The sequence below is a fragment of the Acartia tonsa genome, chromosome 14, assembly GCF_053477335.1.
Source record: "Acartia tonsa isolate MP-2025a chromosome 14, ASM5347733v1, whole genome shotgun sequence".
Classification (NCBI taxonomy): domain Eukaryota; kingdom Metazoa; phylum Arthropoda; class Copepoda; order Calanoida; family Acartiidae; genus Acartia; species Acartia tonsa.
Window position 1 is genome coordinate 38,621,272 of NC_137273.1, and position 72,089 is coordinate 38,693,360.

Consider the following 72,089-nt stretch of genomic DNA (forward strand, 5'->3'; position numbering starts at 1 on the left):
TTCTGAGCTGTCCTGCATCACTGGGGAAGCAACCTACGTGTGGGACCACCTGGGAAGAGATTGCCCCTTGAGGCTGATCCGCAGCCTCCAGCCCAGCCTGGTGATGGATGCATATCTGGTTGACCATCAGGCCCAGTTTTTCATCAACATGACCAACCCCACCTCGATTGTGAACTGCGACTTCGAGGCCCATGCCACAAACCATCCAGCGTTGTTCGTGGCAGCTGACCCAGCCGCGGCTGCGCTGCCCAGAGTGTCGGCCAGGGATGTTGACGTTCCCCTTCAAGCACAGATCCATGCAGGTTATATTGGGTTTACCCTGGAAACGCGCATGAAAAGCACCGCAGCAGAAGAAGTAGCGGCCAACTGCTGGAAGCTCCAGCAACTAGACCCGGCCCACCCGGTGCGTGTCCAGGGGAGCACGTTCTCGGTACTGAGGGGAGACATCCTGCTGCAGCTGACCTGCCAACGCCACAAGTATGTTGTCCGCGAACACAAGGAGTGTTGGGACAAAGTGCCAGTAGAGCCCACAGGTTTTGTAGACGCTGTGACACGGGTATACAGTGAACACGCCACCAAGATTCCTTGCTCCTCCACCTACCCCCTGACTGTGCACGCGGAGGAAGGCTGGATAGAGTTAACCCCTGCTCCCAAGAAGAGGCCACCCCCGCTGGATACGCCTAAGCAGTTGTTGACAGAACCCTTAGATGACTTCAGTTCAGGTGGCTTGTATTCGCAGGCTGAGTTGAACGACTGGCAACAACTGCTGGCGTTCCCAGCATACAAGAGTGCCATGCTGACCGGCCTATCCTATGGCTCCTGCGTTCAGCAAGGCAGCTGTTCGGCCACAGGAGACCATGGGATAGTGTCCTACAACATTGACCGACTGGCGGAGGAAGGAGAGGCAGCCCTGGATGTCTGGGCTGGATTTAGACAAGCCATCCACGAGTGGGGAGATGGCGCAGCCATACTGTGTTTGCTGTTGTTGATCCTCAAACTGCTGGGGGATCTAACCATCATTTCCCTAGCAGCAGCACAAGGAGGAGTCCGAGCAGCCCTGAATGCGATATCACAAGTGTTCCTGTACCATCCAGCTTTATATAGGAAAGCGCTGGCTAGAGCCAGGCTCAACCATGCCAAGTCCCGGGACTTTTCAGTGGACTGGGATGCCATTCCCATCGGCAGGGAAGCAGCAGAGGAAATGGTGTCTATGAAATCCACTGACAGCGGGCATGACCGCCCAGGTAGGCCAGGACCGCCCTCTGGCAGACCCCGCGGCCCCTCAGGAGGACAGGCCGCTGCTCAAACGATCAACCTGACAGCCAGTGCCCCAGCCGCTGCCAACAACAACCAGCAGGCCCCACTGCTGACTGTTCCAGCAACAACTGTGCCACCAGCCAACCTGATACCTGCCGGCGCTGACCAACGTGTCCAACCCAAGCCAGCCTCTGCCTTCTATCCCACATTGGGAGCCCATCAACCCTAAGAAGATACTCACCACTAGGATTCCATTGAATCATTATCTTTTGTATATATATTTTAGCCCTAAGGAGCGGGCCGAAGGCCTCAACCACTGTCGGAAGTCCGGTAGGGAAACCCCCTCCCAGCCTTCCGAGGGGAGAGTTGTGGTATTCGGCAACCGTGAGCCATGCCTATGGCACCCCTGATCTGGGGTTCGGTGGAGGGTCAATGGCCCTCCCCCGAGTCCTGGGGAAGGGGTCTAGTGACCCCCTCCCTACGCTTAGAATTAATGATTGAATCTGTCATGTTTATTATGGTTAACTGTATTCTTAATTCTCCCCCACCCTTTTCAGGGATGGGGGATCATTATTGCCCAAACTGACCATTGTATATGTATTATTTATGCTTTTATGTTATGATTATTTATTCCTATCCATGTTATTATTGTTTGTTGTATATAGCTTCAGTATCTCTTAACCCTTCAATAAAGTGACAACTGAAAATAGATGTTGATCATTATCTAGTGAAAGCTAGAGAAGCGTAGCTTCTCTATAGTAAGGTGTCCACGTCTGTCACACTGCCGTAATCTAATTGAACTCCGGTGTCTGCCATTTATCCTCGGCGGATACCACAATTTTACCGAAATATTTAAGCTAGATTCCTAGTTATTAAGATCTGACTTACGTTTTTCGCAAGTAGGAAATATAAGATGAACTATTGAATATTTTTACAAGTGTCATGTGTGACGTCATAAAAATACGTCTAAATCCATTTCGTTTTTAGGAGTTTCTTCCTTTTCCACTTCTCCTCGCACCCATCATTTTTACGCGTATTTTTATGAAGTCACACATGACACTTTTCGTATCTCCTTCCAATGAAGAACACATTTAAAAATGTTTTAAACCAATTGTGATTTATAAATGTAATGTACATTATTTATATTAAATAAATTGTACAGTAAATTCGGGTTTTTTTAGTAGCGAAGCTACTCTATAATTTGAAATGTCCGTCTGTCCGTATGTCCGTCTTAGTTTGGGGGAAACGTGATTTTCTCGGCTCCTATAAAAGATAAAAGGCTGAATTTTTTTGACAACATTCCTATTATTAAGGAGCACAATTAACCATAAAACATCAATGGCGGTAGGACCACTTTTTAGCAGGTTTTAGGCTATTTTTGTATTTTTCACATTTTTCTCCATATCTTTGGTGTTTATGGTCCGATTTCCAAAATTTTTTTTCAGTTATAGTATCAAAATTAAATTTTCTGTCGTTTCAAGAAAACAATTATGACGGTCAGACTGCCTTTAAGCAGGTTTTAGGCTATTTTTGTGTTTTTCACATTTTTCGCTATACCTTTGGTGTTTATTGTCCGATTTCCAAAGTTTTTCAGTTATAGATATCAAAATGAAATTTCCTGTCGTTTCAAGAAAACATCAATAGCAGTCAGACTGCCTTTTTGCGGGGTTTTGGCTATTTTTGAATTAAAAACAAAGTTGAAAAGGTTTCGTGATTTTTTCCTAATATATGTAGTTGTACATGCTTTTGACAACTAATATATAAATTCTTATACAGTATGACCCTCGAAAAAGTATTTTTAAGCATCTGCAGCCCTTATTTCTCAATGAATTATTAAAAAATGCATATGTCCTTGTTCTCCATAGTATTCCACGTAAGTAGATATAAAAATATTTTTTTTACCCCCTTTAACACGGAGATTTTTAGAGCTAAAGTTTTGAAAAAGTGACTGAGAAAAAGAAATTTTTTTGTTTCTCTTATTTTTTGGATGGTTATATTATGTTTTTTCTGGCAACTGAATAATGAGACACAAAGAAAAACAAGTTAACTAAATATTTCTTTTTTATTCCACCAAAAAATATAAATTTTTAATGGCAAAAAATACTACTGAATGAATTGATTATTTGCAAATTTTAGGTTATTTATTAACCCTTATTTATAGAAAAGGATTAATTATGACAGTTGCTCCGCCTACTTTTCTGACATCTCAATTATTTAATAGGGGGTAAATTAAGCTTTTTAGACTAAAAAATCATTATGTTTTATTTTTATTTTCTTTATATTTTTTTTGTTATTAAATTTAGGATTGTGAAACAAAAACAATTTTCCTGCTATATTCATAGAGATTTATTTGTTTTTTTAATCTTAAACAATTTTGCCTAATAAGTAAGTTTTTAAAAATATCATTAAACTAAAAAAACTCAAAAAATATGTGTAAAAAATGCTTTTTTCTCAAAAACTAAATTTTTTATTTCATTTTTGTATAAAGTTTCTGCTAGTAACAAAAATAAAAGGATTTCTAGCTTAATTTTGCTAAAAAAGTCGTTTCATGTTAAAAGTTACTTTTTCCTCAGTCACTTTTTCAAAACTTTAGCACTAAAAATCTCCGGTGTTAATGGAGGTAAAAAAAATATTTTTATATCTACTTACGTGGAATACTATGGAGAACAAGGACATATGCATTTTTTAATAATTCATTGAGAAATAAGGGCTGCAGATGCTTAAAAATACTTTTTCGAGGGTCATACTGTATATATTTTTTATGCTTCGCTACTTATGGATGTTGTCATCCTTGTTTATTTCTTCCCTCGTTGTCTGACTCATCAAACAAACATGGAGATACAATTGTCTTAATATTAGATCTGTTGTGTTAATAAGTAGAGCAGCAAAAACAAGCAATCATATTTATAAAGAAAACAAGGATGACAACATCCATAAAAGCGAAGCGCTGAAACGGTGCGACAAACGGACGTTAACACTTGTATAGTGTCAGAACTGAATAATCAGAATATAAATGTATAAGAGTCGATGCAAAAATTTGTTGAAAAACTGCTTGATACAGAAAAATGTTTATTGGCATACTTACATTTATTTAATTATAGGACTTAATTATAAAGTTGCTTCGCTTACAATATTGTACTTTGTTGTCCCAGGAATCAGTATACAAAAAATCAGATCAATCAGATTATTAGATCATATAAAAATTTGTTGTTAAAAAAGTAAAAAAAAATCAACATGTTTAAAATGGACGTACGGACATTTTGGTAATGATTATAGAGTTGCTACGCTTTCTAAATCGTACCTAACTACTATAGGAATCACCATGTAAAGTTTGAAATCGATAGAACAATTCTAACATGATTAAATTAACGAAAAAAGCTATCCGTTACGGACGGACGGACCGACCTTAATAATAGAAAAGCTTCGCTTTTAACAACGTCAGAAAAAGGGGTAATCAACAAATTAAAAATCAAACATTAACAAACATTGTGGTAAACTTTGAAATTTATAAATCGATTTTAAACTGTATAAATTATTATAGTTTGTACTAACCAATCTAGATGCTCAAAGTTTTTATTCCAACGAATGAAGACACTTTGGGTACAATAATTTACTTACAGTCCTTCCCTGGAAATCACAGTCCAAAAAAAAACAACCATATCATACCAAGATTTAGAACTACTAAACAATTCTTTTAAGGAAACAGACCTAAATGGGGTATTCCTATCCAGTTTTTTGTTTAGGAATCGGTCCATCATTTATTCCCTCGGGTAAAAAATATTCATTCCTAAACAAAAAACTGGATAGGAATGTCATTCTCATTTAATCATTTTTATGCTAAAATGTGGTTTAATTTTGGTTTTTAAATTTCATTTATTTCTCTGGTATCATTTTTTTTTCTTTTAGTAATTAATAAAAATTCTAAAATCTTCCAAAAAAAATTAATAATGATAAAAATGATACCCGGGATATAAATGAGATACCGGGGAAATAAATGAATATTTACATCCACAATTTAAAGGGTCGTTTATATGGGAATGGGGTATTCCTGTACAGTTTTTTGTTTAGGAATGAATATTTCTTACCCGAGGGAATAAATGATGGACCGATAGGTCATCATTTATTTATTTAAAGGGTCGTTTATATGGGAATGGTTTATCATACATTATTTTGAAATACTACAAAAATCATGAATTCAGATTAAACATAGAAAAATTATATAAATAAGAAGATTAAAAGAGTAGGAAGAAACCCACATTTGAAATTTAAAATGTACATAAATTGGGGTTAACTGTAAATTGAACGTTTAAAATATGTTTCTTTAAAACTTAAAAAATTATATGAAAAATTTTTCTTGTCTGAAATCAAATAATTATCTAAATTTTAATCTTACCCCCCCCCCCCCCCCCACCCCCCCTCAAGAATTACATCTAAAAATAAAAATAAAATAGCTTTAAAATTTAGAATTGTTCAAGTAGTTGTAAAATCTTAACCCTTACAGATCGGGGGGAGGGGGGGGGGGCTCCAAGAGCCCCCCCCTCCTCTAGTTTTTTCAATCTCATTTTTTTATGACATTTAAAAGTCCAATCATTGAATAAAAATAAACATAATACATTCAATAATATTCTTTTTCAAAAAAATCTAATTGTGAAAATACCAAATGTATACTCCTTGAGCGAAAAGGCGTTATCACTGAATTTTAAATTGTACACATATTTTATATTTATAGTAGTGATGCTACTCTATAGTAAAGGGTTTCTCATACACTATATAAGATCAGATGGTAAGAATTTAGGACTTTAGAGAAGTAAAGTTTTTTTTTTTCTAAGGTCGGTTTATCTTAGAAAGGTGGTAGTAGGTACCCTTCCTAACAGATTTATAGTATAGATGTATATACAGACAACTACCTCCCTTCCTTTTTCAAAGACCTCTTTCGTCTGCTACTTGGCTGTGTTAATATAAGCGACACCATTGCATTGCATTGGTTGATTTTCAATGACCCAATAGAAAGGTTGCACAAGGCGGTTGCGATGGGGAGATACAGTTATTTAACCCTTTCTCCTTCTAGTGTTTCACCCTAATCCCTTTCCCATATTACAAGGAAGAAATTGCAACCAAATTCCAAGCCTCTAGCATTGCAAACCTAACCTTAATTAATGGATACAATGCAGCATTATGGATGTAACCCAAGGAGAGTAAAATCAACTATACATTTTACTTGTTCTGAGAAGAGAATAAAATGGTAGACCAGCATCTTTTTAGTTTCCGATTTTGTACATATCACCCTCATCCTATCTCAATATTTACTACTAGCTAAAAAAGCTTCAAACTCCAAAAAAATCAAAATTTGAAAAATTATAATTTTGAATGTATATTGTATAAATCGCTTTATTTTCACAAATTAAGCTATTTTTACGTTTTATTAAATGGAGTTCCAATTTCCCTTTGACTGGAAAGCTAACAACTTCGGAAATTAGGTTGCAAATGGGTAATCAATTGTGTGTTTATCAAATGCTAGTTTGTATTTGCTGTTCTTAATGTGAACATATTTGTCCTTGTATTTTTAGCGAATGGAAACAAAATACGTGTTTGGTTATCTGTCAGAAATATCATGTACCTACTACATATTTATAACTTATGGAACTTCATGGAACCAATTCCGCAAATATTTTTATATAAAATTATATTTCTTTTTGTTTTTGAATCACTTATAAAACATTTTTGTGGCAGCTGTACAAAAAGTTGCGGCTTGTCTATCAAATAGGCTAATAATCTGCGATTAAAGCTTAACATGTAGCGCATCAGCTCGTCATTGGGAGGTGATGGGATCGAATCTCAGCTCATAAATAAAGACGCTCAAAATAATCCTAACTGCTACTATATCAGATACGCGAATTGAGAGATAGAGCCTTTGGAAGCTTTGGGCCAAAACAGGCGTAACTCATTATTATGACAGAGGTCGTGTAAATTGCAATCTAAGAGTTGGTTGTAAGTTGGGTGTTACTTAACCTAATACCCCTAGTGTTGTGACTGAAAAGAATATGAAGGCTCCCCTTACTTCTAGGATGTTGGACCTCGAGATACAGCGTCATGGACAACAGGTTCGTCTGTTCAAGGTTATTTTATAGACGAGGTAAATCAAATAGGCTTCACTCCAAATGGTGATTCCTACAAAAAGAATTTAATGAACTATTTGTTAAGGACTTTGTTTAAGTCATAATACTACAGAGTAGCTATGAGTATGACTAAAGTCAAAATAACCTTAGAAACATAACCTAACTAATACATAAACTCAACTTCCAGTTATCTTAATACTTACATATAACAAAGGATATATATTATATATCTGTTTGTTGGAAATCAAAGATCTCGTTAACCGCTAAACCGAGTTGATTATTCTTAATAGAGAAGCTTCTCAATCCACTTCAAAAAATTTAAAGTGCTGGGGTTAACCCCGCCTCCTTTTAAGGTGACCCACGGGGTTAACGTTACATCATGTTTTTATTAAAAAATATATCTATCATATTATAATATTTTTCCTTTTGATTTCCTAGTACAATCTATAATACACAATAGAACGATGTCTGTCTGTGTGTCCGTCCGTCTGTCCCTTAAGATCTCGGTAACCATTGAACTGATCGGATTCTACTCTTCAGGGAATATACCTACTGGTTCTGTGGAGGTTTTAGGCTATTTTCTTGGGATGTGGGACACCCCCAACTCCCCAAAAACATAATAAATCCCCCTCTATTTAGCACGTGCTTGCAGCACCAGAGGTACTTAATTTTTGTATTTTTAAATTACATCTTGGGGCAAAGCCTTTAGATGGGCTAAAGGCGAAGCTGCTAGTTAGAAATAATGTACTATAAATAAAAATATTAAAAAATTGTATAACGTCATGAATTGTATTCTCAAGACCTTTGTTTATTATTCCCATCTCATTTCTATTTCATAAGCAAATACTAAATATAATTAAAAAAATGACTTTTTATAATGCGCAATTTGTGTTTTATATAGCTTCATTGCCCTTACTTTGTAATTATGTATCTTGTGTAGGTAATGTATTGTGTATGTATGTAATTAATTTAACCCTTAACAGTCGGGCCCCTTGCCGCACCTTAATCGGTCGTGGGGGGGGGGGGGAGCGGCGTTTAACGCCCCCTCCCCTATTATCTCAGTCCCTATTAGAGCTAGAGGACTAAAAAATATTGTGCAAGTTCACTATTTGATATTGAATTTCCGGCCTTTAGTAAGTCAAAGTCAATTTTCGCTTCCTTCACCCTTTTAGCTAACAACCTTTGTTTTTAGGTCCTTTTTTACTTAAAAATTTCAAACGGCTGCAATTTTCTTATTTTTAAAGCTAGAAGAACAATTTTTTTTGCAGAAAATGTTTATCTTTAAGTAAATCTTATATTAGAAATATCAAAATAAAAATTTCAGCGGCTGCAGCTGTACTTGGCAGCGTCCAAACGCCGCAGTCGGCGGTCGGCGGGAAAACGGCGGTGGATCTTTATGAAATTTTAATACGTTATGTAGACATTTGAAGTCTCTAAGTAAAAAATTGCGGCCACAGTAGCCTTTTAAAGATTTCTGAAGACCTAGAGGATCAGGACCTGCAGGATCAAACCTGAAATTAACTTGAACACCTGTATTTAATATGAGAATGTACTACTAAAGGATATTTTAGTATTTTGGTAAGATAAAATGCTTTGTTTAAGTCAAAAAAATATGTTTGCTCTTTACCTGGATGACCCTGCCAGGTTTGCTCGCATACTGTGCCCGCCAGGATGGAGATATTAAAAAAATTCCAGCTCTCGGTAACCATTGAACCGATCGGATTCTACTCTTCAGGGAATATACCTACTGGTCCTGTGGTGGTTTTTAGCTATTTTCTTGGGATGTGGAACACCCCCAAACCCCAAAAAACATGTGCCATACCCATACTTAAAAAGTCACTCAGTTTGGGCTCTTTATCTTTCACACAGAGAAAAAAACGGAGGGGAGGGGGCGTTCTACATCTTCCTCCCCCCCCCCCCCACCGTCCGTTAAGGGTTAATCATTAAATATTTAGATATTTGAAATGTATTCATGTTCGTTTTATGCATTTCAATTTTTACCATTTACTGTTTTATTTTGTCTGCTTCTATCAGAGATATTAAGGGATAAGATATTGAATGATAATGTACAACATCAATGATATTAAACATAATTACCCCTTCTGTAGTTTTGATTCTGCTTGTTTGAACCAAGCCATTAAGATTTAATGAAAGTATTTAAAGTTTTGATCCAACGAATGAGAAAACGTGTCCATTAAAATTTGGAGTGGAGTATAATTTGCAGTGCAATCTCTTTTGAAAGATTAATTGTCAATAGTTATTTCTCGCATCGTATTATAAACAGCTTTCCGCGGATATAGAATGTACAATTATAAGATAAAAACTGGTTTTAATCTTATGATTGTACATTTTTATATTCGTAGAAAGCTGGATATAATACGATACTAGACATAGTTTATTCGTATGGATGAGAACCGGTTCCTATCCACCGGATTCGAATGAACACGAGAAAATGTTTTCATGTTATCTGTGAGTGTTATGACCATTTTCGGTCATTTTAAAAGCTAGGCTTTTTCTATCATTAGGGTCAGTCTACCCGTACGTCCGTCTGTAACGGATGGCTCTTATCGTCAATTTAGGCAATAGGCATGTTAGAATTGTGAAACTTTTTATGAGAATTTAAAAAGCATGGAACTTTATGATAGATACTTAAAATCCGTAGGTACGTCCTTTTAAAACAAGCTGATTTGTTACTTTTTGACAACAATTCTTTTTATGATATAATTGGTTTATTCAGTTTTTATGATAAAGATTCCTAGGACAATAAGGTAAAATATTATAAACGACTCATCTCTTTACTAAATGTAAGTATGTCCTGAAACAGTATTCTGTATTTGAGCAATTTTGCAACAAATTTATGTATGTATATACAATATTGTTTAATCTTTTAAATTAATATCCATATTAGTCCTGAACTTCTTTGTTGTTATTGATGTTATCATCCTTGTTATTTTATAAATAACATATCTTACATAAATATCTTTTTTGACCTTTTATCTGAGAACTAAAGATATGTTACCTTTAAAACCTTTAAAAAACCACAAGAAAAATCTCTATGAAAAAAAAAAAAAAGTACTGGATAATGTTAAAACCTTTAACTTAGTTCAAACAAGGATGACTACATCGCTGTGAAAGCGAAGATAAAATAGCATTAATAATAATTGAGTTACAACGCCTTTACTTTTAAATAAAAAGAAAATTTTAGATGTGATACAAAAAAAATCATGTTGTTAATTTTAATGAAATTGCGCCTAATGCAGGATGAGAACTAGAATTTATTGAAGGTAGGCTGCGATCAAAATATTATTTCTAATCCTCTTAGGATTTAAGAATCTAAAAGAAGATAAAAAATAAGACAATCTTATGTTTTTAAGTTTAGCATTAGTACACATTAAGTAAACACATCAGGAAAATCTCTTATAGAAGCCTAAAAAATCATATTTCAGCTGAGGACGGACAGACAAAGTTAATTTTGGAGCAGCATTGATTCTCATAAAAGATAACCGTACTTTTAAAATATTATTTTTAAAAGCGAAGCTTTTCTATAATTAGGGTCGGTCCGTCCGTCCGTCCGTAACGGATAGCTTTTTTCGTTAATTTAGACATGTTAGAATTGTCCTATCGATTTCAAATTTTGCATGGTGATTCCTTTAGTAGTTAGGTACGATTTAGAAAGCGTAGCAACTCTATAATCATTACCAAAATGTCCGTACGTCCATTTTAAACATGTTGATTTTTTTACTTTTTTAAATAGCTTTTTTCGTTAATTTAGGCATGTTAGAAATGTCCTATCGATTTCAAATTTTGCATGGTGATTCCTGTAATAGTTAGGTACGAGTTAGAAAGCGTAGCAACTCTATAATCATTATCAGAATGTCCGTACGTCAATTTTAAACATGTTTATTTTTTTTTCATTTTTAACAACAAATTTATATGTGACCTAATTATCCGATTTGTCTGATTTTTGGTATACTGATTCCTGGGACAACAAAGTACAATATTATAAGCGAAGCAACTCTATAATCAAGTCCTAAAAATGTAAGTATGTCCATAAACATTATCCTGTATCAAGCAGTTTTTCAACAAATTTACTTACAATTTTGCTTTGACTCTTATACATTCGCATTCTAATTATTCAGTTCTGACATTATACAAGTGTTAATGTCCGTTTGTCCTACCGTTTCAGAGCTTCGCTTTTATGAATGTTGTCATCCTTGTTTGTTAAAACACTTTTTACTCTCTTGATTTTATCTCAGTATATTTTTTTAAAAAAGGTGTTAAAAATGAAAAGTATGCATGAACAAAACAAGGACTATAGCATCCATAAAAAAGGGAAGCCCAACAAATCAGACAGGTGGATATCGAATATTACCGAAAATATAATGTTATAGTTATTGATATTATGGAACATGATATTACCAACAACATTGATCTAAGAATCACTTGTCTATTTCAAGAATCTTATAAAAGTCTGGTGTCAAAAAAAATACATAGTTTAATGATCATAAAGCTCGGTTCCTATATCAATGATCAGAGTTCTCCGTAAAGAACAGTCGTACGGATGGACGTTCGTTCCTTAAGTAGAAAAGCTTTGCTTTACAAAAAAGTCCTATTAATGTCAAACGTCATATTACTTTTTTATGATCGAAACAACTCTGTAATACATTCAAAAATAGTAAGATGTTGGGTTTGAATAGGTGATTTAAAATTTTATGGCGAGTTTAGTGTACTTGCTGTGTACTTAAGAACATAAATGTTCTTGTATGATACAATAACTAAATCTCTTTAAAACATTACATCTAAGCCCCTGGCGCCTCTTGGGGCACTTGAGGTGGTGAAGGGTTGGGGAGTCGACCTCACCCCATTTTCAATTTTAGTGTTAAAAAGAAAAAAGTAAAATATTTTTGGGGGTGGGTCGTATTTATCTATGGGCTATTTCTCTTGGGAGGGTGATGGTACCCTCCCCCAAAAATTAAAACTTTCCCAGGATTTATGAGAAGCTATTTTGTAAAGAAGAACCATATCGGTTCAGCGGTTAGCAAGATCCTTAGCTACAGACATATATAAAGACTTGCAGACATTCTGTATTTATTAGATAAGGATAACTTTGCTGCGCTTCTTATAGACATAATTGTCTTTGTAAGGTACAATAGTCAAATCTCTACATCACACTACATAACAAATGTTTTATATTTTCAGAAATGCAGGGGATATTGAATATAAATTATGCTGGTACCCAAAGTTTTAAACATCATATCCAATTTGTTGGTTCAATTACCAAACCAATTACCAAACCATTACAACCAATAATTTGAATTTCAGGAAAGGTAGTTTTGTTTATCATCATTGGGGATTTATATTAATTTATCATCCATTGTCTTATCCCTTAATATCCCTGAATATTTGTTTATCCTTATTGTAAGAGAAGCCACTCTACAAGTCTGTTATCATTTTATCATTCATGACAAGGAAGGAGGGGACATTGTGCTGTTTATTACAATATATTTCCCAACGTTTTAAGATATTATTTTCTTAACCGTTAGCTTATCAAATTTGGGTAATTTTATTGAATTTTGATTGATTGGTTCATAAAGTTGAGTGTCAAAGCGTTTCAACCACTAATCTCTACCTCTACAGGAGGTAGTTTTGGGGATGTACATCAATTTATCGGCAATGGTCTTATCCCTTTAGATACCTGCTTTCATGATTATTCATTGATTTAGAGATTGGACAATGGACGATAAATTAATCTCCATCCTCATTTTGATTTTCATAATTACCCCTTTTAAAGTATAAAATCATTGTTTGAAAAGTTTAAAAACTATTACTTTGTATCCTAATTTAAACGCTTTAATCTAAAATAGATTAAAACCAGCTTACACTAACAACGAAATTGATTCGGGGGGAAAATCACGAAACCTATATGTGATTTTCAGCTGTCATTGGGGGGCAACACTTATTAGAATTGACGACCTGTTTATCTGACCCCAATATATTATTTATATTTATTTCGCTTGTTGGCTATACCTTATCACTGGATTAAAACCTGCCTAAAACCAAAAGAGAGCTTTATAAAGGAGTTATTTACAATAGTATTTGGTACATTTTTTCTAATAAAAGCTACTATTGGAAATAATTCTCCTTGTTATTTGTTTTATTCATCAATAGAAAAATAAAAAAATTGTACACCTTAGTTTAATTTTGCCTTTAGTTATATTTTATTCAGATGTTAATTTTGTCACTACAATAATGAATTGTAAATAGCTATTTACTGCTTCGTATTATTCATAGCTTTCCGCGGACAGTAAAATAAAATAATATAAGATTAATTCCAGTTTTGTTAGCCCTGAGGGTCCGAAGGTCTGGGCTAACAAAAGTTACCCTTCGTTTCAATGTGATTTTTAAAAAAGAGAAAGAAACCCAAAATTAGTTTTAAACCTATGAGATGCTACATTGTAAAGGAGAAACATATCGGTTCAGTGGTTAGCAAGATACTTAGATACAGAGATAAACACACATAGACATCCTATTACTATAATGATTATCTAATCGCAAGCCCCCGCCGCCGAATTTTGGAAATCCGCAAAAGTGGCAGTCGCATAATTTAACATTTCGCAGCCAAACAAAACTTTTCTGTCAATCTTTAAAGCTGGTACGTCCAGTCTCAGCAGTAGCCGCCAGCCAGCAATCCAAGAATGAGCCGCCATAGCTGAGCTGTAAAAAAAATAGCAGAGCTTTTTAAAAAAACTTTTAAAAGCTAAAAAAGTGTTGGTTTAATGTCATATTTTTTATTATTAGATAATCAAGCAAACACCCAAAAATGCATAGTTTATCAAGATTCCTCTTTAAAGGTAAAAGTATATTTTTGATGATATTTTCTCATGGAGAGAAAATTTCAAACTTCAAAATTATGGGGGTACCTAGTAGGCCTCCAAATTATTATTTTTTTAAAGGGGGGAGGGTCACCTCTTTACCTGCCGCTCCCCCTCCCATTGGACGTCCTTGTGAACAATCAACAGGCAAACAGACGTTCAATGAATTATAGAGTAGACATTGTCACATTTGTTTGATATTGAAATCAGAATAAAACTGCAAGAAATCTCATCCGAGAAAATCACAACGGCTTATGACATATGGGTAGATTTACACAGTACTTTGTCAAATACTCTAAAGTCTTTTTTCATCAATAGCAGCCGAGAAAATCCAATTTTCCCCAAATTTTTGTCTTACATACGGTCATACAACAATTGAAATGATATTATAAGTAAGATGTGTATTTTGTATAAAGATTATTCTTTCTTCTATTGTTTTTTCTCTTCTTATATAAAAATATTTCTCATTTTATTTTTAACTTATTCCAAAATCTATATTCTAAAACCTTCCTTTTTTTCTCTTTCTGATTTTAAAGTGCCCCTTATTTTGTTACCATTGGTATATGTTATATTTCGCGCTCATTTTTTTTCAACGTCATACTCTAAAAATATTTTGTATTTTACAACTATGAGGCTATTTGTAACCTAAATTCAAATGCTTAACATGAGTGAGTTTAGAGTAGCGAATAAATGTGTCAGCTAATTTTGAGTTAGACTATTCCATCGCCCTCCCCCTCTCTCTCTTTCCCTTTCTCTTGTATTCCCATTGGATAGAAATCAGCTGATTTCATTCTCTTGTCACTAAATGCGGGAAATCACATTAAAATTGCGGATTTTCAAAACCAATATCTTGTTGTCCTATTATGAAAATAAGGACTTCAATCAAACTAGATATATTAGAACCAAAACATTACTTTTGGCAACAGACACTAACGAAAGTCGAAAACATGTAACTTATAAAACTTGATATGTTATAGTAACTTCTAGATATTACGAGATTATTCGGTTATTATTGCTCGTTATTTAGTCATTTTCAAAGTTTTAGTTATTAGGTTGTGTTGCTACATTGTGTTTTATATGATTTTAAGTTATTGAAGAGAGTTTTACTTTGAATTAGTGATTTAAAAGGTGAAAATATATACATTTTATGTTTATTTAGAGGAATAATTACCATTTTTTTAGAAGTACAGTTACACTATAATTAGATTATATGTCGTGTATAATTAATCGGAACCTTTTGATTGCATAACGTTTTTCCAAGGCCCAAATTGCGTTTTAACTGTTGTTCAATGTTCATGGCCAACACATATCTCCGTCCTCTCCACTTAGCTTTAAGTGTAACGCGCTTGGCATAGCAGCAATTGATAACATTTATTATCGTAACGTGACTGTTTTAAAATTTTTAATATAGCTTGTTAAATCATGCTACATATCGTAGAAATTTTTATTATTATCATTATAGAAATAAGATAAGAATAATTTGATTCCGTTCTTTTTTATCAGTACAGCTTTTCTATAACTATAATCGTTTATAAATCGTTATAAACTAATATCATTACGTACATTTTTAAAATTTTCGGTAAAGTTATCGATCAAGTATATATATATCTGGTAATATGTACTATATATATATATGTATTATGTACTCGAAAAATTTTTTTTTACTGTTATATTCCTTAATGTACCTAGCAATATTTTTGATTTTTCTTGTCATTTTTAATAATGTTATTTAAAGATAACACTTTATTTTGAAGGCCATTAAGTTATTACGGTTTTAAAGTATATTTATTAACGTATACGGTAACTACCTAGACGTACTATTTTTGAGATCAGACTGAGCAAGCATCTTCTTTCTATAGATTTTTTTCTTGGTGGTGTATTTTTGTTTTACGATATATGCATAATTCATATATGATATGATTTTTTTCTGTCTTAATTGGGCCGTGTAACACCTGCCATATCCACTGCGGCCAATGTAAGCTGATAGTTTTTCCATAAACTTTCAGTGCTTTTCATTTGACTTAAAGTTGGCCGATTTTAATTTTTAAAGGCGAAGCTTTTATATAATCAGGGTCCGTCCGGAAAGGATAGCTTTTTTCGTTAATTTAGGCATGTCAGAATTGTCCTATCGATTTAACATGATTATTTTTAACTTTTATATAACCAATTTTTGTGTAATGTCATTATCTGATGTATCTGATTTTTGGAATACTGATTCCTAGGACAACGAAGTACAATTTATATGCGAAGCATCTCTATAATCAAACTTATTGATAAAGAATTTTTCTATCAAGATATAATAAAGGTCCGAGATGGATTTTTAATCTGTAATACTAATAGAGAATAGCTTAACCCTCCCTAGAGAATGAGATATTGTCCTTGGAACACTCCTTCCACCTTTTATTTAATAATGCTATATATTCGCCTTTTTAGGGAGTGGGGTACAGCTGCCAATATCAAATTAGTGAATCGTTCCACCAAATTATTATAGAGAATCTACGCTCCTAAAGTCATCACGACCTAATCTTCTAAATCTGGCTCACGCGCGTATGAAAGCCCTCTGTGCGCTATCACGCACACAAACACGCTTACACACACACACACACACACACACACACGATTACAATCAAACAAAAGGTACGTTTATGCATATATACAATACATGATGGAGTGTGCATTGTCTTCCGCATATGATATGATATCAAACTTGCCTAGTTTTTCACATTCGCCAAAAAAAAAAAATTCTTTTATAATAGTAACAGGATGTCTGTTTGTATTAAAGGATCTCGCTATCCGCTGGACCGATAAGTTTCTCTTTGACAATAATAGGTCCATCGAATTTTCATACTTAACTATAAAGGATTTTCTATAAAAGTCGAATTGGAAATGGCCCCCATCTTAAGTGTCTTTCGATGTCTTTCTAGGGGTGTAGCCACTAGTAGCAAATTAATAAGCATGGATTTTAAATGATGAGAAGGTTTGTGCTGTTGTAGTAATTTCAATCTAAAATGATTTTTTAATGTGCGGATGTTAATACACATAATATGATATCAAACAAACATGTTTTATTTGCTTTGTATTGGCGAAAAAAGGGATGGTAATATTTTGAAAATAATAACTTTAGCTAAAGCTATAGGTAATTTGTTTTTGATATTACCTATTAAATTAATGAATACTTTTCTGTCTCGGGTTGTTGTAAATATTTAGGAAAGAAGGGGTTGTTGATTAATATAAACGATAATTTCCCCCCCTGAAAATTCCCTAAATTCTGAACCAACAATAAACTTTAATGAAAAATTTTGAATTATCAGCCTACCTACACATGAGATCTTAATGTACATGGACGGACAAACATTCTGAATCTTTATTATCTGTATAGGATTGTCAAAAAATGGTTAAATTAAATCTTAATTTTTTGGCTACATTTTTGTTTCTCTATGTCCCTTATTTGAAATGGCCAATATTTTAAAGTCATACTTCTGATCATTGTTAAGTTATGTATCATAATTGTCGTTTTAAATTCAAGCCTTCGTTAATTTTCTGATTAATATATATGTAGATATTTTTACATTAAAATGTACTATTTCTTCTAAAATAATGTTTTCAAACTAACTTTGTGGCTTATGATTAAAAAGGGAGAGGATTTATAAAACCAGTTAGATGTATTCAACAGCAACGATTCTTTTTGTAAAGCCTAACTTTTAATTCAGTGGTAGGTACCTAGTTTGTTTAAAATTTGCATATCTAATGTTTGCTTTTAAAATATAAAGACTTTCAAATCATACTCTTTTAGGTAGGTAGGTATATATTTTGATATATTATATCCTTTTTTGGAGGGTTGTGGTATCCTCTCCCCAAAAAAGAAAACCTCCAAAAATAGTAAGGATCGTTACATTTACAAATCACATATTTTTAAGTCATAAAACTTTCTATTCTACGAAGAGAATCTAAGAATCTAAACTTGTAAATTTATTTTTAATTTTTTTTTATCTTTTTGCTTAATCATTCTTTTTATATACTACCTAGCGGCTTGGTCCCTAGCATAAATATTCGAAGGGATATGAAAGGGTAGAGAAATAGTCTATAACCATTAAATTTACCATACTATAAAATAGCCTAAAACCATCCTTGAACCTATGAGAAGCTTCACTGTAAAGGAGGACCATATCGGTTCAGCGGTAAGATAGATCCTTCGCTACAGACATAAAATACTTACTATTTTATATAACTAGCGGCTTCGCCCCTAGCCTCTAGGGGCTTTGCCCCAAGAAGTATTTAAAATAAAAATATAAAAAAAATAAAAATTTTCTGGTGCTGCCAAATTATGTGATGTAACTGCCTAAAAACATTTTTTTTTTGGGGGGGGGGGATTTTTATTTTTGAGGGGTTGGGGTTGTCCCACCCACCAAGAAAATAGCTTAAAACCACCACAGGACCAATAGGTATATACCCTGAAGAGTAGAATCAAATCGGTTCAGTGGTTACCGAGATCTTAAGCTTCAGACGGACAGACAGACATCGTTCTACTTTGTATTATAGATAGAATTCGGTATGGCAGCATTAAAAGTACCAGAATCCTAATATTTAACCAAAGTTCACGCAGGATTTTTGACTTAGCGTGTACACAGACTACACAGACACACACACACACACACACACACTCAAGCACACAAAAGCCATGATAAAGGCGCTGTGTGTGGCTCAGTTCTAAATTGTCTGTCAGTGTGCATAGCATCAGTTAGTTATAACAGTTATATATAACTTGAAATAACAAATCTTTTGTGCTTTTTATTGTTCAAAGATCTTTGACTTTTAAAAAGGTAAACTTTAGATGTTTAGTAGCGTAGCTACCCTATAACTAGATTAGTTGTGTGTCCGTCTATTAACTGGAACAGTTTTGTTTATTTTTTTTTAACATCAGTAGAATTTCTGTCCGTCTCTATGTCCACTAATATCTTATAAACGGCTAAACCAAACGTTTAACAATTTATGAGGCAGTTTTAGGTTATTTTTAGGACTGTTTTATTGTTTAAGTTCTAAAAGAAATATTACCTACTCCACCCTCAAATATAGAATTGTCTTTGAAAAAATATGAGCGAGTATACTGCACTCGTCTAGAGGCGAAGCCTATAGTACATTTAAAAGTAAACTTGTAAACATTTTATTTGCCAAAGTATATCTTAATCTTATGAAATGTTCAAAATTGCATAAGGATTTTACTATACAAAAGTATACACTACACTACATTTAAAATTACGATGTTAAAATTATGTAAGTATGATTTATAGGGAGGGAGAAGACATTAATGGATAAATAAATCTCTAGCGTTATTAAGCAACCAAAGGAAGAAATTTGCAAAATAATTTTTTTTCATTGTTTTATCCCTTCTCTGGTGTTTTTAAATCTTGTTTTGTTCTCCCATAAAGATATCTTAAGTTGCTAGGTATATTCTTATAAGTTGCATTGTAAAGGTCAGGTTGGGACTCCCCCCCCCCCCCCCCCTCCACAAAAGAATATAGTTTCAAAAAGTAATCATTTGATAAGCCCTAAGTTGTGATGCTTAAAAGTAGACAAATGTACATTCTGACATTGCTTAAATTTTTATGTTTTTATAAACCTGCTAAAATACAAAAAACAGGGATTGCAATTTCTTAATAGTAAAGACATCTATACGAACATAAACTTTATAGATGTCTTTGGCTGGTTTTAAGCTTTTTTCTCGTATTCATTCGAATCCGGTGGATAGGAACCGGTTCTCATCCATATGAAAAAACTATGTCTAGCATCGTATTATATCCAGTTTTCTACGAATATAGAAATGTACAATCATAAGATTAAAACTAGTTTTTTTAGCCGGTGCCTTCGGCACCACGGGGCTAAAAAAAACTAGTTTTAATCTTTTAATTGTATATTCTATATCCGTGGAAAGCCGTTTATAATACGATGCCTGAAATAACTATTCCTTACCTCCCCGCCCGCCCCTTTATGGAATTAGGCTGTTTATCAAATGTATTAATGATTTCAGTGCAAAAACTCTTAAAAATCATCCATATTGAACATTAACTAGACACTACTGGTTATAACCTTAATAGTAATCACTCAATTCTAAATGTTAAGCTAGAGGTATTTCATACATTTTTTTATAATTTAAAGCTGCCCTAGATTGATATAAGAGCGAAAAAAACTTTCATTTTAGAATTTTCTAATTAATTTAAAACCTTCCGTAAAGATACCTATAACAATTTGGTATAAATAGTTTTAACTAACCGAAATTTTAGCATCTTATCAAACTTACTGACGTACATACCCTAAGTGTGGGAAAGCTTCCTTTTTAAGAATAATCAATGAATAATTTTAGAATAAAAGAAGGCTTGAAATGTGTTATTAAATGCACATGATTCAACATGCTGTTATATTTTTGCTGAAGGCAATGTAGATAGTGTTTTCTTATGTCAACATATAAATATTTGTTTTTTAGTAGCGCAGCTCAGAGAGAGAAGGGATAATGGGCTGTTTATTACACTAGTCCCCGAAGTTTTATAATAACGTTTTCTTATTAGTTAGCTTCCAACTTTGGGGCCTTATTGAATTTTGATTGTCTAGTTCATTAAATTGAGTGTTCATACGTTTCAAGTATAAATTTTAATCTACAGAAAGGGTGATTTGTGTATCACCATTTGGGATGTATATAAATTTATCGGCAATTGTCTTATCCCTTTTGATCCCTGAACGCAGCTACTCTTTATCTATGTTATAATTCTACTTTCAATCATTTTGGGTCTATTCTGAAATATCATAAGGACATGTTATATTTTAACTTTAGGCAATGTAAAATTATTTTTTTTATTATTTCAACATGTGAATCGTTAGTGTCTTGAATTTTTATTCTACTTTTTCGAATCATAATTCTTATGTACAACGTTCTTCGTCTGGTAGCTTTTTTTCTTTGAAGATTTATTATTAGAAGAAAGATTTTTTTCATTATATAATTAACAATTCCTCTATTTTTGTTTTTAATGCAAAGTATACCTAATGATTTGTCATACACATAAAAAAGCCAAAGTCTAAAAGCTTTATAACAACATCTTTTATAACTACTAATAAAAAAGTTAGCGGTTAAAAAGATTTTCTTTAGAAAAAATTATCATTTTATAAATGATTTTTCTGGCAATGTTAAATAAACATATTTACTCTTAAAGTTTAATAAAACCTGTTTTAATATTTTTCATGGAATCGTTGCCCCTTTACATTGCAAAGGCGCGCTTTGCAATCATATTCAGGGACATAGGGATAAGACATACATAATATAAATAATTCTCCACCCACGTAAAATAAAGGCTTTTTTTATTGGTAAAACATAGTCAATTTATTTGGTATAATCTGATGTTTTATGGATAAAAGTGATAAGACAATGGCCAATAAATTAATGTACAACCCTAATGATGATACACAAAATTACCCCTTCTGTAGATTGTAATAAGTGGTTGAATCGTTAGAAATGAAACAACTAATCAAAATTCTCTAAAGTACCCAAAGTTTTTTGCCAACAAATAGGAAAACGTTCTTATAAAACTTTGGGGACTAGTGTAATAAACAGGAATACTTAAAAGATTATGAAAGGTATGTTAACAACTTCCCACCTTTTGGATTAAATTGTCAGGGTAAAGGATCCTTCAGGTTTAATAACTTTTACCCTCAATTATATTTATCTATGTACTAAATGAGTAATTTTGTGGGGGGATCGATTAATCTACCATCCATTGTCCTATCTGTATCTATAGAAAGTTTTCTGGATAAGACAAACTAATTTTTCCCTTTCTTCCATGAATTATATTTTTGAATTTATATTAAAAAATAATCTTCCATTGTCATATCTCTTTATCCCTGAGGTTAAGATAGTCATGTTAAGGCAAGGCAATCCTTTTTTGGGATTTTGGTAACTTTAGTACGTTATAAAACCTTTATAAAGTGGTTATTTCAAAATTTCATTGTTAACAAGTTTAGTTTAGTTCTATTAGTTAGCTTAAACTGTTTATAAGGTAGAGAGAGAATAGTTGAGGTAGATAAAAACAAGTTGAGATTTTATACCCATGTAATTTTAAAATGTTTTTGTTTGTTTCAGATTTAATATAAAATGTTGATTTAGGCTTTACCAAATTAAACTAAAAATTAGAGACTAAGGTCATGGAATCAAAATATGCGTTCTCTCTAGGATTTTTTCCACGTAATCATGCCCCTAAATGAAAAAATCCTTAATAAGAGAAGCTAATTAATATATATTTCCAATATTTTCAGGATTCATAATTGTTAGGTATATTACTTATTGCGTCAAACAGTTTACTAAGAATACTCGATTCTTTTTATTTAATAAATATTATATTTATAATACACATTTGGAAGAATAATCAATCCTAGTCGTTATGCGGGTCAGCCTATTCTAGCGCACGTGAAATCGCATGAAAGTGTCACATAAAATAACTTCAATTGCGCGTGTGTGTGTATGTGTGTGTATGATGCCTGTTACCTTCTGACGTCATTTTTTTCTCGAGGATTTTTAGGTATCAAAGTATCTTTACAAGTTTTTATGTTGATTTTATTGTATTTTTTTGCAATATGCTTTAATTCACAATAATATAATGTTTTTAAAATCTGCCAATAATTTTTTTGCTTTTTTCATTCTTTTGCTTTGCTTTTGTCTGACGTTTTCATCCTTGTTTTTTTTCTTAAGCAACATTTTAAGTTACCTATTTTTACAATTTATATTATTGTTTAATAGTCGACATGTGGATAAGTAACATTTATAAAATAAGGTTATTTTTATATTTTAAAAGCTTTTCTTTGTTGCAATAGTTTTAAGATAGGTAATCTTTTAGGTTTTTTGAAGTTAAGGAAAAGTACAATGAGCAAAATTTAGATTTAAGAATTTTGTGCTTTCATTTTGAAATGTTCACTAATACACTTGGAGGACAGGGAAATTTTTAGGCGATTTTAAACATTTTATCTCATTTTTTTTGGCTTTGTCTTTTAGCATACAAAGGCTTTGCATTCGATGGGGGAGGTTAGTGACATATAAAAGTTGCCAAAAACCACCCAAAAGGCTTACCCTTAAAACCGTCCAGGGTTCTATGTAAAGCTTCCCTTAAATGGAAAACTCAATTGGTTAAGTGGTTAACGAGATCCTATTATATTCTGGGAAACTAGTATTGGTCCTTAGCAGGTTTTAGGCCAAATTAAAAAAAACATTAGATACCTTTATGATAAAAAAATCTGTAAATTTGTCCCCTTTCCTAGGATTACTTATGTTAGCCTGTATATACAAGATTTCTCCCAGTTTCACGTGATAATTTTATGTACATTGAGTTTTCAGGAGACATTTTGACTCTTTTTATCAATGTTATTTCCCAAATTTAATCTTCCCCCCTAAGAGTTAAACATTTAAATTGGGTTAAGATTAATTGACTGCCTATTATCCTATCCCTGAAAAGAACATGATTATTTCAAAATAAAAAAATCATTACAATAATCAATTTTGTTAATGAGTGGAATCAAGTTACCAGGAATATTGCACCTGAAGTCAAAATATTATTCCTCCTTGCACATAATAGGTATATAAAAAACTAAATCAACATTTTCTGTTTTGATAAGGAAAAAGTGAAAAAAAATATTTTTTTTTCCGTAGCCATATCCTTCTAATTTAATGAGAAAGCCTTTAGCATAGGCATAGTACGAGAAGAGTTAAATTACATGGCAATTTTGGAAAGGGCTAATAATTTATGATTTTTGTTTTAAACGCAGCTTCTTTATGCTTGGATTGTATTTTACTCTCGTGAAATTGTGTTTAAATGTAATTGTACAAGCAAAAAACACATTCTTTTGAACTCTAACATTATGCTTAATTGTTCAAGTATTACATTTACCCAGATATCTAAAGGGATAAGACAATGGATGATTAATTGAAGTACGTTACATTCTCTATGATGAAGAAATTACCCCTTTTGTAGATTTATACAATAGGTCTTAGAGGTTGGAAAATCAAATGCAATTTTGAGATAACAAATTAAGATTTATAAGTTTAATAAGCAGAATTACAAAATTAAATTTATCTCAATTTTCCAAAATTCCTATACATTTTCCCTCTGAAATTGTCAGAAATCCCTGACATCGTACAGGCTACAGTATACTTAAAAATTGAACATGTTTATCTATCTATCTATGTAATATATACTCTTATTCAGTCAAGTTCTAAACATTCTACTGTGAACAGAAATATTCAATGTATTTCATGTGATGGTGTTTATTTAAAATTACTTATTTTTTTCATATAAAAAAAATCCTCCAATTTAATTTGATAAATCTACAAATCATAAATTTTTACTAATAATTTTAGATTTACTTGTTATCCTTTTATATCAATTGAAGTTTAGGAAGGGAGAGGACTTTGGAGTGTAAATTACAATGGTACCCAAAGTTTTATAATTACGACATGTTATTGTTTGCTATAACCCTTTAGATACTTTTATTTAATTTTGATTTTTTTTTCAAAACTAACAGTTTATAAACTTTTCAACCAATAATTCTAATCTACAGAAGGGGTAATTTTGTTTATCATATTTAGGTTTGCATTTTACTTCATCGTCGATTGTCTTATCCCTTCAGGATCCCTGTACAAAATATTCTTATGTTAGTTGCTTATTTCAAGTATTTCTGTGAGATAATGTGAGTATTACATGTTTAGTGACTTAATTCTAGCCCACACGAAACTATATAAGTTATGTATCGCATCGTATTATAAACAAATTTCCGCGGACATAAAAATATACAATTATAAGATTAAAAACAGTTTTGAAACCCAAGATGCCATAGGCACGGGCTAACAAAACTGGTTTAAATAGGTATTATGATTGTACATTTTTATATTCGTAGAAAACTCGAAATAATGCGATGCAAATCAAATCATAATTTTTCAGTATGGCCTAGAACCGGTTCTAATCCACCGGATATTTATCGGTTTGGAAGCGATACTGGAAACATCCTTATATGATTACAGGATTTTATTCAGCTAGTTTTATTCATATCATGTGTAAGATCAGTCATCAAAGTAGAGCTTGTGTTTTATCCTGTTACATAAAGTAGTAAGGTTAATTTGTTTGTTGTTTTAGAGCTCGTTAACCGCTATACTGAAAAAAAATACATTTAGAGAAGCTTCTTATGGCTTCAGATATGGTTTTAGGGCATTTTATTTATGAATCAAAGGAACAGTACCTATAAAAGTAGAATAGGTGACTGTTTCCCTTAAAGAGCCTGCCTAGTATTGTTATAAAGCTGTATTCTTTTTATATACTTATGGATTACTGCCATAGACGTAAACACTAAACATTCTTGTTTTACCCTTAATTTTGTAATTCAGTCAGTTGTCTTTCAAGTACGATCTATTGTTTTCATTTTTAAAAAAAAGTATTTGTTAAAGTAACTCTTAACTTGTAAATTAGCTACTTTACCCCAGCTTTAAGGGGTTGAAAATGGCTTAGAAGCTTCTAGTTCTTATAATAAGACTGCGGTTTAGCAAATTCTAAAATACAAACATACATCTAATCACCATAGTGAAGAAAAAAAGATTTACGACTTAATTTGAAATGAAATATACGTGTTTAAAATGAAGTATATGCTTCTTAGAAAGCCATGTAGTATACTTTGTACATTTTGGTGATCAATTCTAGGCTTTGTTGTTTTGTACATATTATTCAGATTTACATTTGGGTTTTATAGACGAATATTACTTAACCAAAAATGTATAGGAATATGTATTTTACATAATTTACCCTTTCTGTAGGTTTAAACTTTAAGAATTTCTTGAACTGCCCAAAGTTGATCATTGCAAAATGCTTAAATGCAAACATATAGTACATTTTAAGAAGCGCAGCTTCTCTAGAATTCCAATAAATACAATAACTTAATTGTGTGTTAGTCCATATGTTAGACTGTAGTTTAATTTTGGGTATAGTCCCTCTCGTGACAACGCCTCTATTTTCCTAATGGCTTTTGATAGGTTATATTAGGTTAGGTGTTTGCCCCGCAGGGGCTAGAAATAGCTACTGTATAAACTCCCCTTTAGAGGCGTTGCCACGAAAGGGACTATACCCGAAATTTTTTGTCATCTCGGCTGCTATAAGATGTAGATGTAAACATTTTTCAATAATGCATTTCTCTTTTATATTAAAGTTGTCATCCTTGTTTTTAAAAGCGAAGTTTTTCTATAATTAGGGTCGGTCCGTCCGTCCGTACGTCCGTCCTTAACGGATAGCTTTTTTCGCTAATTTAGGCATGTTAGAATTGTCCTATTGATTTCAAACTTTGCATGGTGATTCCTTTAGTAGTTAGGTACGATTTAGAAAGCGTAGCAACTCTATAATCATTACCAGAATGTCCGTACGTCCATTTTAAACATGTTGATTTTTTTACTTTTTTAACAAATTCTTATGTGATCTAATAATCCGATTTATCTGATTTTGGTATACTGATTCCTGGGACAACAAAGTACAATATTATAAGCGAAGCAACTCTATAATAAAGTCCTAAAAATGTAAGTATGTCCATAAACATTATTCTGTATCAAACTGTTTTTCAACAATTTTACTTACAATTTTGCTTCGACATTTATACATTTATATTCTGATTATTCAGTTCTGACACTATACAAATGTTAGTGTCCGTTTGTCCTACCGTTTCTGTGCTTCGCTTTTATGGATGTTGTCATCCTTGTTTCCAAGTATATACCTATAAGGTTTTATATAAAGGTTTGGTATCTGGTCTAAATTGTCTAGAATATACTTAAACAAACATATTTTAAGTCCTTTGTTAAGAAAAACTTGTTAAGATTCAAATAATAATAAAACCATTTAGTTTACAGTTGTATAGGTAACCTTTAATTCATCATTTTTATAAAGTTTGGAAATATCTGGATATATGCTGTTTTTTGTTGTTTGTTTGTTTCAGGGGTCTAAAGGGATAAGACAATGGCCGATAATTAATGTACATCCCCAATGATTACACACAAAATTTCTCCTTTTGTAGATTAAAATTAGTGGTTGAAACGTTTGAACATCCAACTTAAAAAAACCAACCAATCAAAATTCAGTAAAAGTCCCCAAATTTAGTAAGCCAACGAATAAGAAAACGTTTTTGTAAAACTTTGGGGACTATTGTAATAAACAGACTTTTATCCCCGGACCCCTATACTATTAATCAATAACTTTTTCTTTCTCATTAGGTAGTTGCTTTATGCTTATGTACCTAATAGTTACTGAAATCCAAATGTATGGTATTATTCCAAATGACGAACACATCCTAAATGTAGAAAAGCTTCTCTTTTAAAATTCGGAAAAAAATTATTTTTCTTTACAAAAGTGTACTTCAATATTTATGAAGCAATAAATAAAGGAAATATTTTCTTTTTTATGTTCTATATAAATCTAATTTTTGTAATGCTATACCTCTACTGAATTTTAATTACTGGTGGTCAGTAAAGGAGACAGACTTTCTGATGTTTTAATATTTTTATATTTATGTGGAGTTGGGTTTGTTATTTGGAGAATTAAGTATGGGCCCTGCTGAAATGTAATCTATTAATTTTGGAGGTTCATTTAACTAACACCCCCCCCCCCCCCACATTTTACCCGTACAATAACCTATAACTCACCTATGAAAGTAAGCTTCTCTGAAATAGTGGAGCTTTCTGTCCAGACTTTCACGAGATCTTACTGGAATTGCAAAACAATTTACTTATATGGTATACAATGACTTGGGAGAAGAGGGGCAATAACCCCCTCCCCCCCCCCCAAGAAAAAAAGGTGTTATCACATTCTTGCCCTCCCCCCCCCCCTCCATGTCGCACTACAATAAAATATCGTTCTTAATTTGTCCAACTACAAAAGTACATACTACTACCTAGATATCATTCATTAAAAAAGTGATTTTATACCTAACAGTACTAGAATTTGTATTGATGTTAAAATCACTATAATCGTAAGTGAACCAAAAATTAAAATCCCTCAGCCTATTTTTTTATGGCTTTTATGAGAAGTTTTAATATCCATGGGATTTCATCTAGTGGGATCATACCTAACCTAATATCATAACAAGTTCTTTTAAAGGCGTAAAAATATAGTAAAGGGGGGTGCAAATGTGTACTGTAGTAAATTAAAGGAATTTGCTACCTAATCTGATTCAATTCGCACACTTATAAAATTTTGCACATTATATTTTGTTGTACAGCACCCACTGAGTACATCTTCTAGAAATACACTAAACTATCAATTATACAAGATAGGTATTACACTTACTGTTTTAACACTTGTTTTTGCTGCACTACTTGGGGACAAAAGATTGTGCTAATTTTTAACCAATTTGCACTTTTATAAAAGATTGCAGATTTTCATATAGTCAAGTACATACTTATATAAGAGATTTTTATATTTACCAAAATAACTTAAGATTTTTTACTAAATAATACATATATTATACTGCAATTAAAGCTTGTTAATGCTGCGCTACTTATGTATATATTTATCCTTGTTTTAATTGATTTTACACTCAAACATTATCTTTCGATGTAAAGTACATTGTATAATAGTAAATGACACTTAGTACAAAATGAAAAAAAATCCAGGAAATAATAAGCAATATGGCACCATTAAAAGTTTATCTTTGCTGTTTTGGTGAAAACATTACATCTTTTAAAAATGCACATATCAAAAAAGTATAATTTTCAAGTATTAATATTTTAAAAACTACATGGTATAAATATTAATTTTGATTCATTATATGCTTATCTAATGCATTTCGTGCATTTTTTGTGATCTTTACATTAAAATATTTAATTCTGTTTTCAGGTGAAATTATGCCGTGTCCTTTTATGTCCCGTCTCCCTTCCACCTTTGTGAGAAACTATGGTGGCAATATCCTGAAGACCTATGCTGAACACTGCCCCATTGCCTCCCAGGCGGTAAGTATTTATTATATGTTGTTGTGTCGACTAGAGTGTTATCATATAAAGGATTGAGATCAGCTTATACCAATAACGAAATTAATTCGGGAAAAAATCACGAAACCTATACGTGTTTTTCCGCTGTCGTTGGGGGGCAACACATCGTAAAATTGATGACCTCTCCATTTGCCCCCCAAATATTATTTTAGATTTTTTTCGCTTGTTGGTTATACATTGTAGTTGGGTTGAGATACAACTATAGAAACGATGATGGTAATTTCGACCCTTGTAGTGGATGTACCTAACTAAATACATTACTTTAGTTGTACTTTTGACCTTTAAAGCTGCTATTATTCGATTCTAGATAACAGCTAGCGTTTATGTGCTTTAATAAGGGAATTGTCAGTCCATTTTACTATCCCTGTATTAACTTAATTATGTTTTTTTAGGTCGTGACCTCTCTGGCACCCAACCAGGCAGCCCCCAGTGCCCAGCCCAAACAACCAAAGGTAAGTTTATAAGCCCCGCAGGGGCTAGATAAAAAAAAAATTACTTTCAGAAATGTTTTATGAGATAAACTTAACTTTTAAAGTACTTTTAAATTAGAATTAGGTCATTCATAGTTTTTTTTTTTAAAGATCAATCTGTTTCTTCAGAACAAGATTTTATGAATATTTTATTTAAATCAAGTATTTATTAACAGTTAGGTAAATACTTCCCAATCAGTCTTAATCTTTTGTTAATATACCTAACTATTTTTCAATACTTTTTAGTTGATTTTAACAAAACTTCTCTAGGTAGGTACTACCTAATGTACTTATGTCTCATGTTACATGTTTTTAAATAACTAAGATGTGCTAGGTTATGGCAGGTGTCCCATATTAAGTCTGTTTATATGATTAATATCTCTAGGGATAAAACAACACAGAGCCAGATCCAATGCACTAACGACCTAACCAATTCAGACAACTTTCCATTTTATTGTATAACCTTTGTCACTGAGTCAAAACTGTGCATAGTTCAGTATTGCAACCTGATTATAGGCCAAGCTATTCCTGAATTCTAAATATTAACTTGTTTAGTTTGGAGGTATTGATGAGAGTGTGAAGCCTGCCAACCTTGGTCTGGACATGATCCAGGAGAAGCCCAACGGGATCAACCTGACCAAGCAGGCCTTGGAAGATCATGAAGGTAACTTTTGGGGGTTCTGTAGGGCGATTAAAAGTTTTTGAAGGAGTTCTGGAAAACCATTCAAAGTGCCCTATCATGTTAAGCAGGTTTTTTTTATTAAATCCAAAGTTCTCAATTGTCTGCCTGTTTCTGCATGACTGAAAGATCTGTAAAACGGCTTTCTATACTTTAGGAAAGATTTGATTTATTTCAATGTGCCACCAACCTTCAGATCAATAGTTCTTAGTTTATACATTCTTTGTCTTAAAGTTCAGTTTAGTTTAGTTTTTACGAGGGAAGGAGGGGACTCTGTACTGTGAATAATACTGGTACCCAATGTCTTATAAAACGTTAACTCATCCATAAACTTTGACCCTACTCTATTTAAATGTTCATAAGTTGGTTTAAACCAGCGGTGTTTATATTTTACAACCAAGAATTTCAATCTAAACGAGTTTTTTTTTTTAATTATCCTTTGTATTATCACCATAGATTTTAACCTTCCTCATGAAAACTTTTGTTTTAGGAAATGCTTTCAACTACGAGTCCTTCTTTGGTAAGATGATTAAGAAGAAGAAGGATGATCATTCCTATAGGATCTTCAGGAAGGTCAACAGGAATGCCCAGACATTCCCCTTTGCCAAGTAAGTTCCATTTTTTGAAAAGTACCTAGTAGAAATTTAGTTTTAAGAGGGTAGATTTTTGTTTGTTTTAACAAGATTTTAATCTTTTGGCTAAAGTCTATGCAATAGTACCAAGGATGTTTAGGTATATTGTAAAGTAGTAGATGTTTATTTGTCAGTCTGTTTAAAATTAAGTTTGCGAAGCTTAGGCGTTTTTCCTTTGATATGGATTTGATTGAAAATATTTAATTCTTAGGGAGTACACCCGGGACCAGAAGGACATAACTGTGTGGTGTAGCAATGATTATCTTGGTATGTCTGCCCATCCAGCTGTCAAGCTAGCAGTACACCAGGTATACAGATAAATAGATATCTTGGTATGTCTGCCCATCCAGTTGTTAAGCTAGCAGTACACAAGGTATACAGATATAGATATCTTGGTATGTCTGCCCATCCAGCTGTCAAGCTAGCAGTACACCAGGTATACAGATAGATAGATATCTTGGTATGTCTGTCCATCCAGCTGTCAAGCTAGCAGTACACCAGGTATACAGATAGATAGATATCTTGGTATGTCTGCCCATCCAGCTGTCAAGCTAGCAGTACACCAGGTATACAGATAAATAGATATCTTGGTATGTCTGCCCATCCAGTTGTTAAGCTAGCAGTACACAAGGTATACAGATAGATAGATATCTTGGTATGTCTGACCATCCAGCTGTCAAGCTAGCAGTACACCAGGTATACAAATAGATTGATTAGTGTTTCTGCTTAAGATTATGATATCTATTTTATTTATTTATCTATTTTATATCTTGCTATTTATTCAGGCTGTTGAGACCTTTGGTGTTGGGGCAGGAGGTACCAGAAACATCTCTGGTAACTCGACTCTTCATGAAGAGCTAGAGAAAGAACTTGCCTCTCTTCATGATAAACAGGAATAACATCATACTCATATCAAATATCAATCAGGATTACTTATAATGGACACATTTGTCCTTGTTTTAACAATATAAGATTTAGATCATTTAAAGAAAACGAAGTAGCGGGTAACTCGTGTTTTCACAGTAGCTTTTCTCATATTTCTAGCCACTGCGGGGGCTAGAACCCAGAGGGCAATCATTAACTTAACATTTATCTAACCTAAAGTAAAATAATAATAAATCAAAGGCTACTGTGAAAATATGACGAAACCATCTACTTTTTTTTTCATGCTCCGAAGATTTTACCAAAATAAAATATTATGATTGTTTAAACTGTGCAGGCTGGCCTAGTATTTACCAGCTGTTACGTGGCCAATGACACGACCCTGTTCACCTTGGCCAGACAGCTGCCAGGATGCCAGATATTCTCGGATGCTGGCAACCATGCTAGTATGATCCAGGTATAGGGCATTTCTCAGGGATATCAAGGGATAAGACAAAGGCCGATAAATTAATATACTCCCTAATGATGATACACAAAATTACCCCTTCTGTAGGTTAAAATTAGTGGTTAAAACTTCTGAACACTCAACTTAATGAATCAACCAATCAAAATTCATTAAAGTCTCCAAAGTTGTTGGGCCAACGATTAAGAAAACGTTATTATTAAACTTCGGGGACTAGTGTCATAAACAGTCTATTGCCCTCTCTATCTCCGTGATTTCTATGACAAATTCTGCATATAAAGTGATTTTTTAAATGGTAATTCCCGAGACGATAGCTTCTTGCATTTATTTAAAATTTATGACAGTCTTTCATCTAATTTTTGTTAACTTTAAAAATATTCTTCTATTTATATAAAATAAAAGGTACGTATAATTCTCCACGTTTATTACTTTTTGCATTGCTTTTAGATATGATGTTATTCTTTTTTTAATTAAAAAATGTTATGTCTCCATTTATAATATAATCCTAAAATATCATATGCAATTAAATATTTTCCCATATAAAATGTTAAATGGAAATTATAAGCATATAATCCGTAATAATATGGATTTTAAATAAACTTAATGATCCTTCCTTTTTTATCGCCTTAAAATTCTACCTAGTGGTTTATTAGATTTTATTTATCTTACTACTTACCTATCTAGGATATCTTGAATAGTGGTATGTCCAAGCACAACAACCCTGTTCATCTATCTATCTTACTAGATATCTTAACTATCTATCTAACTATCTATGTAGGGTATCAAGAACAGCGGAGTACCCAAGCATGTGTTCAAGCATAACAACCCTGTATGTATGTATATCTATCTATCTAACTATCTATGTAGCTATCTATCTATTTATCTTACTAGGGTATCAAGAACAGCGGAGTACCCAAGCATGTGTTCAAGCATAACAACCCTGTATGTATGTATATCTATCTATCTAACTATCTATGTAGCTATCTATCTAGGGTATCAAGAACAGCGGAGTACCCAAGCATGTGTTCAAGCATAACAACCCTGAAGACTTGGAAAAGCATTTGAAGAAGGTAAGTCTCTTTTTCTAGCTTAAAATATGATCCCTTAAAGCTTTATTTGAATCTAAGAATGATGGTTATTTAAGGAGTTTATTGTTTATTGTTTGTATACTCCTAAGAACCAAATAAGGGTCATAGTAAGAGGACTGAATAACTAGGCCATGAAGAAGATCATGCCAGAATTTAGCTGCTCTAACATTGAACACATTCCTGGATAGTTTTTTTTTTTTTACTTATATACTTATGCGACACATGTAACAAGTAATGTCGCATAAGTAGGTATATAAGAAAATATATAAGTTAAAAAAAGTACTTAATATAAGTAAAAATAGCACTAAGTATTTTTTACTACCTACAGATTAAAAAAATATATTTTTAAATAACATTTATGACTTCAATTAGATTACATTTCTTTATTTCTGTACTAGCGGCTACGACCCTAGAGGCCTCTAGGGGCACTTGAGAAGGGGGTAGTTGATACCCAAAATCCATTTTTTTTAAAAGTCTAACTTCCTCCCCCTACCACATTTTTATTTTATTTAGATTTCTTTTTGGTGTGTAGTAATTTTTTCCTAGGGGCGATTTCTCTTGGGAGGGCTGTTGTACCCTCCCCCAAAATAGTTATAAACCCTCCCGGGACCTATGAGCATCTACCCTGTTAAAGAGAACCCGATTGGTTCAGCGGTTAGCGAGATCTTTACAAACAAACAGAAATCCTGTCATTTTATTATAAGAATTTGGGTGACTCATCACATTAGTATTGCACCACACACAACCTCACTGACGCCTTATATTGCAGGTTGACCCCAACATTCCCAAGATCGTGGCCTTCGAGACAGTCCACTCGATGAGCGGCGCCATCTGTCCTCTGGAGGAGATGTGTGATATCGCCCACGCCTACGGGGCCCTCACCTTCGTCGATGAGGTACCTACATCGGAGATAGTTCAATAGCAAATAACAATCATGTTTTTATATATAGTAAGATGGATAGGTATAAAAGGGGGTTTGGGGGCGTAAGTGACACTTTTTGAAACCAAAACTAAAAGTCAAAGGAACTCAACTAAATTAATAGCTCTGAGATTTGGCATGGCAGTTGCTTTAAAGAGGTATAATATAGAACTGTGGAGAAATGGCATCTCGAGGCTAACAAAACTGGTTTTAATCTTATAATTGTACATTTTTATATCTGCGGAAAGCTGTTTATAATACGACTTTTCTAATGTAGGTGCACGCCGTTGGTCTGTACGGTCGTCAGGGAGCCGGTGTTGGAGAAAGGGATGGTGTGGGTCATAAGATTGATATCATCTCTGGAACCTTGGGTAAGTTTTGCTTATTTTCAAGGGATAACCTCAGGGTTAATCCAGGGAAGGAGAGGGGACATTAAATTAAACTGGTACCCAAAGTTTTATAGCTACTTTATCTCATTAGTTGGTTCAAAAACTTTGGGTACTTAATTGTATTTAATTGGTTGGTTGCAAACTATTATGCTTAGTCCAAACATCTTTAGTTTGAATTGGAACTAAAAATATTCTTTTTCATATGACATATCCCATCCCTATATATTAGAAAAAAAATTCAGTATGACTTCAACACCGATCAATATCCGCTGGATTAGAACCGGTTCTCAGCCATACTAAAAAGTTATGTATAGCATCGTATTACAGAATTTTTCCATGTATACTTATATTAAAATAAAAGTAATGAAATTTAAACAAGTTTTTTAGCCCGGGATTTCGACATTCGTGGCTAAAAGAACTGGTTTTAATCTTATAATTTTTCATTTTGATATCCGCGGAAAACTGTCTTATAATACGATGCGTTAAATAACTAATCCAATACAAACAAAAAAGTCATGTATTTGTTGAAATACTTGTCTATTAATACCTTTTTATATAAATCTAATTTAGCCTGTAAAAAGATTAAGTTTAACTTTAAATTAACAAAGATAATCTAACACAAAAATGTTATTGTTGACATTGTAAATCCTCTAATTATTTTAAGATAAGCGTTAATTAAACATTTTTTATGACAGATAATCTTCAGAATTAAGATTTATTAACCTTATATGAATGGTTGGTATTTTAAGGATGACTTAAAAGGAAGGGCGGATGTGTCACTTTTTAAAACTGTGGCTTAACCGATGCCGCCGAAAACTGCCATCTTCCAGTTCAAATTGTCAAAATATTACTTATGAAAACGGCGGTTTTCGTTGATTAACTTTAAAGCAACTGTCTAAATACATACCTACTAATTATGTATCTTTTACTTGTAGAGCTAAAATCCTTTTTTTTTGGTTTCGAAAAGTGACACTTTAAACTTCCCCCTTTTTGTTTTTATGTAAAAAAAAAAATATTTGCTAAGTAATAACTGAAAAGTCCGTTTATATTTACATGACATTTAGCTACATATTCAAATATAAGGGTAATTTGATATAAAACTAATATGCTTAACCTTAGCTAACCCTTCTAGTATTATAATAATGTAATTGACCTTATCAGAGAGAGAGGGGACAATGAGCTGTTTAATACACTGTTCGTTGGCTTAACAACTTTGGGAACTTTAGTGAATTGATTCATTAAGTAAAGTAGGTATTCAAACGTTTCAACCATTAATTTTAAGCTACAGAAGGGGTAATTCTGTGAGAGGGGACAATGAGCTGTTTATTATACTAGTCCCCAATTTTTATAATAACGTTTTCCTTTTCGTTGGCTTAACAACTTTGGGAACTTTATTGAATTGATTCATTAAGTTAAGTCATTAGGTATTCAAACTTTTCAACCACTAATTTTAATCAACAGAAGGGTTAATTTTGTGTATTATCATGGGGGGTTGTACATTATTTTTTAGGCTATTGTCTTATTCATCCCAGCTTTATTGTAGAGCTGCCTTGCTGTAACATATTCACTTATTTTTATATTATTTCAGGAAAAGCTTTCGGAAATATTGGCGGTTACATTGCATCCAGTGAAAAGTTGGTCGATGTGGTTCGTAGCTACGGCGCAGGAATGTATTTGGTGTTTTTTTAATGTTTTGTCCTCAAGATTTCAGTAACAGCTAAAGCAATTACATTTAAAATAGATGCTTATTATTTGGGAGAATATTGAGAGAACAAATATAGAGTAGCTTAGCAGAACTAACGAACTTACAAAGTACGGGTATTAAGATGCTTTTTTGGTAATGGAAATCTCTAAAATTGATTCACATCGCTATCTTTAATATGAGCTGATAAAATAATGATTCTTCCTCGCCAAACTTTATTAACTTGGATTGAGTTGAATATTTTTAATGATCTTTGTTGATGATCTCTTGCTGTAATTTATATCAACAAAAGATTTTTAAATTAGAGTTAAAAAGTTAAAGAAATACCTAGGATATTTTAAATTAAGTTGCAATATCCCTGCAAATGAGTAATTCGTGTTTGTCCTTGATAATTTCTAGACAAGGAGGGAGAGGACAATAACAGTTAAATTAATCTCCAACCCTTTCTTCCCCACAATATCTACCATCTACCTATAAAAGGCCTAATTTTACACATAAGCACTGATTGGAAGATAAATTTTACCCATTGTCCTTTCCCTACAACCTTGCAATTTCGCGGAATATAGTTATGTCAATTGGACAATTGCAATATAATTGCAAAAAATCACGCTGTTTCTTTAGAAATTGTTAAGTGTACATTTTTTGGATAGGGTTCAATTTTCTAGATTATGATTTTTCCTACAACATCAACTTGCTATCTTTTTTATGCTTTTTTCTGTTTCCCTGAACACTATCTTTTTAATTGCGAAGCTACTCTATAATTTCACAAGTTTTAGTGATTCTTTTCAACTCCTGTTCAAGATGGACGGCTGAAATTTTCAGGGATTTAATAAGTTAACATCCTAGATATTTTAACAAAGTTTCATTAAGATTTGTCTGTTAATTGCGTTGCTAGATAAATTCCAAGATTTTCAAGTTTTTGTGATTTTCTAAATCATATTCTCTATCCCAGATTTTTTTTGGCAATTATAAAACTTTTGCAATGACTATCATATGCGAATACACGTGTACTTCATTATTTATTGCGTGCTAAGATTGTGCAATTTTTTAACGAATCAGCGAAAATAAATCATCCTTTTTGATAAGTAACAGGATATCCATTGTATGCATGTCCAATAAGATCTCAGAAATGCCAGTATATTATAAACAGCTTTCATCGTATATACAAATGTACAATTATGAGATTAAAACCAGTTTCAAGTTTGAAACCAATAATTACATATGATTTATAGATGGGGCAATTTTGTGTACTTTCATCGGAAATGTTCGTACATCAATTTTTTTTAAAGCGAAGCTTTTCTATAATTATTATGTATATAGCGACTTGAACGCAACATAGAACTGTTACGTATTTTTTTTACCAAACATTTAAAGTGCCACTAGAGGCTTCTAGGGGGCGTAGCCGCTAGTAATATCTAATTTACGTCTAAAGATAAAAGAATAGAGTATAAATAGAGATAAGAAACACTTGTAAAATAAATAAAACAAATATTAAACACTTTAAAAAATGGATTATTATTCATTTATTAATATTTGTATATGTACAATGTACATTTTCATAAACGTAGCATCACTATAAATTATTTCTTATTAATTGCCTATTTTAAAAATATATAATTAGTAATCGTTCCTAAAGTAGTAAGGTTTGTTGACTGAAGCTAAAGATCTCGGAAATACTGGCCATAATTGGTTGTTCATTTTTTTGAAGCTTGATACATGTCTTGTGGTGGTTCTAATCTAATTTGCTGACCTTCCCCGCCCTCCCAGGCTAAGGAAGAAGCAACTAACGGCTTAAGCTAGAATTGCTGCGATTATTATGAACATAATTTTACTTGTTTATATAGCATACTCTTTAAAAATACTTAGACAAAAAATTGTACAAAATATTAAGTTAATATGTAGTAGGTTATGATTCAGAATATTTACTCGGCTACTTTTTAATAAAAAGGCGTTAATTGGGAGTAAGGGGTGGGGGGAGGGGTAATCAGGATAATATCAAAATATTGGACGTTTTTGGATGAATTCCTTACCTACATTTTATAGATTTAAAATTTTTATGATAAAAGAATAATAAAAGGTTTCAACCTAACAACTATAAAATCAAATTTGTACTTCCCAGGTAGGAAAGGAAAGGGACATTGGGCTGTTTATTACACTAGTCCCAAAATGTCTTATAACAACGTTTTCTTACTCGTTGGCTGAACAACCTTGGAACTTTTATTGAATTTTGATTGCTTGGTTCTTTTAGTTTTAAGTGTCCAAACATTTCAACCACTAATTGTAACATACAGAAGGGTAGTTTAATGTATCATCATTTGGGATGTACACCAATGTATCAGCCATTGTCTTAACCCTTTAGATCCCTACTGCCAACCCCTGCTTTAAAATAAACTCTTAAAAACACGCATACATGCGAGTAGGCTTCATCTTCACGACCTCCTTGCCTCCCACGGTTCTGTCCGGTGCCATCGCCAGCATTCGCATCCTCAGGTATGTCTTCATTACCAAGGGAGGGAGGGGACATTGGGCTTTTTATTAAACTAGTCCCCAGAGATTTGTAATATCGTTTTCTTATTCGCCGGCTCAACAACTTTGGGGACTTTTATTGAATTTTGATAAGTTGGTTTATTTAATCAAGTTTCCAAACGTTTCAACATACTAATTGTAATCTACAGAAGGGGTAATTTTGTGTATCATCATCGTGAATGTACATCAATTTAACGGCCATTATCTTATCCCTTTAGATAATTGAGTTTTACTTATTCACAGGTCTGCAGAGGGCCGCAGGTTGAGAGAGAAGCACCAGGACAATGTGGCCTACCTTAGGAACAACTTGGTGCAAGCTGGGGTAAGTTACAGACGTACAGTTAAGGTGTATTCTAGAGTATCTTTATATGCAATTATCCGGGTATAGTCCCTCTGTTAGAACGCCTCTTAAGGGGTGTTTTTTCGAATTTCACAATAGCTTTTTCCTATTGGGGGCTCTAACCCAGCGGAGCCAACTGCCTAAATAATCGCCTAAACTAAAATAACCTATGAAAAGCTACTGTGAAAATACGATGAAATGCCCCTTAAGAGGCGCTGTCACGAAAGAGACTAAACCTAATTATCCATATGTGAAATAATCATAATGTCTGTCTCGTTAAACATAGGATCTATCTTGTTCTCCTTTACAGTGATGCTTCTAATAGGTCTAGGGGTTTTACAACTATTTTAGGATAGGGATCCTTCGCCCTCCCAATAAAAATACCCTAACCCTCTCCTAGCTTTTTTTATTATTTAAACTTAAATCGGAAGGGAAGGATTGATCCCTCCCGTCTTGGGAGAGGACTCTAGGGACAATTTTATGGTACCTTATTATTTATATTGGAGTTGGTTTAATGCTATTAAATGTAGAGTAACATCTTTTTTCTTGCTAATAGTGCTTTATTGTTGTTAAAATCTAAATTTATCTTCATGTAAAATATCTAGTGTATTTTTTATTTAAAAATGATAGAAAAACATTCGGGTATAGTCCTTTTCGTGGCAACGCCCCTTAAGCAACGCCCCTTAATGGGCGATTCGTCGTATTTTAAAAATGGCTTTTGATAGGTTATTTTAGGTTAGGTTAGTTTATATTGGGTTAGGTGTTTGCCCCGCAGGGTTAGAGCCCCCCGCAGCGGCTAGAAATAGGAGAAAAGCTACTGTGAAAATACGAAAGGTACTATACCCAAACATTCTAACTTTAAAAACCTCTTTTCTTGCAGTACTTAAAGGCAATGGGCTAAGCTATACTTTTAAAGATAGGTATAGTAAAAAATAATAGATAATATACATTTGTTTATGTTAAATCTAAGAGATTTACAACATAAATTAATGTATAATCATGATTTTAAGATTTGATAGTCCTATTTGTAAATATACCGTATATTATCTCATCATAATTGACCATTTTATATTCATTCTTCTGTACTAAAAAGCTTAATCTTAATGACCTCTATTTTTAGTTATAATCTCTTTTAGTTGGAAGTTTATTTAGTTTATTTGAATGAAGAATTAAGGCTAATCCCAACCCTACCCTACCCTTTGTCATAGTACTCTAAAAGTTTTGAATGTGAGAATTTTCATGTAAAGCATATAAAAAAACATGTATAGGAAGGATTTACAGTGGTATTTTCTAATAAAATTACCTAAGTACAAATTCAACAACATGTGGTTTATTTTTTTACGTATTTTCCGTAAAGTTGTGTGTAACCTTCTAGTCAAATGCGCGTATTAAGTAAAACTGTTCTTAATAATGACCTAATGTATAAATATATATGAAATGCTTATAATTAAGAACAGGTTGACGTAATAAGAGCATTTGACTAAACAATACACTGTTGCATGGCCAGATGAAAAAAGTTTATTTTAGTGTTAGGCAAAAATGACTTTGCAATTGTATTAGTAAGTAGGTCTAATAACACCCTTTGCTAATTTTAAAATCCCACTAAATCTTATATTCGAGAAAATTAGATTTGAAAATTTTAAGTTCAATTTTCATCCCCTAGGAGTTACCGAACAATCATGACAAGGAAAGCAAATATTCTTACTTTTCAATTCTTTACAACTTTGCTTTTATGAAGTCTTTCATAAAACCACTCTATATATGATTTATTTAAGGCTGAATTTCCGTGACCTTAGCAAAGCAACTGATAAAAATGGCCATTGATAACTCCTTTCAGATGTGGTTTTATGAAGTACTTTATAAGAACAAACTTGTTCAAAATTTTAAATTAAAAATCTTTACTTTTCTTGTCATGATTGTTTGGTAACTCCTAGGGGTTAAAAATTTAACTTAAAATTTTCAAATCTAATTTTCTCAAAAATTAGATTTAGTTGGATTTTAAAATAAGCAAAAGGTGCCATTAGACCTACTTACTGATACAATTGCAAAATCATTTTTGACTAACACTAAAATAAACTTTTTTCATCTGGTCATTCAAGAGTGAGTAGTAACACACAACTTGACGGAAAATACGCGGAAAAAATTACCCACTGTTTTTTTTTGTATGGTCCTATTCTTAAAAGAAGTTTTTATTTTCCAGGTAAGCGTGGAGCACACCCCTAGTCATATTATCCCCGTGCATGTTGGAGACCCAGCCCTGTGTACCGCTCTCTCTGATCAGCTCCTGCAATACGGACATTACGTTCAGGTAATTACCGTCGAGAAGGTAATGGGTTCGAATCTTGGCCTAAAACGCGTCATAACTAAAGACTTTATAAGTTGTACATACTTCTGCTATGTCAGATGTGCGACATTAAGAACAAGATTAAGGGAAATACCTTGTGCAACTCATTACCATGCACACTGCCCATTTAGGACTTTCAAAGAAAGGTCGTGCAAGCAAAGAATTTGTTGTCTTAATAGTTGAATTTGTTTCAGAGGTTAAAAAAACTGAGTGTCATTGAAGCAAATTTATTATTTTAAATAATATTTGTAATATAACCAAAAATATTTTATTTAGTTGTATACCTATTTACAAATAGGCACAATATAAGTTCACCTACCCTGGTAGATTCGTGTAACTTAATTTCTTATTATATTTAAAGTTCCTTAGTTATAAAGGTAATGATAAACGTCATTTTTACATCAACAAATACTTTACTTATGTCTAAATTACATGAATTACATCAAACTTTATAATTATAAAAAAATAAATCATAATAGCCGTAATTCACCGGATTAGTTAAAGAAAAACAAGGATGACAACATCCATAAAAGCGAAGCTCTGAAATGGAAGGACAGACTAACATTAACACTTGCAGAGTGTCAGAACTGAATAAGCAGAATATTAATGCATAAAACCAAACAAAATTGTAAGTAAATTTGTTGCAAAACTACTTAAATACATGATACTGTTTAAGGTCATACTTACATTTTTAGGACTTGATTATAGAGATGCTTTCCTTATAACATTGTACCTTGTTGTAATAGGAATCAGTATATAAAAAATCAGATGAATCGGATAATTCTAACATACAAAAATTGTATTGTCAAAAAAGTAAAAAATCAGTATTCATTAAATGGACGTACGGACTTTCTAGAAACGATTAAAGAGTTGCTGGTTTTTTAAATCATACCAAACTGTTATAGGAATCGCCATACATAGTTTGAAATCGATAGGACAATTCTAACCTATTTTAATCAAAGAAAAGAGCTAACTTTTACGGACGTACTGACGTTTGGACCGACCGTCCCTAATTAGAGATGGAAGTCTTCCTTAAAGCTAATCAGAACTGGTTTGTTTTTAGGCCATAAACTATCCAACTGTTCCCCGTGGGGAGGAGAAACTGAGGATTGCCCCAACCCCTCATCATACGGTGAGTAAATTTACAGTATGGCTTCGAAACCGATTAATATCCGCTGGATTAGAATCGTTTCACAACCATACTGAAAAATTATGTAATAGCATCGTTTAACAGACAATTTTAAAATTTTAAAATAAAAATCATAAAATTAAAACTGGTTTTCATCTTATAATTTTTCATTTTGGTATCCGCGGAAATCTGACTATAGTAAGAAGGGATAAATAACTATTCCAGTATGGCTTCGAAACCGATTAATATCCGCTGGATTATAACCGGCTCTAACCTTTTACTATAAGTTAACATTGCCTTTAAAACGAAGAGCAGGAATGAAACTTCAATAAATCAAGAAAAATATATTTTTAAACCATCTGATTTTTAAAAGGACTTTGTAGATTCTCACTGAATACTACGTTACTATTCTTTTTTTAGGAGAAAATGATGGACGAATTCACTGATGACTTGAAGCAAATCTGGACTAATCTTGGACTTCCTTTGAAAACTGGAAAAGGTAAAGGATTCTTTTAATAGTAAAACCTTTGTCCACAAGTTTTTAATATGAATAATGTGTTAAATAATGTCTAATTAGTAAAGAAGTACAATACTAGTTCAAATAACAAAAAGGAACAGAAAACTGTAGGTAATAAAGTAATAAGACAGAAAGTCCAACGTGAAACAGTAATTCCGTTAGATAGGATAACAGTTTTAAAGTATAGATGTATATACAGATAACAACCTCCTTTCCTTTTCCAATGACCTTTTCGTCTGCTAGCAAATTAGTTTCTGCTTCTTGGCTGTGTTAATACTCCCGACACCATTGGTGGACTTTCAATTACCCAATTGAGAGTCTGCACAAAGTCACTCATTGCAATGGGGAGATACAATTATTTAACCCCTTCCCAAAGGTTACAAAAAATGTTAAAAAAATTAATTTTCATTCATCTTTGTTTTGATTTAATGATTATTTTCTTAGGTAACTGCTCTGGAAACTGCACCTACTGCCAGAAGCCAGCCTTGTTTGACCGGCTCACCTCCAGAGTGGACTGTTCCATCCCAAACTGTCCTCAGGTATAGATAGATAGACAGATAAACTGATAGGAAGATGGAATGATAGACAGATAGATAGATGGATGGATAATGAACATGGTTTCATTTGATATTGTGTCATTTGCAATGAACTTAAATCGGATGACGACTTTTTGCCTAGCCTTTTTTATTTTCTTTTTATCAAAAAAATATATAAAAAAAAATGAGTAGGTAATTCCTCCTATACCTTTGCAAAACGCGATTTTTTTAATAAAAATGTTTTCTTCTAGGTTGAATCAGTGGCTGCAGCTGCCTAAACAAGGACGATTCAACAACCGACGTACGGCCCTCCCAAGATATATGAACTAATGCCTGCTGATATATATAAATATATTTTTATGTAAACTAAATAATATGTAATATAATCCTTTTAACCCACAAACAAACCTATATATAGCTCAATTTAACCATCTGACCTAAAAGTATCTGATAAAAATAAAATAAATTAGTATTCAGGGAAATGGTAATTGAAGAAAAACTAATTTGCATCCAATCTTTCTAGAAGTGCTAAATCGCATATTGCACATTATAACGACATCATATTACTGAAAATTAGAGGCAAATCAGGAATTCTTAAGGTGCCATTACCTTGTCCCGTATCGATTTAGTTTTGAAGTTTTCAAATTTAAATAGATTGAGAAATTTATCATATTTCCTAATTATTTCAATTGAAAAGTCGAATATTTCAACCCGGTTTTAAAACTATTTCATGTCCTCCATGCTCCCTCCCTCTGAATAGGACAATGGCCAATAAATTAATCCTTCATCCCCCCTTTCCACCTCCAAAAAGCTGAACAACACTTTTAACTTTTTGAGGTAGAACAATTAACAGTCCATTGTCCTCTCCCTCCTAAAATCCTTAATTATTTTTCTCGTATTTATTCGAATCCGGTGGATAAGAACCGGTTCTCATCTATACGAAAAAACTATGTCTAGCATCGTATTATATCCAGCTTTCTACGAATACAAAAATGTACACTCATAAGATTAAAACCAGTTTTTTTAGCCGGTGCCTTCGGCACCCCGGGGCTAAAAAAACTGGTTTTAATCTCATAATTGTACATTCTATATCCGCGGAAAGCCGTTTATAATACGATACGAGAAATAACTATTATTTAACTCTAGATGCAGAACAAAGTTTTTTTACAATTCAAAAGCTTAACATCAAATTTAAAACCTAAAAAAATCTATGACAATTCTATGCAAATTTTTTGAATTGTAAAAGTAAAAATGCATAAAAAAATTCAGTCCTTCCGTGACAACGCCTCTTAAGGGGCGTTTCGTCGTATTTTCATAGTAGCTTTTCTCCTACTTCAACCCTTTGCGGTGGGGCTCTAACCCTGTAAGGCAATCACCTATCCTAACTTAACCTAAATTAATCTATCAAAAGCTACTGTGAAAATTCGACTAACTCCTCTTAAGAGGCGTTGCCACGAAAGGGACTATACTAAAATTTAATAGTAAAATACTATTTTCATAAATGTGATAAAATAGAAAAATAAGGGTGGGACGGGAGTAATCTTTTCGTTATTCTAAATTTCAGAGCACTTTAACTTAATTCTGAATTGCAGGGCACTTCAACTTTGTGCTCTGTATATAGAATTACGAGTAAACTACTATGCTAACCCCCCCCCCCCCCCCCTTTATTTTAAAACAATAATTTTAATTTAGAGTTTATCTCTTGATTTTCATAGATTTTTCCAAATTTCATAAACATTTTATCAAAAACAGACAGATGTGATAACGTTTAATTTTAGGCAAATTTTAAACAATTTAAACATTAATATTTTAATTTTAATTAAAACATGTAACATTAGACTAAGTTAATTATACACTAAATGTAATGTAGTTCAAATAAAATTTTATTTTTGGATAGAAAATTGACTGATTTTTTGCATTTGTCCTAATTATTAATCCAATAGATTTATTTTCAAATAAATTTTCAAATTTTTCAGAAGTTTTTTAGAAAGTTTTTATGCAAAGCTACTCTAGAAGTAAGTCTGCTTGTAAGAAGACATTTTATGGTAATTAGGGTTGGCAATCTAATTTTTGGACCGGATTCGGATTCTTACAAAAAACCGCCCAAAACGAGACTGATTCCGGATTCTAGAAATATTTTAAAGCCTTTTTAAAAAAATAAATTAAGGGATTAAATTTTACAGGTTACTGGGAAGAATCTAAAGTTTTTTCATATTTTCACATTAGCTTTTCTCCTATTTTTAGACCCTACAGCGGCCATTTTCTAACCCTTACTAAACCTAACCTAACCTAAAATAAGCATGAAAAGCTATTGTGAAATGAAAATATTCGGACCAAAAAACTCAAGACGCTGATTTTAGCCTAACAATCTGAATCCGCTATTAAAGTAACGGATTTCGGATTCGGGATTCAAAAATTGTCCAAAAGTGGACGGATTCGGATTGCTAACAACCCTAATGGTACTTTATTACTTATTATTTATTACTTTATAGTAATAGATTTATTACCCTAGATTGTCAAGCACAATTAATCCGTCAAACTTTACTTATATAGGAAATTCTAGCTTTATCCTAACAAGAGGGAGATCATTTTCTAGTAAATCCCGTAAAGGTGTGTGTTATAAGGTCTAAAAATAGTAGTAGAACGATAAGGCGCTCTATATATTTGTATTCCCAATTGAATAGAACAATAGGGAAATTTTTTTTTTTTTTGATAACCGTACCTGGAATATCTTAAAAAATAAGAAATTTCTATCAAACGCTTTGTTTGGCTCAAACTGACGAAAAAAATATAATTATAATAATAATGTTTTCTATAGGTACAAGGTAAAGGTTAAGAACAATCTATACCATTAAACAAAGGAAGAAGCCATTCTTTGCAGGTTGTACGAGCAGTGAACATTAAAATGAAACTTTAACAAATCATTAATACAATGACTTAGTGAAACAAACCAACACAACAAGTTACATACAGACAATTTTGAAAACATTCAGATATACAATCTATATAAGAAGGTAAGAGATTCAAAGTGGAAGTGGAAGTGGAAGTAAAATGAAACAATGCACATTGAAACCTTCTACTTCAAGCAAACAAACATGAAATTCCACAAACATAAAACTAATTTTTGTCACCTTAAATAAATCAACCTCTAAAGAATGGCTTCTTCCTTTGTTTAATGGTATAGATTGTTCTTAAACTTTACCTTGTACCTATAGAAAACATTATTATTATAATTATATTTTATTTAAATTTTTGTCAGTTTGAGCCAAACAAAGCTTTTGATAGAAATTTCTTATTTTTTTAAGATATTCCAGGTATGGTTATCAAAAAAAAAAAAAAAATTCCCTTTTGTTCTATTCAATAGGGAATACAAATAGGTATTTAGAGCACCTTATCGTTCTACTACTATTTTTAGGCCTTACAACACACACCTTTACGGGATTTACTAGAAAATGACCTCCCTCTAATTATTAGTCAACCGACCATAACTATAAAAAAGCTTCGCTTTTAAAAAGCGTAAAATAAGTTTTTGTCGCACATTTGTGTGCGTGCAATGCGAGGTAACGATGCAGTATTGAGTAATGACTATTCCAGATAATGTGTAGGCCTTCTTTTGTCGGTTAAAATTTTGTGGGAGCATATTCTATACGTTACATTATTTTTAAATTTAACAAGTTAAAATAATAAAGAAGTGCACATATTAACAAACATTTATTAGATCTAAATAAATTTATTCTAATATTTAAAATTACATAGGTAACAGGATTTTAGAATTACTTTACGACTAGAACTAGCGATACTTGAAGGATGGGAGGGAAAGGGAGTCGACCTCAGCTCATTTTTTATTCTAGTTTTGGAAATAGCGATAAATTTTTATTTGGGGGGTAGTCATTTTTTTCTAGAGGTGATTTCTCTTGAGAGGATGGCCGATGGTACCCTCCCTTAAAATATTTATAGACCTAATAGCAGTGTTTGGTGCCTTAGGAAAATGGGGATAGATGTCACAGCTTTTGGCCTACCTATTCTATTGACGTCATAGTCGAGGAAAATAGAAAGGAAGAAACCCCCCCTAGAAATAAATGGATATTGGGTATTTCCTGACGTTAATAGAATAGGTAGGCCAAAAGCAGTGACATTTATCCCCATTTTACTAGGGTACTATAGACAGCTACATAAACCTACCCAGGACCTAAGATAGGCTACACTGTAAAGAAGAACTATAAAGGATCAGCAGCAGTTTAGCAAGATTTTTGTACAGACACAGCTGCTAGCACCAGTGTCCCTTCCCTCCCTGTCTAGATCACATAATGAACCATCCTTTGACTGGATCCAAGACTTTTGCTCCATTCAGATCAATACCTTCCTTCACCTGTAGAAAACAAGGATTATTAGGTTGGATAGTAGCACCAAACATTTATAATAAATTAAGCCAATAAATTAAAAGAGATGGTGTCCCTCCCTGTAAAATTTATTATAAAGGTTAAAAAATTCATTTATCAAATGAAGAACTTAACGAGTGTCCTAAAGTTGACTAGCGGCGTTGCCTCTTGCATCCAGGGACTATATATTCTAAGAGAAGCAAAAGCTAGCCATACTCCAACTTCTATTAGAAGAAAAAATAGCAAAGAACATAAAAATATCATAAAGGTAACAATTAAGTTTAAAATTACATTCTTTAGCTAAGGGTACAATGGTTTTATTAAAATTTTAAACCCTTCTGTTAGCAGCTGTTAACCCCCACGAAGGGTAAGGCCTCCCGCAGGGCCTAGATAGAACCAATTATAAAGGGTGAGCAAAAAAAAATGCGTAGATTTTAAAAATTCAAATTGCGGGGCTTGTGTTAATGGTAGAAAAAAGGCACGCATGTCGTTAGAACCGCTAAGAAGTCTATTTTCAGTAAATATAAAAACGATTCCTGTGCTACGCATAGTTTAGGAGCTACGTGTTAAAATGTCCAAACTGGTGTAAAACTTGACTTGCGAGTAAATTTTAAAATATAACTAAAAATTATAGAAGATATTTTGCAAAAAGAGCTGCCTAAAATTTTAAATTTCAAATTGCGCTGCTTGTGTTAATAGTAGAAAAATGTTACGCATACCGTTAGAACCGCTATGAACTGTATTTTTTGGAAATATAAGAACGGTTCCTGTGCTACAAATAATCTAGGAGCCAGATGGTAAAATGTCCCAAAATTTACTCGCAAGTCAAGTTTTAAGTCAGTTGGGACATTTTAACACGTAGCTCCTAAACTATACATAGCATAGGAATCGTTTTTATATTTTCTAAAAATAGACTTCTTAGCGGTTCTAACGATATGCGTGTCTTTTTTCTACCATTAACACAAGGCGCGCAATTTGAATTTTAAAAATCTACGCATTTTTTTTTGCTCACCCTTTATAACAAATGATAACTCAAGTAGCTGTCTATAGTGCCCTAGCAAAATGGGGATATATGTCACTACTTTTGGCCTAACTATTCTATTGACGTCAGGAAATACCCTATACCCCATCTCTTTTCTAGGGGGTTTCTTCTTCCCTTTCTATTTCCCTCTGATATGACGTCAATAGAATAGGTAGGCCAAAAGCGGTGTTGTCTATCCCCATTTTCCTAGGGCACTAAAGACAGCTACATACCTCAAGTATCTGTTTTGGGAGGACCACGTTTCCCCCCGCCAACATGGCACCCCACAGTCCAAAGGTTCCAAAAGACATGATTGTATGGTTACAACTAGCCAGCAGCGCTAAATCTTCACCTGCAATATTATTATTATTATATAAATTGATGTACATACTAAATGATGTTACACAAAATGACCCCTTCAGTAGATTAAAATTAGTTGTTGAAATGCTTGAACACTCTACTTAATGAAGCAACAAATCGAAATTCACTAAAGTCCCCAAGGTTGGTAAGCTAACGAAAAAGAAGTAAGACTTTGGGGACTCGTGTAATAAACAGTCCAATGCCCCCCCCCCCCCCCCCCCCTCCTAATCACTGCGCATTAATTCTTACCATGAGTACAAAATTACAGGGAGGGGACAATGGATCGAATATTCATTATTTTACTGGTCTCAGACTTTTAGGGACTTCCTTAAAGTGTTTTTGAATGATTCCCAAGGATTAACCAATATCAACAACATCCATCAATTATATATCCATTATTATTAGCAGAATGACTTCATAACTGTGGAATGTTAGCCATCTTGGTTAATATTAAATAGAAAAAAACATGAAATTAATACGAGTTTATTTGGCCCGGGCCTTGAGGTCTTCGGGACTAACAAAACTGGAATCCGCTGAAATAAGTCTATGATCCGATTCGATAAAATAACTGTACCTATATCCTCCGAATATGAAAAAGGATTTTTGACATCATTTGGAAGCACTTTCTCATTTCCTGATATCCAAGACTCATGTACAATTTTAAATTTATTTTGGGGAGGGTAATCACTAGGGTGGGTCGATTTTGGACATTTTTTTTCTGAGGCCAAAGCGGGGATCTGCACTCAATTTATATAGATATAATACACCTCTGGGTGATTTAAAATTTATCCTAAGTCTTAAAACCACTGACGACCAGACATTCAATTGTATAGCTATTTGTAAATGGGAGTCAAAAATTTATTGAATCAGAAGTATGGCTTCATGGTGCTCCCTGGAAATGCCTTGAGGAGCTGAGTCAGGAACTTTTGTCCGTTTCAAAAAATCTCGTTCCTAGCCTGAGAAAATCTAAAAAACCTCTACAAATTGGACAATTCTCAATAAACCTAAAAAATTTTTGGTTTTTTAGTGATTTCTAAGGCTAGGAACGAGATATTTTGAAACGGACAAAAGTTCCTGATTCAGCTCCTCAAGGCCTTTCCAGGAAGCACCATGAAGCCATAGTTCTGATTCAAAATAAATTTTTGAATGTCGTCTTTGCATACTAATAAGTAATGAATTATATTTTTAAGTGGTCGTGTTCTAAAACTCAATTTTTTAAAATTCTTTTTCGGTCAGAAATGTTTTTAAGGTTAATTTTATCTGTTGCATATCCCCGCTTTGTCTAATTCCGATATGAACCCACCCTAGTAATCACCCCTTTACCTTCCCCCTCCCTTGGACATCTCTGTTATACAATATACTATAAGCAGTATGTATCTGTGTCCAGTAAAGATCTCGTAAACGGTATATAGTATAGGGACGATTTCTCTATGGAGGGAGGTTGTACTCTCCTCAAAAATAGTTATAAACCTTCCCGGGACCTATGATAAGCCACCCTGTTAAGGAGAACCTAATCGGTTCAGCGGTTAGAGAGATCCTTTGGTAGAAACATACAGACAAATACACAGACAGACACACATCCTCTTACTTTATCCTCTTACTACTTAGGATGCCTGCAATTATATGAGTCTAGTCTTTCCTAGTAGTGCTACATCAGGCCTGTTCTGAAATGAATTCTTGGCCCACTCCATGTCGTCACTAAATTTAGAAGTATAGAAGATAAAGTATAGAATAGAATCCAGGTAGAAGATTGGTAAGCTAAGAAAGATTTTTGGTAGCTATGTTTAGTGCCCTGCGATATATAAGGATAGTTGTTACAGCTTTTGGCCTACCTATTCTATTAACGTCATAGTAGAGAGAAAGAAAAAACGGAGTTGTTGTACCTGGATTAACTGTACCTGACAATGATAATGACGGTGGAGTTATTGTACTTGGATTGGTAGAACTGTACCTGACAATGATAAAAATGGCGGAGTTATTGTACTTGGATTGGTAAAACTGTACCTGACAATGATAAAGATGACGGAGTTGTTGTACTTGGATTTGTGTACTGTACCTAACAATAATAAAGATGGCGGAGTTGTTGTACTTGGATTTGTGTACAGTACCTGACAATAATAAATATGGCGGAGTTGATGTACTTGGATTGGTGTACTGTACCTGACAATGATAAAGATGGCGGAGTTGTTGTACTTGGATTGGTAGAAGTCCATGGCACGGTTAAAGTAGGCTTCATCCACTAAAATAGAATCATAATTATTAGTTTTAGACGTCCATGGGTGGGGGAGTGAGGGGTTGTTTATCCCCCTCAAACTTTGAAACCCTCATTTACCCCCCTCAATTTTTTAAAAAATACATTAATTTAATTACCCCTTGAAACCTCTGAAACCCGTCATAATAAAAAAAACTTGGACGTCCCTGTTTTCAGTAGTGCAGCTACTTTGTAACTAGGGTTCCAGTATGGCCTCAATACCGATTTATATCCGCGGGAATTGAACCGGTTCTCAGCCATACGGAAAAATCATGTAGAGCATCTTATTAATAAAGTTCCCTTCATTAAACAAATTGCTACCTTGATAATCGATATATTATTACTTGGATGTTACACCAGATTTTTATGAACTCTAATAAAATAAAACTCGTAGCTGGCTAAAATAACGATATTCCTCATAAACCCTCCTTACCTCATCTCCTCCTCCTACTTGATGAACGGACTGACCAATAAATGATTTCCATATTAGCAACCTAACTTGACGACAATTTTCCCTGTCATAATATCCAATATATTGTATATCCATTACCTTGATCCCCTTGATAAAGAGCCTTCAAATGGTTGGCGTAATCTGTTCTCCTATAATTATATTTATATTAAATTACACTGACACCCAAAGTTTTATAACCGCGTACCTTATTAGTCAGCTCAAAACTTTGGGTACCTTTATTGATTTTTGATTGTTTAATTGGCTGGATCTAAATATTTTAACCAACAAATTTAATCTAACTGTCATAGGAATCATCTTACAAAGTTTGAAATCAATGGGACAACTCTAACACTTCTGAATTCACGAAAAAGTTACCTACGGACGGACGGATACCCTTCTTACAGCAAAGCTTTGCATTGAAAAATAACCGCCATTAAAAAAAAATCTTGATATTTACCTAATATGAACTCCAACAAAAACAGTGTCTATACTATTTCTTTTTTTAGCAGACTTAATATATTCCTCGGCACGGAGCAATCGCATCTAGTACTTTTCAATGTTATAGTTTGAAACGGTGGCGTGCACAGGGTTTTGCCAGGGGGAGGTGGGAACTCTTGAGGGGGTATACTATTAAAATTGAGGGAGGTATCAACCCCATATCCATCTTCCGCACGCCCTTGTTTTTTAACTCAAGTTGTGTTTTAAACAGCTTTGAATATCTTACTAAATCTTAATTCTAACTGCAAAGCCACTAGAGGCCTCTAGAGACTCTTGAGGAAATAGGTAGGGTGTCGACCCTCCTTTTTGAGTTTTAAAAAGTAAAAAATATTATAAGGGGAGTTCCAGGGGTGATTTTCCCCCAAAATATCTATAAAACTCCCCAGGACCTATAGAAAAATGGAGAACCATATCAGTAAAGCAACTAGCGAAAACCTTCGTTACACACAGAAAGACACACATTCTGTTACTTTTGCTTCTATCTAACATTGAAATGGCCTGAGCGTAATATTGATATTTTCTGTAAAACAAACAACCTAGAAAATCCAGAAGTAGTAAGGTTTTTGTATGAAAAATCCTCCAAAATCACATAAAATTCTACAAAAATTTTTCACCTGACCCTAATTTTTATATAAGAATCCACCTCTGGTATTAATGATACTATTTTTATTTTGACATCTGTAATTCGATGCAGATTTTCCAATATGGCTGCCTTATCTATTAAATTTTATAAAATATTCTTAGCTTACAAAACTTTGGATGGCAATATAAGCAGGTTTTTCTAGATTGTTTCCTTTTGAATGTAAAAATATTTCTTAGCTCTGGAAGATGCTTGTAGTAGTACTTTATCTAAACAAGATTCTTTAATAATTAATATTAATATAATTGATGTGTAATTATTTGTATGTTGCACCATATTTTCGCCTACTCTTGTAAAATGGTTTACAGCTGGCTAGTATAAATGAGGACTAAAATAGCAACCTAAATTGACGACAAAATTTGACGAAAAATGAAGTAGATATTTTTTGAAATGCTATACATGCATAAAACTTTGAAACCACTCATTTAACCCCCCATCAAAATTTTAAAAGTGACATTATATTAACCACCTCAAACTTTTAAAAAACCTCATTTTACTTCCCCTAAAGGGCGAATTAACTTTGAATATGAAATGTGCTTAAAAAAAGCGTGCCATTATTTACTTTTAGAATACCTATGCTAAATTTGATTATTCTAAAGATCCTTAAAATAAAAAGCTTGGAAAAGCTGCACAAAATAAGAATCTGTTCCTGATTAGGAAAATCTCCAATGTTGATTAACATTCCTGTTCTTTTCTCCAGTGCCTCTATGCCAGAATAGTCAAAAAACTTGTCATTCTAAATTAAAAATAGAAAATATGTCCATTGTCCAATCCATTGGAAGAAATAAAATAATGCAGATTTGCTTTCGAAATGTTCTTTTTCATGACATTAATTTGAGAAGTTTTTTAATAATAGCAAAGCTACCCTATAATTCACTTTATCTGCCTGTCTGTTCAACATCGTACTACTTTGTATTACAGACTAGTGGCTGCGCAGCTAGCCTCTAGAAGTTAAAAATAGGACAATGGGATGAAAATAGCCTTGTACCAACCCAAGACTAAAACTTTAAAATAAAAAATAGCTTTTAGCCATGTAAAGCTTTCCTAAAATGGAGAATCAGTTCAGAAGTTATCAAAATCTTCAGCTTCAGATAAAACCCTTACTACTTCATATAGCTGTAGGATTTAGGACAATTTCCAAGTTGTATTCCTTGTACTGTAGAGTTTTCCAAGCCAGATGCCATGATTCTTTGCATTTCTTGAGATCAGATGTTTGACAACAAGGTATTCCTCGACCCAACCAGTCGTAACATTCATTATCTTTATCTAACACACTGTTATCATTCATAGTGATATTTACAATTTTGATACAGAATTCTTGTATTAAATTGGGTAATATAAGCATAATTGAATGCAACAATATATGTACCAGTGCAACAGATCTATAGCATTGATGTATATACAGATAACTTAACTTCCTCCCTTCCTTTTTCAATGATCTTATTTTTCTGCTACCAAATCATTTCCTGTTACTTAGCTGTGTTAATAAACATCACACCATTGGTTGATTTTTAATGACCCAATCGAAAGACGGCATAAGGACAGTGCAATGGGGAGATACAGTTATTTAACCCTTTCTCCCTTTAGTGTTTTACTATAATACCATTGCAGTGTTATAAAAGCAGTGATGTAAATTTAACCCTTTATTTTTATTGCTTTTTATTACTTTACATTCAATAGCTAAATATACAAAATTAATCCTTTACACCAACAATAGTTTTTTTTAACATCAAATGTTTTATAACAGTAAATAATTTGATTTATTTTTTCATCTCTTAAAACTATGTTTAATCTACCAATTATAATTTCTAAAAGTCCATATTAGAGTAAAAGAATAGATGGGACAAGAGCTAATCATAACTTTCCTTACAAGGTAAAGACCATGTCAAAATTTTGTAATATAAAACTGACAATAACCAAATGGGACATAGCTAATATGGAAAACTAGTCAAAACAATGAAAATCAAACATAATAGCTTCTGACATTTTAATTGAGAAAGCAAAGTTTAAAGAAAACTGAAGAAAATCATTTTCCTCTAATTCTAAAGGGTCCCTGCTAATTGGGGTGGTTGTTACATGGAATATACATCTATACTTAAACATGTCTTTAACCAATTTTGAAAAAGGTTTCTTTGCACAATCGAGTTAACAGTCTTATCATGTTTTATCCTTTTATTGCATAGAAGACAACAATGACTTTGCTGTATTAGTTAAAACTTGCTTCAAAATGAATAAAATAATCCATTTCAACTCATAGAAACCATCCTACTTTCATTTTAGTTTAAAAAGAAATAGTTTTTAGTGTTACCCTCCCCCCAAAATATTCATAAAACTTTCCAGGACCTGAGAAGCTACACTACACTGTACATGCAAAGAAGAACCTTATCTGTATAGCGGTTAGAGAGATCTTTCGGTAGAGACAGACAGGCACGCACAAATTCTGTAACTTTATATAATAGAGTTCTAATTAAACCCTTATCCTTAAATATTTAAATTGTGAATATTTTTTCCTAACAGATAACTTGTGTTTTGGTTCGAAATAGTGTAACAGCATTTTTAACTATTATAATGCTAGATGAAAGTAATATTAATTAGAAGAAGGTTATGGTGGGGGTGGGGGGGGGGGGTGTACTATGGTGGTAGCTGTGTTTAGTGCCCTAGGAAAATAGGGATAAATGTTACAAATTTGGCCTACCTATTCTACTGATGTCAATGTAGATGGAAACAGAAAGGGAAGGGGAAAGAAACCCCCTAGAAAGATGGGGTATAGGGTATTTACTGACGTCAAAAGAATAGGTAGGCCAAAAGCAGTGGCATCTATCCCCATTTTGCTAGGGCACTATAGACAGCTGCCTGTGAAGCAAAGCGAGCAACACCTATCTTGAATTTAAGGGGGCAGTGATTATTTTAGCTTGACACCCCCTTGTCTGTACTATGGGAGTATATCAGGAGGGTGTATACCCTTTTCAAGGGGTTGTAGGGAGGTGAACACTTAGAGGGGTGTATCTATCCCCCTTAAAATTTGTCCGTGGGTGAATAGACCCCCTTCTTGGTGGTGACTTTTATCTTGACACCCCCTTGTCTGTACTTAGGTGTATCAGGAGGGTGCATGTAAACCCTTGTCAAGGGGGTTGTAGGGTGGTGAACACTGACAGGGGTGTAGTCACCAACCCCCCCCCCCCCCTTTAAATCTAGCAATGTCCCTGAGATTTTAATATGGTGTGCCTGTACCCATATTCACGGGAGAAGGCAAATATTGTGGCAAACAACGAAATTTGGTTTCCCAGCCGTCCCTCGCCAAAGCTGCATAATAGAGATCTAAAAAAAAGAAAAACAAGGATGACAACATCCATAATTGAATAATCCAATGGATATACAATATACGTGTATATTATGGCAGGGGGAAAATTGTTGTCAATTAAAGCTGATTACATGGATAATATTCCGTATCGTGTCCAAAAATGGATGAGTCAAAATGGATATTATTTACATTTAATACTTTATTATAGAGTTGCTTTGCTATGAAATGTGCACCTTATTGTCCTAGGAAACAGTATTTCTAAATTCATTAAACTATAATAATTACTAGCGGCTTCGCACCAAGAGATAGAAAAAAAACAGTGGTGGTGCTACTATCAAATTTTTATTTACCTCCCTCAAAAATTTTAGGAGGGAATTTTTTTTGTGGGGGGGGGGGGGTTCACATTCCTCCCCCCCCCCCCAAATATTGGCTTAAAACCACCTCATGACAAGTAGATAACCCAAAAACTTTCCAAGAAAAAAATATAAAGGCTAACACCTTTGTGAAGCTTCCATAAAGTTATGCTATATGCAAGATATTTCATAGCCTGAATTTCACTCCAGACCTGTATGAAGCTTTCATGGACATTTACTAATGTAAAATACAGACAGACAAACATTCAACTACTTAAATAATTACAATATTATTTACAATTATGCCTTTTATAGCTTGATAAACGTTTTTGGGGAAAGAAAGAATGTAGATTTTATTACCTTTTATGTGGAGGAAAATATACTTTGTTTGTCATGTATTCAGATAAAAAGTAAATCACAGTTATAATCACAACAACAAATATCAAAATTTGGACCTAAACAAACATAAACAAGGGTAACAACATCCACAAAAAGTGAAGCTCTGAAATGGGAGTACAAACGAACATTAACACTTGCAGATTGTCAGAACAGAATAAGAAGAGTAGTAATGTATAAATCTAAACAAGAATTTAAGTAAATTTGTTGCAAAACTACTTAAATACATGTTACTGTTTAAGAACACCCTCATTTTTAGGACTTTGTTATAGATATGCTTCGCTCATAATATTGTGCCTTTTTGTAATAGCAATCAGTATCCAAAAATGAGATGAATGGAATAATTTTAACATAGGAAAATTTGTTGTCCAAAAAAATTTAAATCAGCATGTTTTAAATGGACGTACGGACTTTCTGGTAACGATTATTGAGTTGCTGCGCTTTTTAAGTCGTCTCTAAATGATTTAGGAATTATCATTTAAAGTTTGAAATCAATAGGACAATTTAAACTTGTTTAAATAAACGAAAAGAGTTTACCATATTGGAAGTACGGTCGGACGTACGGACGGACATAAAGACCGACCCAAATTATAGAAAAGTTTCGCTTTTAACAAGGATAACAACATCCAGAAAAGCGAAGCTCAATGTGTGTGTGTGTTTGTATACTGACAAACTGCTGAACTGATATGGTTCTCCTGGAAAGGTTTATAACTATAAAAACCCATTTCATAAAACAGATAATTAGGATAATTTTTTAATGTCTCTAGTTATGACACGTTGTCGGTCCGAGATTCGAACCTATCACCACTCTGACGAAGAACGGATGCGCCATGGTCGCTGGTAACACAGGAATCATCATAACAAAAACCAAATATTTGGTTCACCTGTTTTCTTAATAATTTTTCAAATTTGTTACCAATTTTCATTGTTTTCATTTTTATCAATCTATCAATAAGTAAAAAAAAAATATAAAAACAAGGATGACTACTATAGCTATAAAAAAGCGGAGCACAAAAATAATCATAGATGGACTTAAATAAAAAATAAAACATTGTTGTCAAAAAAGGTAAATCGACCTGTTTAAGTGTACGTACAGACATTCTGGTGACGATTTTAGAGTTGCTACGCTTTCTAAATCGCATCTAACTATTACAAGAATCACCGTGCAAAATTAGAAATCGATAGAACAATTCTAACATGTTAAAATTTAAGAAAAGGGCTAACCGTTACAGACGAACGGACCATTCCTTATATAGAAAATCTTCGCTTTTAAAAGTAATGTGGTGGAAGTGTTTCTGAAAAGTAAAAAGAAAACAAACGATATCTTCACAAGGATGACAAAATCAATACTAGTGTGGCAAAAATTACTAAGTATGTAATTAATTTATGAGTATCTACAAAATAAAATTGTGTAAATATTTAAGGACATACTTCTATTTTTAAGACCTATAATAAAGATGCTTTGGTTAAAATATTTTATTTTTATTGTTTAATAAATCAGAAGATTTTGATAATTATATCACATTAAAAATTGCTGAAGAAGGTTAAAAATCTACTAACTACTACAGGAATCACCATACCATATTTGAAATAGATATAACAATTCTTACATGCCAAACTTTACTAAAAAGAACTAACCGTTAGGGACGAACGGACCTACCCTAAATGTAGCCAAACTTCGCTTTTAAAAATTTAAAAATCTTCATGTTATAAATGGACGTAAGGACTTTTTTGTAACCATTATTGAGTTGCTACGTTTCATAAGCTGTACCTAACTGCTAAGGAATCATCATGCAAAATTCTAAATTCCAATATGCCGAAATCTACGATAAGAGCTAATCTTAACGTTTGGGCGTATGGATGGACTGACACTAAATAGAGAAAATCTTTGTTTAAAGAAATAAATCTGTGACTAAAACACACAACTTTATAACTCACTAGCTGCTTCGCTCCTAGCATCTAGGAGCTCTGTAATCAAAGAAGTAAGGTAAGTAGGAAAATAGCCTAAAACCAAACTTAGATAAAAAATTAAATAGCCTAAATCCATTCAGGAATCTATAAGAAGCTTCCATAAAATGGAGAACTCAATCAGTTCAGTAGTTATCGAAATATTAAGCTACTGACAAAAAATCTTACTACTTATAAAAAGGATAATTGTATCTTTTTGAAAACCTTTGTACAGTAAAGAACCATGATAAAGAAGGTTGACAAGGATTAGATGTGATTTAATCGAAATATATTCCTACAAATTGAGTGTGTTTTTCCTTGGATAGTCTCTCTTCAACAATGTCGTTTTGTATTATTCCATTTTAAATGAAAGTTAATCAACCAAACTTCTTGGTATTTCTGAGAATATTTGCTTTCATGTATGAGATTAAAAGGAGCAAATTCTGAGGACATCAACTGTCAAGAGAAGACAGTTTGGATCATGGAAAGAAAACGAAGTTTCGGGTTTCGTCGTTTTTTCACAGTAGCTTTTCTCCTCTTTCTAACACTGCGGGCCAATCATTAACACTTACCTAACCTAACCTATCCTAACAAAACCTTTCAAAGGCTGCTGTGAAAATGCGACGAAACCTGCAACTTCGTTTTCTTACCATAACCCGAGAGTTTTGCCTTACGAGGCATTACGGTAGGACAATAACACTTGTAGAGTGTCAGAACTAAAAAGCAGTATATAAATGCAGAAAACTGTAAGTAAATTTGTTGCGATTAAACACAGGATAATGTGTAAGGGCATATTACTATTTTAGGACTTGATTATAGAGGTGTCTGGCTTATAACATTAAGTGTACTTTGTTGTCCTAGAAATCAGTATTCCGAAAATCAGACCAATCGGATAATAATATCACATTAAAATTTGTTGTTAAAAAAGTTTAAAATCAACATGCTTTAAATGGACGTACGGACTTTTTGGTAACGATTTAAGAATTGCTACGCTTTCTAAATCGTACCTAACTACTACAGGTATCACCATGCAAAGTTTGAAATCCATAGGATTTTAACATGCCTAAATTAACGAAAAAGGATAACCATTACGGACGTACTGACGTACGGACGGACCGACCCTTATTATAGAAAAGCTTAGCTTTTAAAAATTTGTGTGATTGAAAACGTAGCTATTATATAACAATATTCGGGCCATGAGAAGGAAACGAAGTTGCGGGTTTCGACGTATTTTTACAGTAGTTTTTGAATGGTTATTTTAGGTTAGGTGATTCCCCCGCAGGGTTAGAGCCCTCTGCAAGGGCTAGAAATAGGAGAAAAGCTACTATGCAAAATCCACAACTTCGTTTCCTTCACATGACCCAAAGATTCTTTATTATGTTTTTCTTTTTTATCCTTTTATAGCTATATTCATCATGCACCTACACATTATAACTTTTGCTTTCATATCAAATCTTAAAAACGTAAAGAAATCTTTAAAAACTAATCAATTTTCTTTCACAAAAATAACCTTTTTTTTATTATAAACAAATTGATCATTTTAAAATCACTTTTACGAACTACATTTTAATCTGGGTTTCTTTACATCGTCCTTCTTCTTACTGTCTTTAATGTTACTTTATGGTTTTGGGGGTTTGAGAGAAAAATGGGCTTTGGTAATTTCAACGTCATAAAATAACATATCGCTAGTGCAACGGCTAAAGCTGTTAAACTATTGTGATATTAGAGTATTCGAAAACCAGCCGCTATAGGCATAGGCAACCTGATTTGACCTAGTGTGTGTGTGTGTGCGTTTTACGTATGCGCGCGCGTGTGTGTTGTGTGTGAGTGTGTGCCTATTACGTATACGCGCGTACGTGTGTGTGTGAGTGTATTACGTAAGCGCGCGTGTGCGTGTGTTGAGTTATGTGAGTGGTAAAGCACAGTGAGAGGACTTTTTTGGGCTGTTTATGACACTAGTCCCCAAACTTTATAATATCGTTTTATTATTTGTTGGCCTAACAAATATATAGGGTTTAGTGAGTTTTGATTGGTTAGTTTATTAAGTTTAGTGTTAAAACGTTTCAACCACTAATTGTAATCTACAAAAGGGGCAACTTTGTGCATCACCATTTGGTATGTACTTTAATTTATTGGCACTCGTCTTATCCCTTTAGATCCCTGTACGGTTATACTTATTTAGATTGACGTAGTTACCAATTTAGGTTAAGAAGTATACCTTTTGAAGAACACTGTTTGCGGTATGAAGCTTAAGATCTCTCAAATTGACCGATTAGGTTCTGCTTTTTGGGAATATACAAACTGGTCATAACAAGGTTTAAACCCACCGTAGAAAATACCCTCAAAACTTTCTGTATGTTCATCTTTATGCTTGTCTTTCTGTCTGTCTGTACGAATGTCTGTCTTTTTGTATGTTTGTTTGTCTTTTTTGATAGTATGTCTATCCGTCTGTTTGTCCTTCCTTCTGTCTGTCCATCTGTCTGTTTGTTTGTTAGTCTGTCTGTCTTTCTGTTCATCTTTTCAAATACTTTAAAAGTTTATTAATTTTTTTTGCATTTTCTTATTTTTTAGAATCAACTGAACATCTTCCATATAACTCGCTTTGTCTGTATGTCATCAATTCTTTGCTACTTTTGGGTATTGTTATCATTCCTGTGTTAGGAGTATGCAAAGGTTTCAATCTTGTAAGATGTATTAAAAAAACAAGGATGACAACATGAATATTAGTAGCGTAGCAAAATCATTGAAAGGACAAAGTAAGTTATAAATGGATGTTTGGATCTTCTGCTCCTGAGGGATAACAAAACAGATTAATTCTTACAAATTATTATTTTACTATCTGCAGAAAGCTGTCTGTAAAATGAAGTGATAAATAACTATTAACATTTTTGTCAGTTAAAGTTTCTTCATCAAATTATTATTTTATTTAATGATGAGAAGCCACACTTTAATTTGATATGTCTGTTTATCAAACCCAATAACTCACATTTGAAGCCTTCAGCTTCAATAACAAAAAAAATGTCAATTAAATATTTTTTTTATTTCTGCGCTCATTTTTATTTTGAATTCCCATCACAAGTGATATAAACAGAGGTCGGCAGAAATAGAATTATCAGTCGCGCAGCTTTTTTAGCTGCCAAATGTCACATCAGCTATCATAAGAATAACTATTCTCAGCAATTCTAGGCATCAACTTGTCGCAGCAGCTTTTTAACCTATGTATTACTCAAGTACTTTATACAAAACTTAGAATTTGAAGTAGCAGCTGCAACAAATCGAAATGGATGACAAACCTTTTAATATTTATAATGTGCAAATCTAGGAATCGATCTAGCACCACAAATTTTGATGAAACCTTATAGGATTATGCAGAATTTTAACTAATTTAATCCCAGAAAATTCTAGTCTTTTATCTCAAATAGGAGTCGAGATAATCATAAATATAAAATTTAAAAAATTTGGGAATCATTCTAGCAACTCAATTAATTGACATATCTTAAGAAAATCATGAAATATGAAGAATGGTAACATTTTTAATCTCTGAAATTTCAGCCGCTTATCTTGAAAAGAGAAAATCACATTTCCCCTAAAACGTTTCTGACGGATGAACATTTCAAATTATATAGTAGCTGCGCTACTAAAAAGCTGGAAGGAAGAATCAGCCACAGCTGAAGTCTCAATGCCCTGAGCCACTTAAAAGTGACAACCTTCTAGTCAGCAGCATCAATGCAGTTAAAACCTGTATTATTGTTTTGTATGAAAGCGATTAGTAAATTAAATTAAGTAAATTAACTTAAGATTTAAAGAATATTTTTCTTGCTAAAAAATTACAATCATTTAAAGTTTTAAAGTAGATAGGGACCTATAACAAATGTTGCAATGAAATGGGAGAATGAGGCAAAATATGAATTTAAAAGTCTCATGTCTGGAATTTCTTCTGTAAACAAGGAAGCCACACAAAAATTCTAGCCATCTAGTTCTACTAAAACTTGAGATATCTAGGATAGATTAAAGGTTAAAAAGTCTAAATTTTTTTTATATTAATCTATCCCAGAAATTAAGGTGCATCATTTGTAAAATAGATAAAAGTCATTTTTCGCATCGTATTATAAACAGCTTTCCGTGGGTGTAAAATGTACATTGTACAATTATAAGATAAAATCCAGTTTTTTTTTGCCCCGAGATGCTGAAGCCATACTGAAAAATCATGTATAGCATTGTATTATATTCAGTTTTCTACGAATATAAAAATGTATAATTATAATATTAAAACCAGTTTTGTTAGTGCCTCGCATCTTGGGGCTAACAAAACTGGTTTGAATCTTATGATTTTACACAAATTACTGCTGAATACTGAGAACGCCCTACCTTTTTTAAATAAGGGGGGTAAAGTTTTACCTTTCTACTTAACCCTACGCTACAGGGTACTGAGAAATCCCTAACATTATTCCTCAAAAATGAAAATGGACATATAGACTTTTTAGTAGTAATTGTAGAGTTTACCTAAGTGTTATAGGAATCATCATGCTAAGTTTAAAATCGATAGGGCAAATGTAACATAAATAAGTTACAATGGACGTACCAACGATAATTGTAGGAAAGATTCGCTATTAAGAACGATGAAACAATATATGTTTAAAGTTTGTTTATTTACAGTTAACAATCAGTTTATTACACTTTTATTATTTACATTAGAAATAAGCCAAATCTGTAATTTCTATTATTTCAAAATATTTCTCAAATTCATCAATACATCCATCATGTATCACCAATGCAAACTTTGGTCTTGCTCTGAGAAGCATATATATACAATTCTTCATGGCCTCTAAACCTTGTTCTCTTTTAATGAATATTACAAAGCTGTGAAAGAGAAATTTCGAGAATGCACCAATAGTATTTGTTTCTACCTTTGCAACACAAACATTCCCCACTCTCTTTGCATTCTTTTTGGCTCTCTTTTCCTCCATTTTATCTATATCTTGACTCATTTCAGATTGATAATTGCTACCAACAGACTCTGTATCAAAATCAGAATTTCTCGAAAAACCACTTGATAAATCAGGATAGCCTTGATAACCACTTGATAATGACTCTTGAGAGCCATGATAACCACTTGATCCACTTGATAATGACTCTTGAGAGCCATGGTAACCACTTGATCCACTTGATAATGACTCTTGATAGCCATGATAACCACTTGATCCACTTGATAATGACTCTTGATAACTCTTTGAGCCTTGATTAGAAACGTTCTGAAAACCAATTGTGTCTTGCTTAGGTATATCTTTACTTCTACCTTGATCTTTGTTTGTAATTAATAAAAATCTTTCATTTAAAGCTTCATAAATATGTGTTGCCTGATCATCTTCATATGTTAAAAAGACAATATCCTTCTCAAGAACGCCATTAAAATATTTGTCTATTACTCGTATAGAAAGGGTGCTCAGTGATTCTTGTGAAAGATTATTATGATGATAACATGACTGTTTACAAGTTCTTATAAACAAATCTAGATTTTTGTCTTCAATCAGACCTATGGCCTTCTTGACCCTTGTCCCTTCTGTTGTAATTATCACAGTAAATGATAATGTTCTGAGGATAATATTTCGCAATATAGGAATATCGTCAGTTGAAGAAAGAATAATAGTGTTTCTAGCCTGCACACCATGGAAAGTATCTGGATGTGTAATTAGAATTCCTTCAGGTCTTGATAGAAATTGTTCTACAATTCCTTCAAAGTCTTGGATATCATCTTCAAATAATGATAGATATAAGACCTTCCTGGAGGCTGAATAATGTTCTTGCAAGTAATTATATAGATTATTAATTTTCTGTTCATCAGAAAAGTCTGCCAAAATGACAACAGGTTCTCTTGGATCAAAAAAGTATTTGTCTATTGCTGCTTGTGCTAATGCAGTTGAATCCACAACTCGGTGATGGTAAAAGTTTAAAGGACCAATAACATTAGATCCTGAAATTATGATTTGATTTGTGTCACCTTCAGTTGCAGGACAAAAAGCTTTGGAGGTATTCACAATGTTTTGAGAGTTCCTAATATCGTTGTACAGTGAAAATTTAAGTTTAAGGGGGTGAAATTAGTAAAAAAAATTTAAAAAAAAATATTTTTTGTGGGGGGGTCGGGGGTGTCCAAGAAAATAGTTGGGGGGTCGGCGGTGTCCAAGAAAATAGTTATAAACCTTCAAGGACCAATAAGAAGCTACCCTGTTAAGGAGAACCTGATCGGTTCAGCGAGATCCTTCGGTACAAACACACAAACATCCTGTTACTTTATTATGAGGACTAGCAGCTACACCCTTAAAAGACTCCAGGGGCACTTAATGTTGGAAGGGGGGAAAAGTTGATATCATCCCATTTTAAATTTGAGTTTCAGGAGAATAAAAAAAAAAAAATTGGGGGGGGGGGGTGAAAACATCCTCCCATAGAATAGTTTAAAACCTTTTATAGGATAGTTTAGGACCTATAGGAAGCTTCACTGTAAAGGAGAACAATATCGGTTAGCGAGATCCTTCAGGACAGACAAAAAAAGCTTACTACTTTATATAATAGGATAGTGACTGCGCCCCTAGCATCTAGGAGATCTATATTCGAAGGGTAGAAAAAATGGCAGAAAACCATACCCAGACTTATTTTTCAAAAAATAATTAGCTTAAAACCATCTCAGAGCCTATAAGAGGCTTCACTGTAAAGAAGAACAATATCGGTTCAGCGGTTAGCAAGATCCTTCGCTACAGACAAAAAAAAGCTTATCTATAATACAAAGTAGAACGATGTCTGTCTGTCCGTCTGTCCGTCTGACCGTCTGTCCGTCCGTCTGTCTGTCTGTCCCTTAAGATCTCGGTAACCACTGAACCGATCGGATTCTACTCTTCAGGGTATCTACCTATTGGTCCTGTGGTGGTTTTAAGCTATTTTCTCGGGGGGTGGGACACCCCCAACCCCCCCAAAAACCAAAAAATCCCCCCCCATTTTTTTTTTTTTTTTTTTTTTTTTTTTTTTGAAGGAGTTTCCATGGTCCTTTATGGTCTCTCGCAATAATTTTTTTTTATCACCTCTTGGGCAAAGCCCCTAGAGGCTAGGGGCGAAGCCGCTAGTAATCTATAATACAAAGTAGAACGATGTCTGTCTGTCCGTCTGTCCGTCTGACCGTCTGTCCGTCTGTCTGTCTGTCCCTTAAGATCTCGGTAACCACTGAACCGATCGGATTCTACTCTTCAGGGTATCTACCTATTGGTCCTGTGGTGGTTTTAAGCTATTTTCTCGGGGGGTGGGACACCCCCAACCCCCCCAAAAACCAAAAAATCCCCCCCCATTTTTTTTATTTCCATGGTCCTTTACGATTTTCGCAATAATTTTTTTTTATCACCTCTTGGGGCAAAGCCCCTAGAGGCTAGGGGCGAAGCCGCTAGTTACTTTATATCATAGGAGGATATAAATATTTTTTTATTCTGCACTTATTTATATAACTACGGTGAAAAATGTGAGGATGGACGAAAAATGCTACTTGATGGTAAATTAAAAAAATTCTCTAATTAAACAAGTATTGAGTTAGAATTTTTTTTTGTTACAATATTGCTCAGCTCATGGTAATCTGATAAAATAGTATGCATACCATTAGAAAGCTTATAGGTTCTAGTTTTTCAAATGGGAAGTTTTATTTCGGTCTTATTAATAACAAAGGAACTTTAATGTGTAAAATAATGCAAGCCTAAAATGCAAATGATATGTAAAATTTTGCTCTTCTTTACTTTCCCATGACTGCACTGTATATAAATTTAATATTCTAAAAAGTTTTATGATTTTTTTTTGTAAATTATTATTTTTCATTGAATGTCCTATTAACTAAATGTATTATTCATTGATTGTAAGATAAAAATAACTCAATTGAACATTACAGATAGTTATGAAGTTAAACTGAGAAAGATATTTCAAATTTAACTTTTCTTGATTTACTTGCAAGTTGCATTTTCCAACCTTCCTTACACTTTTTAACATAGCTACTAAAGGACAAACAGTATAAAGATAATATTTATATTTCCAAAAACTAGAGCTTATGACATTTCTAACGGCATGAGTGATATTTTACTATCATTAACACAGGCCACGCAATTTAAAATGGATGTATTAAAAACGGAGCATTTTTTTGCACACCCTTTAGTGCATTACAATTATTTTGTATATAAATACAAACCTTAAACCCATTAAAAATAAATATTTCACTGTTCCTTATATTTTTAGTTAAAGTAATCGATTTAGCTTGATACCTCTTTTCTATTTCTTTAATCCATTCTTTGTTATAACTTTGGTTATTCTCAAATACTTTTAATGTCAAACTTATTGTTTCTACTGTATCCGGAAATATTGGTTCAATGGCCACCATTTCATTAATGAACAAATGATCACAATGATTGTCTCTCAGGAACTTATTGAGGGCTAGTCCTAAATAACTTCTTTGTACCATTGGCTCATGAGGTAACAAGTCTTTTGTTGTAAATACTCTAACATTGGGATAACTATCAAATTCTTTTTTTGTAATTACATCCATGATAGAAAATCCTGACATTTTTAGATTTTCACTGTTTTGTGGCGTTATTGCAGTTAAATTGATGTAAAATATTTGACTTTGGACTTTATTTATTGCACATTTCTTGGCTCTTTCCTTGAGAACTTGTGTCTTGCCAGTTCCATAGTCGCCATCTATTATGAGGAATTTATCAGTTGAATGAACTGCCATTAGTTGTGTATTTGTAAGCATGTTGTAGGGAACATTGCTTTCTCCTGATACTCCATCACTTTTTCCTGTTAAGGCTTTTTCAGCTTCTCTACTGATTGTCAAAGGATCTGATATTAAATGATTAAATCTACTTGACTCTTTAATAGATATCTGATATATCAGCTCAGCAACAAGATTTTCATATTCTGTCTGATCATGGTTATCAGATGTAACAAGCTTGTGTTCCATTATTTGCTTCAACCAAGTTGTTGCATCATTAACATCTTGTAGAATAAATTGCTGGCAGTTGTCACATGGAACTGTGGTTCCTTCATTAATAGTTAAATATGGAACACATGCAGCTCTGACAAACACCCAATCTTTGGATAGCATTCCTCCAAATAATTTCTGCATGAAATGAAAATGCTGTTTTGTATTATCTGAAGCATCCCATAGTAACTTCAGTTTATCTCCCGCTTCTTTGGGTCCTAATTTAACCTCTATATTTATAATAGCACTGTGTTCTGGAATAATCATTAGAGAATCCAATTCTGATTTGGTTTCTTGTAGTCTGTAGATAAAGTATTGATAGGTATAAAATTTCTCTAGATTGCTAGTAGGACACTTATACAAGAATGTGTTTTCAATTCTGTTTTTCTTATTGCCTATTTGCTGTTTAATTACCTGTAATAAAAATGTTTTATATTTTAAACAAGGATGACAACATCCATAAGTAGCAAAGCACAAACAAATTGTAGATAGGAATAGAGAATACGTATGAGTAGGTTTAGAGTATTAGTTAAAATCAAGAATAGATTTTTTGGAGAAAACATGAAACCTTATTTTATTTGATATGATGACTGACAGTCTGACTGTCAAAGTAAATTACATACTGGATGCTCAGAACAATGGAAAAAATTATTTTGATATTGTTGTCCCAAAAGATATTGAAAAGCGGAACAAAAATAACATCATATATATGGGGAAATATGTAAAAATATAAGAATAGCCAAAAACCTGCTAAAAGGCATTCCCATCGCCATTGATATTTTCCCAAAATGACGGGAAATTAAATTTTGATATTTTTAGCTGCAAAAATTTTGAAAATCGGACCATAAACACCAAAGATATGTGAAAAATAATAAAATAGCCTAAAACCTGCTAAAGGCAGTCTGACCACTCTAAATGTTTTCATTAAACAACGGCAAATTTTATTTTAGTATCCTTATTTTAAAAAAAAATTGAAAATCTGACCATATCTTTTATAGGGCTGAGAAAATGACGTTTCCCCTACCCATGTTTAATGGACGGATAGACAACTGAACATTTGGAATTATAGAGTAGCATCACTATTAAAAACATATCAAAACTAAAGATATCTATGAAAGGTTAATACTATTAATCTCCAACTTCAGATGAACTTGATTTATCTATAAAAACATTCCTTTTTAAACAGCCAGCTCTTTGAATCTTTTAATTCAAGCTTGTTTTCTTTCCATTTCAAATGTTCCTCTATGCATAAATCTAGTTTTTCCTTGGGAATATCTTCAATATCCAACAAGGCCTTTATTCTTTTTTCATGCTCATTAAAATCGGCAGTTTGATCTTTCCCTCTGGTGTCTTTTCCCTTCTTAACTAGTTGTTGGATCCAATCAGCTGTTCGAAAGCTTTTGATTATAAACGCTTCCATATTTAATTCTCTTGCTGCATTGACAAGTTCATGATGTAAACATTCCTCTAGATATTTATCCAAAATCTGAGCATCTTGGTGTTTCCTGACCTCGTTTCCTAACACAGTTGGTTTCTTGGGTGTTACATAATGATTTGGAATAGCTATAATCTTGCAGTCTGGATCATAATAATAATCAGCTACTTTTTGTTTAATCTCTTCAATCTTTTCTTTAACTAAAATTCTTTGATTCTCTCCTGCAGAGCCATGAAAGTTTATACTCATTTCACCAATTTCTTCAGCTAAATTTGATGATTGAGAATCATGTGATGATAAAGGTAAAACTCCAAATTGTAATCCACAAGTACAATTGGGCAGAATTGTAGACTCCATTTCAACTTCATCCTAAATGTAGACAGTGTTAAGTATTAACATTTAGACCACTTTCATACCTAAATTCATATGAGGGAAAGTATAGTTGTGTTGTTTCTTTTGAAAAGTGAAGCTTCTCTATAATTAGGTTCTGTCCATTTTAACAGATAACTCTTTTCAGTAATTTAAGCTTGTTATAATTTCCTATCCATTTCAAACTTTACAGATGGTAACGTTTGTTACGATCTAAATGCTTAGCAACTCTATAATTGTTAACAGAAAGACCAAATGCCTACTTAAAACCTACTAATTTAAACTTTTTTGGTATAACCTTCTCCAATTCATCTGATTTTTGGAAAAAAATTATTCTAGGATCAACAACAAGGTCCAATATTGTAATCAATTTTGTTTAGACTTGTTAATATTAAGTCTGCTTATTAAGTTCTGATACTATACTTGTTTTATTGTTTGTTTTCCTTAAATTTTAGTTCTAGAGTTTTATCATCCAATTTTATGAAAACAAATTCTGATTATAACACAATCATGGTCATGCTTACTTTCTTAAAGGAAGCCTGCAAGAAATGCAATGATTTAACTGCTGAAAGACTGTCACAAGTAGACCAAATACCTTAAATAAGGTTTATTAACTTTTATTTTTATAGCTAGCCGGTGCTTTTAGTAAGTAGTAGATGTAAATTTTTCCATAGAATTCAGATATGCAATCGTTTTTTTTTATAGACCTCTTATTTTTAAAGTAATTTTTTTTTTTTGCTTTTTTTCAATTTTGCTTACAAAGGATTCGTTATTTTTTTATGATTCTTAAGGTATATATGAACCCATATTTTTTATGCCTGTGTAATGATATAATTAAGTTCAAAGTTTTTATTCTCGTGGGTTTAAAAAAATCTATTTTTTCAATAATTACCTCAAAGAATTCAAAAAGTAAGGTGTCAAATTAAAGATCTTACTATTTTTGTTCATAATGGCCATTTTCTTCCTTTTTTTGTTGCGTTTTAGTACCTTAAAATAGACTTAATTTAAAAAAAAACTTAAATTACTTTAAAAATAAGAGGTCTACAAAAGTACCAATTGCATATCTGAATTCTATGGAAAATTTTACATCTACTACTTACTAAAAGCACTGGCTAGCTATAAAGTTAATACACCTTCTTTGAAGACTACAGCTTCAACAACAAAAAGATATAGGTATTTTAAAATTACATTTTGGGTAAATAAAAATTTTGAAAGTTTTCCATTGTTCATGTTAGAAATTTCAATATTAAATTACTTTGCCTAGAAACAAAATTACAAGCTTATTTTCGGCAGAAAGTTAGGTTGCCTGTAACTGATATCATTTTTACAATAAAAACACCGCTTTTTATAGTCAAAATCTATCAAAAAATTAGCTTAAAACACCTGCCTTTTTTACTAGAACTAAACCTATTTAAAATCCTGAAAAATTAAGCTCAAAATACCTTAGTGAAAGCCTTCCTGAGACTAAATTTGTCAAAAACTTATCTTCCTTTGGTTACAATTTTCCTTTTACTTAGACCAAAAAGGATGTAAGCTACAAATAATTAAAAGCTATGTCTGAAATTGTCATTCAATGGCGCTGCTGGTTGTGAAATGGTTTCTGCAAAAGTAAGCTTCTACTCTTTTCACTGCTACCCCATTCTCCCAATGGTATTGTGCCTTATCATCCTAAGAATCAAAAATCCAAAATAATCATGAGCATTGGTAACTTATCTAAAATTGCATTTTTCAATACCTGCGGACTTTTTGGTAATGATTATAGGCTTGCTACGGAAAGTTTGATTGA

At 32.9% G+C, this 72,089-nt stretch overlaps 2 protein-coding genes across 6 annotated transcripts; one reads left to right on the forward strand and one right to left on the reverse strand.

Annotated features, from left to right (window-relative positions):
- Positions 1-14,160: 14,160 nt before the first annotated feature.
- On the forward strand, positions 14,161-45,873 carry Alas (5-aminolevulinate synthase). Of its 5 annotated transcripts, none has more exons than XR_013874939.1 (20): positions 14,161-14,224; positions 29,134-29,246; positions 29,678-29,737; positions 30,311-30,419; positions 30,925-31,042; positions 31,278-31,374; positions 31,852-31,956; positions 32,283-32,405; positions 33,404-33,481; positions 34,269-34,394; positions 34,696-34,789; positions 36,396-36,471; positions 38,928-38,999; positions 39,279-39,357; positions 41,576-41,683; positions 42,783-42,851; positions 43,269-43,347; positions 43,810-43,904; positions 44,153-44,385; positions 45,048-45,873. XR_013874939.1 is itself a non-coding variant. In XM_080148313.1 (19 exons), the coding sequence occupies exons 1-19, from the start codon at positions 14,194-14,196 to the stop codon at positions 44,177-44,179; spliced, it is 1,659 nt and encodes a 552-aa protein (XP_080004439.1). In that variant the 5' UTR covers positions 14,161-14,193; the 3' UTR covers positions 44,180-45,873. The 5 variants fall into 5 exon arrangements, 3 of the variants coding, with proteins under 3 accessions (XP_080004439.1, XP_080004441.1, XP_080004440.1); XR_013874940.1 differs by having other exon boundaries at positions 45,080-45,873; XM_080148313.1 differs by having other exon boundaries at positions 44,153-45,873.
- Positions 45,874-47,665: 1,792 nt separating this feature from the next.
- LOC145305930 (galactoside 2-alpha-L-fucosyltransferase Sec1-like) lies at positions 47,666-53,060 on the reverse strand. The gene is made up of 7 exons (XM_080147812.1): positions 52,821-53,060; positions 52,463-52,512; positions 51,822-51,900; positions 51,297-51,359; positions 50,236-50,291; positions 49,535-49,653; positions 47,666-48,270 (listed from the first exon to the last, which is right to left on the reverse strand). The coding sequence occupies exons 1-7, from the start codon at positions 52,904-52,906 to the stop codon at positions 48,202-48,204; spliced, it is 522 nt and encodes a 173-aa protein (XP_080003938.1). The 5' UTR covers positions 52,907-53,060; the 3' UTR covers positions 47,666-48,201.
- Positions 53,061-72,089: the final 19,029 nt, after the last annotated feature.

Coding starts and splice junctions, on each gene's coding strand:
- Alas (XM_080148313.1), top strand. CDS start 14,194: ATGCATAGTTTATCAAGATTCCTCTTTAAAG. Junction 30,420..30,924: donor GGCCTTGGAAGATCATGAAG/GTAACTTTTGGG, acceptor CTTTTGTTTTAG/GAAATGCTTTCAACTACGAG. Junction 43,348..43,809: donor TCCTTTGAAAACTGGAAAAG/GTAAAGGATTCT, acceptor TTATTTTCTTAG/GTAACTGCTCTGGAAACTGC.
- LOC145305930 (XM_080147812.1), bottom strand. CDS start 52,906: ATGCGATTGCTCCGTGCCGAGGAATATATTAAGTCTGCTAAAAAAAGA. Junction 52,513..52,820: donor TTTGTTGGAGTTCATATTAG/GTAAATATCAAG, acceptor ATATAATTATAG/GAGAACAGATTACGCCAACC. Junction 48,271..49,534: donor TCCCAAAACAGATACTTGAG/GTATGTAGCTGT, acceptor TGTTTTCTACAG/GTGAAGGAAGGTATTGATCT.